Genomic DNA, 72,089 nt, shown 5'->3' on the forward strand with positions numbered 1-72,089 from the left:
CACATCAGTCCCTTTCCCAGTGGAGCTTTACAATCTATATTCCCTACCACATGTACACACATTCACGCTAGGGTTAATTTTGTTGGAAGCCAATTAACCTACCAGTATGTTTTTGGATTGTGGGAGGAAACCAGAGTACCTGGAAAAAATCCACGCAAGAACGAGGAAAATATACAAAATTCACTAAATTAGGGGCATGGTGGGGATCAAACCTATGACCTCAGTGTTGTCAGGCAGTAATGCTAACCATTACACCAACTGTGCTTAGTAATCTGAATAAATATTTATTCTGGCAGATTCTGAGCAATAGTAAGAATATTTCATAATTACACAACTTTTGTATGCAAAGGTTACTGCCTAGTACTAAATTGCACATACTGTAACACATGTAGCAATCCTGAGGTTTTTGTGTCCTGCTGTCAACCTCCCTATTACATGTTTTTCAGCAGGAGCTCAAAGGGATAAAACCATACTTATCTACACTCCCGGAATGGCTCCCGAAAATTGGGTTCCACTCCCAGCACCCCAGAAGAGTGGGCAAGTCTGACCATTGAGTGAAGATGTGATTCACGCTGAATCGCATCATAGTAGCCACGCCAGTCCTGGTAATCTTGGCATTGCATAGCAGGGGGCGTGACCACGATGACGTGATCCCACAGCCACGCCCCCTGCACAACCCCTTTTTGCCATGTCATACCCCCACACCGCCCCTTATATTAAGCGACCATCCCACACTGACCTCAGCTGTGCTGACCTGGTTGTCCTCTCCCCGAGGGACAGCCTGAAAGTCAGTATCTATGGATAAAACCTATTCTGCAATATTGCTATATATATTTGCAAAATATTTTAAATAACTTTTTTTTAGATGAAGTGTACATATAAAATCTGGACTTAGTTAATGATGACAATATGTGCTTAAAAAACAAAACAAATATCTCATCTTTATGCAAAATAAATATTCTGAGATGTCTCCTGTCAGGCTGCTGACAAAATGTGCTAATGGTTTGTGTTGACAAAACACTTTTCAACCAAATGTGTGTTTCTTAATTATAGCAATGACAAAATAGTGCTATAGATGTGTCCTTAGAATTGTATTTTATAAGGTTGAGATTTTACAGTTAAGTGCTCATTAGTGAGAATAAAGGCATTAAACGCTCACTCATTTCCAGTATGCAATGGGAGCAGCCATCTTGTGTGTTTGTGAGGAAGTGTGGAGAATGTGGTGGGGGTGTAGTCATTCACTTACCTTAAGGGCCCCATACACTAGAAAAATAATGCCCGATTTCATCCAATTTCGGGCATTCGGGCCGATATATCAGGTGAAATCGGGCATTTTGGAGGTGTTTCCGATCTGATCTGATGCACGTTCTCGTGAGGGTCGGATCGGCTCCCCTAGATCACAGGTTCTCAAACTCGGTCCTCAGGACCCCACACAGTGCATGTTTTGCAGGTCTCCTCACAGAATCACAAGTGAAATAATTAGCTCCACCTGTGGACCTTTTAAAATGTGTCAGTGTGTAATTAATACACCTGTGCATGTGCTGGGTGACCTGCAAAACATGCACTGTGTGGGGTCCTGAGGACCGAGTTTGAGAACCTATGCCCTAGATCGTTAGTGCTGCACTCGTGATATGTCGGTTCCCGCAGGCATGGCTGGGATCGCATACAATATATTGCATGCAAAATGTACCAAATCGTATGGAATCGTATGGAACCACTCCCGGGATGCTCCAAGGAGAGTTCAAGGGAAATCGCCTCCGACTTCAGCCTCAGACATATCGTTGTAGTGTATGGGGCCCTACTCCCACATTTAGTCCACTGAGGTGTTACCTTACTTCCCCCACTCCCACATTCAGGATGCTTTGAGACAGCTGAGGCATTACCTTTGTCTACCCACTCTTCCATTCAGGCCATTGAGGTGTTACCTTACTCCATCCTCTCTCACATTCAGGCCGCTGAAGTGTTACCTTATTCCACTCTCTCTCACATTCAGGCTGCTGAGGTGTTATCTTGCACCACCCACTTTCACATTCAGGCCAGTGAGGTGTTACCTTACACCACCCGCTCTCACATGAAGGTGTGGAAGATGGATCTGGAATGCAGGTCTGATGATTCTCTAGAAGGAGAAATATATGACAATGACAATGTAAAAGTGAGACATTAAAATGTGTGACGCGAAAAACACTGCCAGTTCATTTGCCAGATATGGTGAGTGTCATTATAGGCATAATCAGCAGCTCATGTACCAACTGTCACCTATGGACATGTACACACCCAGGTGGCAGTTGTTAGTCGCGCCCACCTACTATAACGACCCTACCGGCCTATTGATAATGCCCTTACCATGGCCGTAACTAGGGGGGGCTAGGCGGGCATGTGACCTGGGTGCCGGATATGAGGAGGCGCCAAGACATCTGCCCTGCTCCCTCCACCTGCCACTCCCTTGATTGTTAGCGGTGCTTCAATACCAGACGTTTGTGAAGGGCTCTCCCTGGAGTCCAGCCTACCATTGTCTGGGCTTCATGCTGTTCAGCTGTAGAGCCCCTTGCAAAGGCTGGCCACTCATTTATAGCTGCACCCACTGCTCCGGTCCCCTGCCCTGCCTGCACTATTGCTCATCTGTAGCCATCGCTCCCTGCCAGTGCCCTGCTCGTCACATCCAGCGAATTGCAGTGAATGCTGCTCTCATACTGAAAACTCAGTTTCGGTCCCTATGCTGCCCTCCTACCAAATGCTGCCATCCGTTCCCACTCCTGCTTGTCTTCTGAAGCCAGGACTTTAGGGGAGCCGGGACACTCGGCCTGCTGCCATCTTGTCTGGGTGGCTCCTCTCCCCCAGGTTTCTGTACTGCCTGCTAGGATCTCCCACTAGACCTGACTAGCATGGCTCCAAGGTATGTGATCAACCACACTCCTCACCCACCACCTGCATCCCAGGCAGGGACACCACTTCATTTGTCTTCTCTCTCCCTCCCCTCTCTCTATCGCTCCCTGTCCGTCTCTCCCCTTCCCCTCTCTCCCCTTTCCCTCTACCCTCCTCTCTCTCTCTCTATCTTTCCATAATCTCTCTCCTCTCTCTCTCCTGTACTCTCCCTCTCACCTTCTAGCTTTCCATCCTCTCTCTCCCCTCTCTCTCTCTGGCCCCTTTCTCTCTCTCTCTCTCTCTCTCTCTCTCTCTCCCCTCTATCTTTCCATCCTTTCCCTCTTATCTGCCCCTGTATTTCTCTTCCCCTCTCTCTCGAACCCCCCCCCCCCTCACTCTCTCTTTATTGGGGGGAGTGGTGCGACAAATTATTGACTTGCGCCAGGTGACAGGAGTCCTAGTTTCGACCCTACCCTTACTCTGTCTAACACCCCATGCTTCAGACAGACGTGGCCTAAAGTGGCACTCAAGCAGGGGACACAGAGCCCCGGGGAAACCAGAATCTGATTCTATGCACCTCGATGGCCCCTTTAAGGCACAGGAGATAACTAATATCCTGGCCTCGTTGCTTGACCAGAAGCTTACTCCATTATAAGATTCAATTAACTCTGCTCTAACTCAGTTAACACAACATGATCAACATATTTCTGCAGCAGAGCAGAGGATTTCGGACTAAAACCTCTCTATTGGCTCAGATAAAAGCTGTAATTTCCATACAAGATAAACTAGAAAACATGGAAAACATAAATAGGAGAAATAATGTGAGGATAATAGGTCTCCCTGAAAGTGTTAAACCTGCTGCGCTTATGACCCTTTCTCGGAATGGCTCACTCGTGAGTTGGGATACGTTCCCGCCGAAGGATCGCTGTTGGTTGAACGCATACTTTGGGTTGGACCAGATAGACACCTGGCGAGAGACAGATTATGACCTGTTATTCTAAGAATTTTGAATTATGTGGATACAGTCCACCTTCTTTATGATATCAGGAAACATTCGGCACTTCACTATCGGCTGTAAACTGTTGTCATTTCAGGACTTCTCCTATATAGCGATGAAGAGAAAGGAATTTGCTCCAGTTTGTAAAATACTTTTTGATATGGGTCACCGCTTCGCTTTACTGTACCAGGCTACATTACGAGTGTTCCATGGCAGCAGGCCATAGTTCTTTGACAACACTCAAGCAGCCAAGAACTTTGTGGATTCTCTCTCTCTCTCTTCTTCTCCCTACATGGCTGAAGAGAACTGAGAAAGTTTCACTTCTTGGGCGACTTATATCTTTTTGACTGCTCTACATTCAGGTTCACTAAGTTGAATGTTCTTTTCATACGTTTGCTAATGTATACATATTGTTGTTATTTTCATATTCTCTGCATATTATCGTGGTTGCACCGGATTGTGGAAGTGCAGCAATTGTTGCTATTTGATACTCCCACCTTGCTCTATTTTATCATTACTTTGACCTGCTCTTGTTCTTTGTGGTATAGAACGACCCCAATTTCAGGGTTACTGCTCTCTCCTCATTTGACTTGAAATCTCTGGCCTTGTGTTGACATCTTCCTTTTCCCTAAACTTCCTCTTTTCACCTTCTGTTTTTGGCAATGGTTATTTTCATTATATACAATGCAGTCTAGGGATTGCACTATTGGGTTTAGATAGTACCCCAAATGTTATTTCAGTTTTTTGTTTGGTTCTGAGATTTGCGAATCTCTTTAATGTTATCAATGCTTTTAACATGGCCCCTTAGGCAATTCTTGTTACTCTATTGCCCGTTCGCTGGGATGGGTAGGAGACTCCAAATGTTATTTCTTATGGTATTATTGTCACAACTGAGGGCTATTGTTGGTGTGAGGCCGCCTCAGTTGTAGGGGCTGGTGTAAAAGTGAATCTAGGTGGCTGAATAGGACTCCTAGACATAGAGGACTTCTACCACCAATGCCCAAAGATGTGACCACCACAACAAAGATAAAATGAATGTTTGTTTATTAAACACAGTTCTGGTGGTACACCGGCAGTTTGCACAAGATGAAATGAGAAATGATTAGAAACAGTACATAGTTCCGCAAACAGTAGCAGCTGCAATGTTCCCTTAGGTGTGGTATCCGCACAAGACTAGCTTGGGAGTTAAGGAGATGGTCAGTCCTTACCAACACCTAGGTGCTGTAGAACAGATAATAGCTGGAACTGATCAGCAGATGTAGTACAGAGGCTGAGTGTACTGCAGAAAGAATTACATTTGTAAACTGCCGGTTTTGCCGGATGAAACGGATGTTGAAGAACTGTGAATGAAGTGCAGATCCGGATGAAACGGATAATGAGGTTGAATAACACTACTGATGCTAGAGATCGATGAATTGAGAAACAGATGACTTGATACTGTAGATATCAGGAACACCGATGGCGGAGCACCGATAAAGATAGGTAGCTGAACACCACTGGAAGCCCAATGCTGGAAGCTGGTGTTTTTTAGTGTACTGCCACTAGCAGAATACACTGAGGATGCTATGAAGTCAGGCAGGCACCGCAGGGTGGTGATTGGTGCAGGTCTCTGTAGAACTGGAGACTTCAGGAGCTGGAATAGCTGGAACAGAGAGCAGAGACGGGATACACTTGGTGATGACAACCAAAGCACTGACGAATTCCTGGTCTAAGATCAGTCCCTTTATACCCTCAGCAGTGCAGGGATTGGATCAGCAATCAGGCTGAGCTCAGCAGGACTGTGGATTGGTAGAAACAGTATCACATGATCAGAACCAACATGGCTGCGCCCATACTGATTCTTGGAGGGAAACCTGGCTTGTTATTCTATATGAAACTTTCACAGAAATGGCGGCAGCGGCATCCTCCCAGCGCCAGCAACAGACGCTATGGTGGGTGAGAGGCGCCGCACAGACCCGTAATGCTTTAACACAGTAATCGCGGCAGAGGCCACGGCTGACAGGAGACGTCACACAGATCCATCCACACGCTGGAAGCGCAGCATAGGCGGCAGAGGCCGCAATTGTCAGGAGATGTTATGCAGAGCCGTCCAAAAGCTGAGAGTCCGGTAATGGCGGCAGAGGCCGCAATGAGCTAGAAATGCCATTCCATTTAAGAGTTCCTTGTGACAGCACCTGCAGACTAATAGGAAGGAAATATGAAGTAAGGATATTAAAAACATGACTGAGACCCGGCACTGGAACACTGAGCCAGCCTCAGAAGACACCTAAAAGGTAAAAAATAATGTCCAGTAGTCCGGATCGTGACAATTATGGCCTAAGGTGAGCATCGGTTGACATGCCTTCTGCTACAACTGTACCACAAATCCTCCCAAATGTACCAATTTTTGCAGGACAGTCCCGTTTTCTTGGGACTCACAATGCACTTGCAGAGCGCTGGCCATACCCCACAGTTACGAAAATGGGAGGTGTGGCGATCGCTGCATGCCAGCAAAGCCAATTTTCTATAGACCCCGCCCCTTTTTGGACAGCAGCTGCATCTTTTTGAGGTCCCAATGTTGGGAGGTATGGCCAAAGGGTTCATGTGGGCATTATGTAAAGATGCAGCAGTATATACTGTTGGAAATTTGGCGAGTTTTGATCAGAGATGTGCTGGAAAGATAAGCGCCATCGATTTTTTACTCCACAGTTTTGATTAGAAAAATGATTAGAATAATACAAAGAAGATATTTCTATCATATTTCTTGTATTTTTCATATACTTCATACAGTACAAACTCTGGTCCAAACGTTAGTATGACAGGAAAGGCTCTGCCTCACCTGCCTCACCCCACCGCACCAAACTGCGCATGTCACTGGTGCTTAGCAAGTGCACAAATAAAGAAGAAAGGCAAATACAAGTTGGTTCCAATTCACAAGAAGTCCTAAAGGGCAGTCCAAATAAGCATGAAGTCCCCTAGGAGCCTTGCGCAGTGTTTCTCCATGGAATAATACTGGTACCTAGCATCAATTATTACTGCAAAGAGAAGCAATTTTTGTACAGTAATACCCGAAAGTGTACACACCAGCAGGACCGCCGAGACATCGTATGGGCCAGAGTGCCCAGGGAGAGTGGAATACACTTCCTCATAATGAACCTATGGTACCTCATTGTACCTATGGTACAATGGTATGGTCTAGCTTTGTGGATGGACATGGATATATGCATCCCCTGTGACACTGCACACCAGCACATCATATAAGGCTACAATGGGACTTTGAGACAATTGACTTTGTCAGTAATGTCTAACGTAATTTTTCCTTTGGAGCCTCGTGTATAATCTACTTAAGTTATTATTTATTATAATGAAAAAAATAATAAATCAAACTTTGTGGTAAATCAACTTTCATTCAGGCAATGTAGATCTAGCAAAATCAAATGAACTTTTCTTTCAATGCATTCTGCGCAGTAGCTCTAGTTGCACAACGGGATGCAGAAAGTGCCTATTCAATAGTTATCACAAATATGTTTCATTTCCTGGTGCCCCTCTATTCGCAACCAGCTCCATTTTTGGTATGTATTTCTAAATACAGAAATAAAGAAAAGCAAGTGTGCCACCTTGTGGTTATAGCTCAAACTACAGAGGAAAGTAGATGTGAACAAAATAGGGAAAACTGCATCCCTCTGCATCTTCTCTCTCTGACCTCAGGGGAACTAAAATATAACTAAAGTGTGAAAAGCTAACTTTCTAGGTATAAAGCAAACTTAGAAGTAAACAACAATATTTGTGTTATAAACACTGAGGACATTTTTGTGTATGGATGAATATATCCATAAATAAGCATAACAACAGTAATGCTTTCAACTTGGGGGATTTTTGTTTCTGGACAAAAATATGCAACATGATAAAAAACAAATTGGAATTAGAGCATGCCAGACATTTGTTTTTTCATTTTCCTTTTTTTCGTTTTACACATTTTTATGTTGCAGATGCATGTTGTCAACTCAACTGGACACGTGTGTAACTTATTTAGTTTTAGTGTTTAAGAAAACAGAAATGTGTTTATGTTTTTTTAATCCCTAAAGACAAATAAAGAACATTAATACAAAATCTTGCATTATGTTGTGCAGATGGACAAGTGGCCTGTTTCTTACTATACCGCATATACCTTAGGGAAGTGATTGACAAGGACATGAAGTGGAAATGCTTTTAGGATGCAATGATGGAGTAATGTATAACAGGCCTGGCCAACCTGTGGCTCACCAGCTGTTTTGAAATTATACATCCTGGCATTCCCTGCCAGAGTTTTAGCATTCTCTAATAACAAAGCTGTGGCAGGGCATGCTGGGACATGTAGTTTCACAACAGCTGAAGAGCCACAGGTTAGTATAATATAGTAATTGTAAATAAAAATATTGGGGAAGAGGAATCAAATTAGACTTCACAGAAGCATTAACACATATCCTCCAACATTACTCCTTCCACCAGGTATATTGATGCATCAAAGCAGGGAATAATGTGGAGAAGTGGACCAGTTATCAACCAATCAGCTCCGAGGAAGCATTTATCAAGTACATTCTATAAAATGATAGGTAGTAACTGATTGGTATCTATGGGCAACTTGTCCACTGGTTCACTTCTTCACTCTTTTCATTACTTGATGCATCATCCCCAAAATGCTCTGCTCCTGGACTTCCCTCTCAATTGTTGATTGCAGTCACCTGTATGGAAACACCCTTCTCAATGAATTAGTCCAACACAGCTGACTGAAATTGTATATTAAGTGAGAAGTCCATAATAGGGATATCCATTGATGTTTAGAAACCATTGATGGTCGCTCATCAATGTCAGATATTTTTGCCATTGATGATGGAGGAATAAATAGTTTACTGCCATTGATGGTAGCCGTGGGCCAAATTTTTCAGGCTTGGACTGCAGTGTAGAGCTACTTGATTGTCATCCAGTAGTCCTGCACCGCAGCTGCGAGTGGGGAAGCTCTGAGTCCTGCAGCTTCAAATACAAGTGAGCGACTGGCCTGATGTGTTCCAGGATGGGGTGGGGTTGGTGCTGGCCCGTCTTGCTGACTTTACACAGAGCAGAGGCTGAGGTCAGTTGTCAGTCAGCAGTCCAGCTCTCGGCTCCTTCACACACAGGAGCAGAGTGAGTGTGCCCGAATGAATGCCTGGGGCCACCTCGCTGCTCTCATTCTACCAGCTGTCAGTGCTCTGGTGACATGACACGCTCAGTAGCTAGTCAGCTGCCCCACTGCGGCTCGCTCGCTCTTTATCTTCTTCATAGATGGGCAGGCTGTCAGCTGAGCAGCCGTTAGTTGTGCAGTATATCAGGAACCATCAGTGGAGTACCACTGAATAATTACATTCCATCGATGACCATCTTTTGGTTTCTCCATCGATGACAACCATCGATGGAGAGCACACTGATGGCCATCCCTAGTCCAGAAGAAGAGTATTTTGTACCTGATGAATGGGGCCCTGTGGGATGGTCGGGTAACATATTGTAGAACCCACATAATATGCTGTTATCTAATCAAGAGTACAATATCTTCACTGTTTATCATTACAGATCAAAGACTGTCCATTGAAAAGGAGATTCATTTCATAAGATGTGTTTAACAGTCTGTAAACCTATACCCTTACCAAGGTCCAGGTTTTCTTGGAAGCAGACTGGCAGAACCCCATGGATACTTTGCTACGAGACCCACCTTTGACCAGGAAGGCAATCTGTGTACACTACAGCCAGCTCCGAGAGAAGTTAGATTATTCTTTATCTACTCAGGGATTATCGCGTTCTCTTACTAACCATTGCGCAAAGCCCTGACCGCCGGTCTCCTGACCGCCGGTCAGCTTACGGACGCCGGGATCCCAGCAGCATACCGACGCCGGGATCCCGGTGGGGAGGGGCAAGTGCAGCAAGCCCCTTGCGGGCTCGCTGCGCTCGCCATGCTTCGGGCTCGGTGGTGACCTGCGGTCGCCACGGGTTCTATTCCCACTCTATGGGTGTCGTGGACACCCATGAGTGGAAATAGTCCCTGTTGGTCGGCATGCCGACCATCGGGATAGTGAGCTGTCGGGCTTGTGGAGGAGGTCATGTGACTGTCAGCTGACCGGCGGTCACATGAATACCACCCGTTCGTAAGGCCATCCTTCAAAGTGGAACCACTCAGTTGCTCCTGCTCTATCCATTTTTAAAGCAAAATTCTTTTATCTTTTAGAATGCACTGAGTAGAGGTGGTCTTAGATAAAGAATCCAAGATCAAAACGTTTTTCGATATGTGGGAAAGCTGTATAGATACTCTGCCACCCGAAATGAAGAGTCAAATTATAGAAGCTTACATACAAACGTTATACCTCTTGGTATTTGATTTGAGAGGTGGCTGGTGGCCCTCCTATTTTGATGTGAAGTGGAGAAGAAAAAGAAAAACTTTATTTTTTGGTACTAGCATTGTGGATATTCCCCTTGTGTAGGGAGGGGACGGCAGAATTTTTTTCTCTTTTATGTTTTAATTTGATAATTTAATTCTAACATATTGTTATTTTTCTTTGCGGGAACATGCAGTTTTACTTGTAATTTTACTTATCATAGGGGGTTATTCCGACCAGTTCACATGACCGTCGCTGGGCAACGACAACAAGAACGAAGAAAGCGATCGCTACTGCGATCGCAAGAAGATTGACAGCAGGAAGGCGTTCCGGGGCGGCAACTCACCGTTTTCTGGGAGTGGTGGGTCCAAAGCAGGCGTGTCCAGACATTTGCAGGGCAGGTGTCTGACGTCAATTCCAGGACTGGACAGGCTGAAGACATCGCAGTGGGCGAGTAAATTGAAAGCTACACAAACTGCACAAAATGTTTTTGCATAGTACGGCTGCACAATCGTTCACAGCCTTGCTATTCAAAAAGCCCTCCCCCATAGGCGGCGTCTAGTTGATCGCACTGACAGCAAAAAGTTGCTACATGCGATCAACTCGGAATGACCCCCATAGTTTATACATGTTCTATACAACTATCCATTGATATAACTATATTTGATTTGTCCGTTGTACCTATGGCCTTGTTCATTGTGTTTGTATACTGGAATGGATTCTCTGGTTGCACATGTGATGCTTCAATAAAATAAAATAAAAAAAATCTTTAAACCTACAGTATACCTTCATACAGCTGTAATGGTTTGCATAATAAAAACAGTAGCATATAGAATACACAGTTTAATAGTCACATAGAGCAGAATAAAAGTACATATTTTAGTAAAAGATTTTGTATATTTAAGCAAAATGAATAATGTGTAAGAGAGAAGAGGATAATTTGTGGAGCAATAGTCCAAGCCATGTTACTGAGAGCATTGCATGATGGGATACTTTAACAGCTCCTATAATGAAAGCAAAATGTTTCCTTTCTTTGGTCCCGATGGAAAGTTAATTACATTGTTCTTAGCTTTAAAACATTCTTGGAGGTCATAGGTGAAAGACTGCGCTCACTCCCTACTGGTTTACTGTTGAAATTAGAGGAAAATAAAAGGCAGTGATTATACGTGGAGAATCATAACTTGTCAGGCAGCCACTATTGCAGTTGTACATCTGCAAACATTTTTCAGCCAGCGCTGCAGGGTCTGCTAATTATGAACGGCGTTTGTCAGCTTTTGGGATTTCGGCGCCAGTATCCTGAACGCCGGGATCCTGACAAGCCAGCATTTTAACTGCATCCCATTTAGCCATCAGCTTATTATTAGATTATATCTGTTTTCATAAAATGAGAGGTCACAGATAAAATCCATAAATTACATTTCACCTTTCACATTTCACCTACTTTTTGTAGAAATTAATTAACGGGGCTATTCATTACAAAAGTAATGCAGAAGATATTCGTGACATCTCCTGCTATTCTTCCAGTCACGATTTGGCATGCTGTCCCCAAACAACAGTATGGGTACTTCAATTCATCAAGCTCCAAAAATACAACATTGTCAGAAGATGAATGTGGAAAGTGATCGAAACAGTTCCCAGACCCACAATGCTTCCTACGGGAAGCTGGCCCAGATTGTGAAAATGATAACTGGATGGTAGACAGGCAGTAAATAGATAGACTGTTAATATGTAGATATGAGATGGTTGACGGGGTCAAAAGGTCGACATGTTCAAAAGGATGACGTGTAAATGGTCAATTCAAAATATAGTTGACAAATGGTTTTCCGTGATTTTTCATGATTTGTAGGGGTCCGGGTTAGGGGTTAGTGGTTAAGGTTAGGCATTTGGGGGATGGTTAGGGTTAGGCTGCCAGAGGGGATGGGTAGGGTTAGGCACTAGGGTAGAGTTAGGGTTAGGTTGTAGAAGGGGCAGGGTTAGGGTTAAAGTAACAAAAAAAGGGTCCATCAACCATTTAACTGTCAACCTGATGACCCTGACGACCATCTGTTGTCGATTTATTGACTAGTATCTACTGTATGTACTGTCGATCTTTTAATTGACGCTCGAGAATAGGGATTCTTTTGGATCCCTTCACCCCTGTTTGCATCCCTCCGCAGCCAGTTAGGTATCTCAGTGTGCAGTACCTGACTGCGCACTGACACTGCTGGGTCAGACGCAGCAGTGTAAAGGTTCACTGAAGTGCTAAGGAGGTAGTGTTAGGGCTCGCAGGAACAGCTGATTTTGAGATTAGCTGTACCCACACTAGAGCAATGCTAAACTGCTCCTGTATTTCAAGCCATTGGAAATAATGATAAATAGACCCCTTAATGTCCCCTATTTTATAAAAAATTGCAGCCACCTTGATATTTACCTCACTCATTTAATCTTGAATTCTATACTCATTTGTGAGCATGTACAGTATAATGCAAATATGATACCACAACCTATTTGTTGTTTTCTGGTGAAATACAATTATGACGGCTCAGTAACATTTACAGTACCCGAAAAGAGTAATGATATATAAATGTCAGTGCTATAACTTTCTCCTTAGCAGTACTGATATCACTATCTGATGTGCATATAGTAGAAAACATTGTGTAAATATTAAGATATGTTATTTTTATGTCTATCCCCCCATAATCCGGATTCCAATCAGTGTCTTGTTAGACAGTCAACAGGTCAACCCCATATGGTCATGCAATATGTCGACATGGTCAAAAGGTCAACTGTGTTTAAGGTCAATAGGTACAAAAGGTCAACAGGTTCAAAAGGTCAACACACGAATTGTCAACAAACTTTTTGTTTTCAACTTTTGCTTCATTACCATCTATGTGGACTATGATTGGGAAAAGTAATCTGTGACGAGTACAGCAGTAGCAGAGCCAGCCAGCCTTACTCAAAGTGTGGCGAGTGGAGAAGTGGGTTCATGTTTCCACTTATCGTGGTCACATACTGTGAAATGGACAAATACTGGACAAAAATTGTTAATCTTTTTTTGTGTCATTTCCATGTCAACATTTTAAACATGTTTACCTTTTTGTACCTGTCAACTTTAGACACAGTCGACATTTTAACTGTCAACTTTTTGACCTGACAACCTTTTGCATGGGGACCACATGTGGTCAACCTATTGACTGTCTATTTGTGTAGATCTATTATACCACATCTCATAATCCATGTTTGCTTTGTATGGTCTTCAGCATATACCTGTAGGCCGTACCATGATCATTGACTTGGAGCAATCTCCAGTACAGACGTTTTTCCAGTAGATTAAATTTTTGGCATTCAGCTGGACCAGGTAGCAATTATCATACCACCAGCCACTATATGAAACAGCACAGTGAGAGGTGCTCCGGTCCTGATCTTTGTCCTTAGTGGAGAACTTCATGTTGTCATGCACAGTGTTTGAATCAAAGATGGTAAGGCTGTCCCCTGCAGTTCCTGAGTACCTTCCAAGCCGCAATGCATAGCCATTAACTTCTTTGTCAAGGCTGAAGATATCATAATCAGCATACCACTCCTTGTCTGCTTTGTCTGTTATTAGGAAACGTACCATGTAGACTCTCTGGGCAGTGAGCAGGTGAATGTACTCATTACCCAGCCAATAATCCTTCATCACATTGCCAAAGCCATATTTGAAGGTTGTCCAGGATTCATGCCAAGTGATTTCAGTCTTAATTGAGTTCCTTTGGACTACAGTCCAGATTTTGCCATCCTCATCCACATGACAGTAGACTACCAGCGGAGGTGATTCCTGGGGCTTGATTACATACACACCACTGGGACTGTCCTTTGGTAGTTGATCACAGTCTATTGGGAAACCTGAAATACCAAATAATTAAGGTTGCATGAAAAAATGCACCATATTATCTATACAGTGACTGTGAGACATAAAAACTAAGATTCTGAAGCTGGCACTGATCAACCATAAAACAAAACAGAAGTATAGAAATTAACATGAGAGACTTCTGGTGTGCAGGGCACCAAGTGTGGCTGCATTTTACATGGGCTCTGGACCCTAAAAACTGCAGCTTTACCTTGGGACTGCTTTTACCCAACTACGTACAGACTTTCTGTCATCCTACTGCTACTTTTATACGGGTCCTGCGCCTGGAGCCTCTCTTTTCATGCCAGAATCCAGCCTGCAAGGTATCAGGCACGTATGACCGCCCACCATTTTATGGGCGCAAGTATCGGGAAGAACCTGCAAGTGTTTCCTGCTCAGCTATTCCTCTTCTAAGGCTTACAGTCACTGGAGCCTGTTTTTAATGAAATAGCTCTCTGTTTGCAGCTGTGCCTCCGTGTTACATTGGAGGTATTGGAGCTCTCTGCTGGGTTGTCATTTCAGTTTTCTGCTGGTTGGAACTGAGGTGCCTCCTTACATCTCTATCCAGTCACCAAGAGCAGCCCCTATTCATTAAACATGGCTACTCAGTTTATGCATCACTTAACTAAGGAACTGAGTGATCTGCTACTACAATACTTGGACGACCGAGTCAATCGTCTGTTATCTCGAATGGACACTATGGTGGATTCTAAGGTTCCTGCATTTTGGTCTGCAGATGCCTCCACCTGCAGTGATGCCTGATCCCACTGCCCACTGTCCCTAGCAGAAGGGATTAATCCCCTCACGTCTAGCCTTTTCTATACCCAGATTGACTCATACCCTGACACATGGATGAACTGTGTTGTCTTGGTACAAGGGGACATAATGGTGCCTGCTGTTTCCTCAGTACAGGCTATACAACATGCTCTGGAACTGCTATCAGTGCAGGCTCTGCCTGACTCGTTTCAGAGGTCACTAATTGGCACCTTTACTCCTGACTCATTTACAGCTTTGTATTAGCTCCATTGGCACTTGAATTATTATTGTACCTATTTCGGTGGTATTGTTTTTCACCCCACACTATGTTTACTTTACCTTTGTACTTAAGCCCATTATGGGCAATTACATGAAGATATGGTTAATGACCTATGTTCTCTCGCTGTCTTCCTGCTAACTGCAACTTTGTGATAACAACATTGCTTTTGCTATATGAACACTAACCTTTCTAAAGGTAAGTACACACGTGACGACTGAACATCGCCCACGCTGGGACCCGGCGGGGCGGCATCGGCAAGTGCATACACAATTGGCAGTGTGGCGGGGGGAGGGAGGTTTGCGGGTGCCGTGCTGCATTCGGCAGCATGGCATCGCTAGTGACAACCTCAGATCTTCTTGCATGTACAAAAGATCTGAGGCTGTCGTTCTCTTGCATACACATGGAACGATGTAAACAATTGGTCGTTCCGGTTGATCGGGAACACCCACATCGTTTGTTCTATCGTTCCATGTGTATGCACCTTAACTCTGTCGGGGGCTTTATGTGTTACCTTAATCTTCAAGTCTCATGCTTGATTAAGAATTTATTTTTATTTTTATCAGGATAGTCAATAGTGGCTTACATTTATATATCTGCCATACCCCGATATTCTGACCCATCAGGCCATATCAGACAATTATATTATAATGTTATCCTGTGTATGTAGGGATGTATCATTCGATTTTTGTGTCTGTAATTAGCACTTTAGTTTGTGTTTTAAGGTCTCTCTAAAGGGGTAATTCCAAGTTGATCGCAGCAGGAAATTTTTTAGCAGTTGGGCAAAACCATGTGCACTGCAGGTGGGGCAGATATAACATGTGCAGAGAGAGTTAGAGTTGGGTGTGGTGAGTTCAATCTGCATTCTAAACTGCAGTGTAAAAATAAAGCAGCCAGTATTTACCCTGCACAGAAACAAAATAACCCACCCAAATCTAACTCTCTCTGCACATGTTACATCTGCCCCCCCCTGCAGTGCACATGGTTTTGCCCAACTGCTAAAAAATTTCCTGCTGCGATCAACTTGGAATTACCCCCTAAATACAGTCTCTTTACAGATGCGATATCTTTTTCTTTTAATTGTACCTATTTATTTATTTATTTATTTTATGTGTAGGGTTATACCCTATAGCAGTCTATGGCCCAGTTGGCTAACATAGTAATTCATAATACTTTCTGGTGGTATATGCATGGATACTTTCATTTACTTTCTGAGGCTTTAATATTTAAACAAATTCTTTCCTTTATGTCTCATTGTATACATACTATTGGAATATTGTTGGTCATTCCGAGTTGTTCGCTCGGTAAATTTAATCGCATCGCAGCGATTTTCCGCTTAGTGCGCATGCGCAATGTTCGCACTGCGACTGCACCAAGTAAATTTGCTAAGAAGTTAGGAATTTTACTCACGGCATTTTCTTCGTTCAGGCGATCGTAATGTGATTGACAGGAAATGGGTGTTACTGGGCGGAAACTGGCCGTTTTATGGGCGTGTGGGGAAAAACGCTACCGTTTCCGGAAAAAACGCAGGAGTGGCTGAAGAAACGGGGGAGTGTCTGGGCGAACGCTAGGAGTGTTTGTGACGTCAAACCAGGAACGACAAGCACTGAACTGATCGCACTGGCAGAGTAAGTCTCGAGCTACTCAGAAACTGCACAGAGATGTCTTATCGCAATATTGCGAATCTTTCGTTCGCAATTTTAAGATGCTAAGATACACTCCCAGTAGGCGGCGGCTTAGCGTGTGCAATGCTGCTAAAAGCAGCTTGCGAGCGAACAACTCGGAATGACCACCATTATTCAGTATATTAGGACCTTCTTTAATACTGTTGTGTCACAGATGGGATACGTTTCCTGTTTAATTTCACCTTCAGTTTACCAAATATTTTTATTTAGGGGGTCATTCCGAGTTGATCGCTAGCTGCTTTCATTCGCTGTGCAGCGATGAAGCAAAAAAACGGCACTTCTGCGCATGTGTATGCGGCGCAATGCGCATGCGCAACGTACTTTCACAACAGCTGATGCAGTTTTACACAAGGTCTAGTGAAGCTTTTCAGTCGCACTGCTGGCCGCAGAGTGATTGACATGAAGTGGGCATTTCTGGATGTCAACTGACCGTTTTCAGGGAGTGTTCGAAAAAACGCAGGCGTGCCAGGAAAAACGTAGGCGTGGATGGCCGAACGCAGGGCGTGTTGTGACGTCAAAACTGGAAATGAACAGTCTGAAGTGATCGCAAACTAGGAGTAGATCTGGAGCTACTCTAAAACTGCACAATTTTTTTTGTAGTCACTCTGCGCTCCTTTCGTTCGCACTTCTGCTAAGCTTAGATACACTCCCAGAGGGCGGCGGCTTAGCGTTTGCACGACTGCTAAAAACTGCTAGCGAGCGATCAACTCGGAATGAACCCCTTAGCCCTTAATGGAATACAGTTTAAATGGCATAGATAGTTTAAATAATAATTTGTATTTATTCTATGACCATGGGCTACGGTCGTAGCTCATGTTCTCCCCATTTTGGTTGAGAAATTTCTGAAAAAAAGGAGTTTTGGAGTAATGCATTATTCACTCAGCCTGTGATCAACATGTACTTTGTAAACTCTTCATATATAAATTCTATCTTATACAAAATGTCAAAAATGCCTTATCAGCTTATCTGAACTATATGTTAGAAATACATTGGGGATAAACCCCTGGTGTCCCCCAGCACACCGAGCTGTACCTGTACCAAGACATGAAAGACTATATATATATATACATATAATAGAAATCCAGAGGTCTTAGTTACATACAGTTTGCAAACGTATGATAAGCCACCAGGCCCCGACAAGGCTCCTCTGATGCTGGTGGTCCCTATCTCTAGGTCTGGGCCCGGGGTGCAGGACCCCACAAACCGGCAAAGGCCATCTACCCCAGGGCAGCACAATGCGAGAAGGTAAAGTGTTAGTATGTGTTAATAAAAGGAAAACAAAATCTATATACAAAAATTAATATACTAGTGAGAGTGTAATTAAAAGACCAGAAGGATTAATAAATGTGTTAAGGGGGTGCTAAATAAGATCTTGCAGTGTGCTACCCCAGAGCAGCCCAGCCCCACCAATCCAGGGGGAACCGCACCCCAGACCCACCCCAGATACTAATAATAATAATAATAACAACCCTTCCGGGTAATATAACATAATGCCACATGATAATGGCATCTGAGCAAATGTATCCAAATTGAGAGCTAACTTACCTGAAGATACCCCCGGGATCTCCAAATGGCAATACAGAGAAGTTAGCTCTCAATTTGGATACATTTGCTCAGATGCCATTATCATGTGGCATTATGTTATATTACCCGGAAGGGTTGTTATTATTATTATTATTAGTACCTGGGGTGGGTCTGGGGTGCGGTTCCCCCTGGATTGGTGGGGCTGGGCTGCTCTGGGGTAGCACACTGCAAGATCTTATTTAGCACCCCCTTAACACATTTATTAATCCTTCTGGTCTTTTAATTACACTCTCACTAGTATATTAATTTTTGTATATAGATTTTGTTTTCCTTTTATTAACACATACTAACACTTTACCTTCTCGCATTGTGCTGCCCTGGGGTAGCTGGCCTTTGCCGGTTTGTGGGGTCCTGCACCCCGGGCCCAGACCTAGAGATAGGGACCACCAGCATCAGAGGAGCCTTGTCGGGGCCTGGTGGCTTATCATACGTTTGCAAACTGTATGTAACTAAGACCTCTGGATTTCTATTATATGTATATATATATATAGTCTTTCATGTCTTGGTACAGGTACAGCTCGGTGTGCTGGGGGACACCAGGGGTTTAACCCCAATGTATTTCTAGCCAGACTACCCCCTCCCTTTCATGCACCTGAATTGTACTTCCTAATTGATTTGAGCAACTTACATTTTGTTCTGTTAGTATGAGGGGCATGGATGGGACCAGTGTTTGGAGGGTATGCTGGTCTCTGTATTGCCATTTGGAGATCCCGGGGGTATCTTCAGGTAAGTTAGCTCTCAATTTGGATACATTTGCTCAGATGCCATTATCATGTGGCATTATGTTATATTACCCGGAAGGGTTGTTATTATTATTATTATTAGTACCTGGGGTGGGTCTGGGGTGCGGTTCCCCCTGGATTGGTGGGGCTGGGCTGCTCTGGGGTAGCACACTGCAAGATCTTATTTAGCACCCCCTTAACACATTTATTAATCCTTCTGGTCTTTTAATTACACTCTCACTAGTATATTAATTTTTGTATATAGATTTTGTTTTCCTTTTATTAACACATACTAACACTTTGCCTTCTCGCATTGTGCTGCCCTGGGGTAGCTGGCCTTTGCCGGTTTGTGGGGTCCTGCACCCCGGGCCCAGACCTAGAGATAGGGACCACCAGCATCAGAGGAGCCTTGTCGGGGCCTGGTGGCTTATCATACGTTTGCAAACTGTATGTAACTAAGACCTCTGGATTTCTATTATATGTATATATATATATATATATAGTCTTTCATGTCTTGGTACAGGTACAGCTCGGTGTGCTGGGGGACACCAGGGGTTTATCCCCAATGTATTTCTAGCCAGACTACCCCCTCCCTTTCATGCACCTGAATTGTACTTCCTAATTGATTTGAGCAACTTACATTTTGTTCTGTTAGTATGAGGGGCATGGATGGGACCAGTGTTTGGAGGGTATGCTGGTCTGTGTATTGCCATTTGGAGATCCCGGGGGTATCTTCAGGTAAGTTAGCTCTCAATTTGGATACATTTGCTCAGATGCCATTATCATGTGGCATTATGTTATATTACCCGGAAGGGTTGTTATTATTATTATTATTAGTACCTGGGGTGGGTCTGGGGTGCGGTTCCCCCTGGATTGGTGGGGCTGGGCTGCTCTGGGGTAGCACACTGCAAGATCTTATTTAGCACCCCCTTAACACATTTATTAATCCTTCTGGTCTTTTAATTACACTCTCACTAGTATATTAATTTTTGTATATAGATTTTGTTTTCCTTTTATTAACACATACTAACACTTTACCTTCTCGCATTGTGCTGCCCTGGGGTAGCTGGCCTTTGCCGGTTTGTGGGGTCCTGCACCCCGGGCCCAGACCTAGAGATAGGGACCACCAGCATCAGAGGAGCCTTGTCGGGGCCTGGTGGCTTATCATACGTTTGCAAACTGTATGTAACTAAGACCTCTGGATTTCTATTATATGTATATATATATATATAGTCTTTCATGTCTTGGTACAGGTACAGCTCGGTGTGCTGGGAGACACCAGGGGTTTATCCCCAATGTATTTCTAGCCAGACTACCCCCTCCCTTTCATGCACCTGAATTGTACTTCCTAATTGATTTGAGCAACTTACATTTTGTTCTGTTAGTATGAGGGGCATGGATGGGACCAGTGTTTGGAGGGTATGCTGGTCTCTGTATTGCCATTTGGAGATCCCGGGGGTATCTTCAGGTAAGTTAGCTCTCAATTTGGATACATTTGCTCAGATGCCATTATCATGTGGCATTATGTTATATTACCCGGAAGGGTTGTTATTATTATTATTATTAGTACCTGGGGTGGGTCTGGGGTGCGGTTCCCCCTGGATTGGTGGGGCTGGGCTGCTCTGGGGTAGCACACTGCAAGATCTTATTGAGCACCCCCTTAACACATTTATTAATCCTTCTGGTCTTTTAATTACACTCTCACTAGTATATTAATTTTTGTATATAGATTTTGTTTTCCTTTTATTAACACATACTAACACTTTACCTTCTCGCATTGTGCTGCCCTGGGGTAGCTGGCCTTTGCCGGTTTGTGGGGTCCTGCACCCCGGGCCCAGACCTAGAGATAGGGACCACCAGCATCAGAGGAGCCTTGTCGGGGCCTGGTGGCTTATCATACGTTTGCAAACTGTATGTAACTAAGACCTCTGGATTTCTATTATATGTATATATATATATATATAGTCTTTCATGTCTTGGTACAGGTACAGCTCGGTGTGCTGGGGGACACCAGGGGTTTATCCCCAATGTATTTCTAGCCAGACTACCCCCTCCCTTTCATACACCTGAATTGTACTTCCTAATTGATTTGAGCAACTTACATTTTGTTCTGTTAGTATGAGGGGCATGGATGGGACCAGTGTTTGGAGGGTATGCTGGTCTCTGTATTGCCATTTGGAGATCCCGGGGGTATCTTCAGGTAAGTTAGCTCTCAATTTGGATACATTTGCTCAGATGCCATTATCATGTGGCATTATGTTATATTACCCGGAAGGGTTGTTATTATTATTATTATTATTAGTACCTGGGGTGGGTCTGGGGTGCGGTTCCCCCTGGATTGGTGGGGCTGGGCTGCTCTGGGGTAGCACACTGCAAGATCTTATTTAGCACCCCCTTAACACATTTATTAATCCTTCTGGTCTTTTAATTACACTCTCACTAGTATATTAATTTTTGTATATAGATTTTGTTTTCCTTTTATTAACACATACTAACACTTTACCTTCTCGCATTGTGCTGCCCTGGGGTAGCTGGCCTTTGCCGGTTTGTGGGGTCCTGCACCCCGGGCCCAGACCTAGAGATAGGGACCACCAGCATCAGAGGAGCCTTGTCGTGGCCTGGTGGCTTATCATACGTTTGCAAACTGTATGTAACTAAGACCTCTGGATTTCTATTATATGTATATATATATATAGTCTTTCATGTCTTGGTACAGGTACAGCTCGGTGTGCTGGGGGACACCAGGGGTTTATCCCCAATGTATTTCTAGCCAGACTACCCCCTCCCTTTCATGCACCTGAATTGTACTTCCTAATTGATTTGAGCAACTTACATTTTGTTCTGTTAGTATGAGGGGCATGGATGGGACCAGTGTTTGGAGGGTATGCTGGTCTCTGTATTGCCATTTGGAGATCCCGGGGGTATCTTCAGGTAAGTTAGCTCTCAATTTGGATACATTTGCTCAGATGCCATTATCATGTGGCATTATGTTATATTACCCGGAAGGGTTGTTATTATTATTATTATTAGTACCTGGGGTGGGTCTGGGGTGCGGTTCCCCCTGGATTGGTGGGGCTGGGCTGCTCTGGGGTAGCACACTGCAAGATCTTATTTAGCACCCCCTTAACACATTTATTAATCCTTCTGGTCTTTTAATTACACTCTCACTAGTATATTAATTTTTGTATATAGATTTTGTTTTCCTTTTATTAACACATACTAACACTTTACCTTCTCGCATTGTGCTGCCCTGGGGTAGCTGGCCTTTGCCGGTTTGTGGGGTCCTGCACCCCGGGCCCAGACCTAGAGATAGGGACCACCAGCATCAGAGGAGCCTTGTCGTGGCCTGGTGGCTTATCATACGTTTGCAAACTGTATGTAACTAAGACCTCTGGATTTCTATTATATGTATATATATATATATATATATAGTCTTTCATGTCTTGGTACAGGTACAGCTCGGTGTGCTGGGGGACACCAGGGGTTTATCCCCAATGTATTTCTAGCCAGACTACCCCCTCCCTTTCATGCACCTGAATTGTACTTCCTAATTGATCTGAGCAACTTACATTTTGTTCTGTTAGTATGAGGGGCATGGATGGGACCAGTGTTTGGAGGGTATGCTGGTCTCTGTATTGCCATTTTGAGATCCCGGGGGTATCTTCAGGTAAGTTAGCTCTCAATTTGGATACATTTGCTCAGATGCCATTATCATGTGGCATTATGTTATATTACCCGGAAGGGTTGTTATTATTATTATTATTAGTACCTGGGGTGGGTCTGGGGTGCGGTTCCCCCTGGATTGGTGGGGCTGGGCTGCTCTGGGGTAGCACACTGCAAGATCTTATTTAGCACCCCCTTAACACATTTATTAATCCTTCTGGTCTTTTAATTACACTCTCACTAGTATATTAATTTTTGTATATAGATTTTGTTTTCCTTTTATTAACACATACTAACACTTTACCTTCTCGCATTGTGCTGCCCTGGGGTAGCTGGCCTTTGCCGGTTTGTGGGGTCCTGCACCCCGGGCCCAGACCTAGAGATAGGGACCACCAGCATCAGAGGAGCCTTGTCGGGGCCTGGTGGCTTATCATACGTTTGCAAACTGTATGTAACTAAGACCTCTGGATTTCTATTATATGTATATATATATATAGTCTTTCATGTCTTGGTACAGGTACAGCTCGGTGTGCTGGGGGACACCAGGGGTTTATCCCCAATGTATTTCTAGCCAGACTACCCCCTCCCTTTCATGCACCTGAATTGTACTTCCTAATTGATTTGAGCAACTTACATTTTGTTCTGTTAGTATGAGGGGCATGGATGGGACCAGTGTTTGGAGGGTATGCTGGTCTCTGTATTGCCATTTGGAGATCCTGGGGGTATCTTCAGGTAAGTTAGCTCTCAATTTGGATACATTTGCTCAGATGCCATTATCATGTGGCATTATGTTATATTACCCGGAAGGGTTGTTATTATTATTATTATTATTAGTACCTGGGGTGGGTCTGGGGTGCGGTTCCCCCTGGATTGGTGGGGCTGAGCTGCTCTGCGGTAGCACACTGCAAGATCTTATTTAGCACCCCCTTAACACATTTATTAATCCTTCTGGTCTTTTAATTACACTCTCACTAGTATATTAATTTTTGTATATAGATTTTGTTTTCCTTTTATTAACACATACTAACACTTTACCTTCTCGCATTGTGCTGCCCTGGGGTAGCTGGCCTTTGCCGGTTTGTGGGGTCCTGCACCCCGGGCCCAGACTTAGAGATAGGGACCACCAGCATCAGAGGAGCCTTGTCGGGGCCTGGTGGCTTATCATACGTTTGCAAACTGTATGTAACTAAGACCTCTGGATTTCTATTATATGTATATATATATATATAGTCTTTCATGTCTTGGTACAGGTACAGCTCGGTGTGCTGGGGGACACCAGGGGTTTATCCCCAATGTATTTCTAGCCAGACTACCCCCTCCCTTTCATGCACTTGAATTGTACTTCCTAATTGATTTGAGCAACTTACATTTTGTTCTGTTAGTATGAGGGGCATGGATGGAACCAGTGTTTGGAGGGTATGCTGGTCTCTGTATTGCCATTTGGAGATCCCGGGGGTATCTTCAGGTAAGTTAGCTCTCAATTTGGATACATTTGCTCAGATGCCATTATCATGTGGCATTATGTTATATTACCCGGAAGGGTTGTTATTATTATTATTATAAGTACCTGGGGTGGGTCTGGGGTGCGGTTCCCCCTGGATTGGTGGGGCTGGGCTGCTCTGGGGTAGCACACTGCAAGATCTTATTTAGCACCCCCTTAACACATTTATTAATCCTTCTGGTCTTTTAATTACACTCTCACTAGTATATTAATTTTTGTATATAGATTTTGTTTTCCTTTTATTAACACATACTAACACTTTACCTTCTCGCATTGTGCTGCCCTGGGGTAGCTGGCCTTTGCCGGTTTGTGGGGTCCTGCACCCCGGGCCCAGACCTAGAGATAGGGACCACCAGCATCAGAGGAGCCTTGTCGTGGCCTGGTGGCTTATCATACGTTTGCAAACTGTATGTAACTAAGACCTCTGGATTTCTATTATATGTATATATATATATATATAGTCTTTCATGTCTTGGTACAGGTACAGCTCGGTGCGCTGGGGGACACCAGGGGTTTATCCCCAATGTATTTCTAGCCAGACTACCCCCTCCCTTTCATGCACCTGAATTGTACTTCCTAATTGATTTGAGCAACTTACATTTTGTTCTGTTAGTATGAGGGGCATGGATGGGACCAGTGTTTGGAGGGTATGCTGGTCTCTGTATTGCCATTTTGAGATCCCGGGGGTATCTTCAGGTAAGTTAGCTCTCAATTTGGATACATTTGCTCAGATGCCATTATCATGTGGCATTATGTTATATTACCCGGAAGGGTTGTTATTATTATTATTATTAGTACCTGGGGTGGGTCTGGGGTGCGGTTCCCCCTGGATTGGTGGGGCTGGGCTGCTCTGGGGTAGCACACTGCAAGATCTTATTTAGCACCCCCTTAACACATTTATTAATCCTTCTGGTCTTTTAATTACACTCTCACTAGTATATTAATTTTTGTATATAGATTTTGTTTTCCTTTTATTAACACATACTAACACTTTACCTTCTCGCATTGTGCTGCCCTGGGGTAGCTGGCCTTTGCCGGTTTGTGGGGTCCTGCACCCCGGGCCCAGACCTAGAGATAGGGACCACCAGCATCAGAGGAGCCTTGTCGGGGCCTGGTGGCTTATCATACGTTTGCAAACTGTATGTAACTAAGACCTCTGGATTTCTATTATATGTATATATATATATATATAGTCTTTCATGTCTTGGTACAGGTACAGCTCGGTGTGCTGGGGGACACCAGGGGTTTGTCCCCAATGTATTTCTAGCCAGACTACCCCCTCCCTTTCATGCACCTGAATTGTACTTCCTAATTGATTTGAGCAACTTACATTTTGTTCTGTTAGTATGAGGGGCATGGATGGGACCAGTGTTTGGAGGGTATGCTGGTCTCTGTATTGCCATTTGGAGATCCCGGGGGTATCTTCAGGTAAGTTAGCTCTCAATTTGGATACATTTGCTCAGATGCCATTATCATGTGGCATTATGTTATATTACCCGGAAGGGTTGTTATTATTATTATTATTAGTACCTGGGGTGGGTCTGGGGTGCGGTTCCCCCTGGATTGGTGGGGCTGGGCTGCTCTGCGGTAGCACACTGCAAGATCTTATTTAGCACCCCCTTAACACATTTATTAATCCTTCTGGTCTTTTAATTACACTCTCACTAGTATATTAATTTTTGTATATAGATTTTGTTTTCCTTTTATTAACACATACTAACACTTTACCTTCTCGCATTGTGCTGCCCTGGGGTAGCTGGCCTTTGCCGGTTTGTGGGGTCCTGCACCCCGGGCCCAGACTTAGAGATAGGGACCACCAGCATCAGAGGAGCCTTGTCGGGGCCTGGTGGCTTATCATACGTTTGCAAACTGTATGTAACTAAGACCTCTGGATTTCTATTATATGTATATATATCTATATAGTCTTTCATGTCTTGGTACAGGTACAGCTCGGTGTGCTGGGGGACACCAGGGGTTTATCCCCAATGTATTTCTAGCCAGACTACCCCCTCCCTTTCATGCTCCTGAATTGAACTTCCTAATTGATTTGAGCAACTTACATTTTGTTCTGTTAGTATGAGGGGCATGGATGGAACCAGTGTTTGGAGGGTATGCTGGTCTCTGTATTGCCATTTGGAGATCCCGGGGGTATCTTCAGGTAAGTTAGCTCTCAATTTGGATACATTTGCTCAGATGCCATTATCATGTGGCATTATGTTATATTACCCGGAAGGGTTGTTATTATTATTATTATTATTAGTACCTGGGGTGGGTCTGGGGTGCGGTTCCCCCTGGATTGGTGGGGCTGAGCTGCTCTGCGGTAGCACACTGCAAGATCTTATTTAGCACCCCCTTAACACATTTATTAATCCTTCTGGTCTTTTAATTACACTCTCACTAGTATATTAATTTTTGTATATAGATTTTGTTTTCCTTTTATTAACACATACTAACACTTTACCTTCTCGCATTGTGCTGCCCTGGGGTAGCTGGCCTTTGCCGGTTTGTGGGGTCCTGCACCCCGGGCCCAGACTTAGAGATAGGGACCACCAGCATCAGAGGAGCCTTGTCGGGGCCTGGTGGCTTATCATACGTTTGCAAACTGTATGTAACTAAGACCTCTGGATTTCTATTATATGTATATATATATATATAGTCTTTCATGTCTTGGTACAGGTACAGCTCGGTGTGCTGGGGGACACCAGGGGTTTATCCCCAATGTATTTCTAGCCAGACTACCCCCTCCCTTTCATGCACCTGAATTGTACTTCCTAATTGATTTGAGCAACTTACATTTTGTTCTGTTAGTATGAGGGGCATGGATGGAACCAGTGTTTGGAGGGTATGCTGGTCTCTGTATTGCCATTTGGAGATCCCGGGGGTATCTTCAGGTAAGTTAGCTCTCAATTTGGATACATTTGCTCAGATGCCATTATCATGTGGCATTATGTTATATTACCCGGAAGGGTTGTTATTATTATTATTATAAGTACCTGGGGTGGGTCTGGGGTGCGGTTCCCCCTGGATTGGTGGGGCTGGGCTGCTCTGGGGTAGCACACTGCAAGATCTTATTTAGCACCCCCTTAACACATTTATTAATCCTTCTGGTCTTTTAATTACACTCTCACTAGTATATTAATTTTTGTATATAGATTTTGTTTTCCTTTTATTAACACATACTAACACTTTACCTTCTCGCATTGTGCTGCCCTGGGGTAGCTGGCCTTTGCCGGTTTGTGGGGTCCTGCACCCCGGGCCCAGACCTAGAGATAGGGACCACCAGCATCAGAGGAGCCTTGTCGTGGCCTGGTGGCTTATCATACGTTTGCAAACTGTATGTAACTAAGACCTCTGGATTTCTATTATATGTATATATATATATATATAGTCTTTCATGTCTTGGTACAGGTACAGCTCGGTGCGCTGGGGGACACCAGGGGTTTATCCCCAATGTATTTCTAGCCAGACTACCCCCTCCCTTTCATGCACCTGAATTGTACTTCCTAATTGATTTGAGCAACTTACATTTTGTTCTGTTAGTATGAGGGGCATGGATGGGACCAGTGTTTGGAGGGTATGCTGGTCTCTGTATTGCCATTTTGAGATCCCGGGGGTATCTTCAGGTAAGTTAGCTCTCAATTTGGATACATTTGCTCAGATGCCATTATCATGTGGCATTATGTTATATTACCCGGAAGGGTTGTTATTATTATTATTATTAGTACCTGGGGTGGGTCTGGGGTGCGGTTCCCCCTGGATTGGTGGGGCTGGGCTGCTCTGGGGTAGCACACTGCAAGATCTTATTTAGCACCCCCTTAACACATTTATTAATCCTTCTGGTCTTTTAATTACACTCTCACTAGTATATTAATTTTTGTATATAGATTTTGTTTTCCTTTTATTAACACATACTAACACTTTACCTTCTCGCATTGTGCTGCCCTGGGGTAGCTGGCCTTTGCCGGTTTGTGGGGTCCTGCACCCCGGGCCCAGACCTAGAGATAGGGACCACCAGCATCAGAGGAGCCTTGTCGGGGCCTGGTGGCTTATCATACGTTTGCAAACTGTATGTAACTAAGACCTCTGGATTTCTATTATATGTATATATATATATATAGTCTTTCATGTCTTGGTACAGGTACAGCTCGGTGTGCTGGGGGACACCAGGGGTTTGTCCCCAATGTATTTCTAGCCAGACTACCCCCTCCCTTTCATGCACCTGAATTGTACTTCCTAATTGATTTGAGCAACTTACATTTTGTTCTGTTAGTATGAGGGGCATGGATGGGACCAGTGTTTGGAGGGTATGCTGGTCTCTGTATTGCCATTTGGAGATCCCGGGGGTATCTTCAGGTAAGTTAGCTCTCAATTTGGATACATTTGCTCAGATGCCATTATCATGTGGCATTATGTTATATTACCCGGAAGGGTTGTTATTATTATTATTATTAGTACCTGGGGTGGGTCTGGGGTGCGGTTCCCCCTGGATTGGTGGGGCTGGGCTGCTCTGCGGTAGCACACTGCAAGATCTTATTTAGCACCCCCTTAACACATTTATTAATCCTTCTGGTCTTTTAATTACACTCTCACTAGTATATTAATTTTTGTATATAGATTTTGTTTTCCTTTTATTAACACATACTAACACTTTACCTTCTCGCATTGTGCTGCCCTGGGGTAGCTGGCCTTTGCCGGTTTGTGGGGTCCTGCACCCCGGGCCCAGACTTAGAGATAGGGACCACCAGCATCAGAGGAGCCTTGTCGGGGCCTGGTGGCTTATCATACGTTTGCAAACTGTATGTAACTAAGACCTCTGGATTTCTATTATATGTATATATATCTATATAGTCTTTCATGTCTTGGTACAGGTACAGCTCGGTGTGCTGGGGGACACCAGGGGTTTATCCCCAATGTATTTCTAGCCAGACTACCCCCTCCCTTTCATGCACCTGAATTGTACTTCCTAATTGATTTGAGCAACTTACATTTTGTTCTGTTAGTATGAGGGGCATGGATGGAACCAGTGTTTGGAGGGTATGCTGGTCTCTGTATTGCCATTTTGAGATCCCGGGGGTATCTTCAGGTAAGTTAGCTCTCAATTTGGATACATTTGCTCAGATGCCATTATCATGTGGCATTATGTTATATTACCCGGAAGGGTTGTTATTATTATTATTATTAGTACCTGGGGTGGGTCTGGGGTGCGGTTCCCCCTGGATTGGTGGGGCTGGGCTGCTCTGGGGTAGCACACTGCAAGATCTTATTTAGCACCCCCTTAACACATTTATTAATCCTTCTGGTCTTTTAATTACACTCTCACTAGTATATTAATTTTTGTATATAGATTTTGTTTTCCTTTTATTAACACATACTAACACTTTACCTTCTCGCATTGTGCTGCCCTGGGGTAGCTGGCCTTTGCCGGTTTGTGGGGTCCTGCACCCCGGGCCCAGACCTAGAGATAGGGACCACCAGCATCAGAGGAGCCTTGTCGGGGCCTGGTGGCTTATCATACGTTTGCAAACTGTATGTAACTAAGACCTCTGGATTTCTATTATATGTATATATATATATAGTCTTTCATGTCTTGGTACAGGTACAGCTCGGTGTGCTGGGGGACACCAGGGGTTTGTCCCCAATGTATTTCTAGCCAGACTACCCCCTCCCTTTCATGCACCTGAATTGTACTTCCTAATTGATTTGAGCAACTTACATTTTGTTCTGTTAGTATGAGGGGCATGGATGGGACCAGTGTTTGGAGGGTATGCTGGTCTCTGTATTGCCATTTGGAGATCCCGGGGGTATCTTCAGGTAAGTTAGCTCTCAATTTGGATACATTTGCTCAGATGCCATTATCATGTGGCATTATGTTATATTACCCGGAAGGGTTGTTATTATTATTATTATTAGTACCTGGGGTGGGTCTGGGGTGCGGTTCCCCCTGGATTGGTGGGGCTGGGCTGCTCTGCGGTAGCACACTGCAAGATCTTATTTAGCACCCCCTTAACACATTTATTAATCCTTCTGGTCTTTTAATTACACTCTCACTAGTATATTAATTTTTGTATATAGATTTTGTTTTCCTTTTATTAACACATACTAACACTTTACCTTCTCGCATTGTGCTGCCCTGGGGTAGCTGGCCTTTGCCGGTTTGTGGGGTCCTGCACCCCGGGCCCAGACTTAGAGATAGGGACCACCAGCATCAGAGGAGCCTTGTCGGGGCCTGGTGGCTTATCATACGTTTGCAAACTGTATGTAACTAAGACCTCTGGATTTCTATTATATGTATATATATCTATATAGTCTTTCATGTCTTGGTACAGGTACAGCTCGGTGTGCTGGGGGACACCAGGGGTTTATCCCCAATGTATTTCTAGCCAGACTACCCCCTCCCTTTCATGCACCTGAATTGTACTTCCTAATTGATTTGAGCAACTTACATTTTGTTCTGTTAGTATGAGGGGCATGGATGGAACCAGTGTTTGGAGGGTATGCTGGTCTCTGTATTGCCATTTGGAGATCCCGGGGGTATCTTCTGGTAAGTTAGCTCTCAATTTGGATACATTTGCTCAGATGCCATTATCATGTGGCATTATGTTATATTACCCGGAAGGGTTGTTATTATTATTATTATAAGTACCTGGGGTGGGTCTGGGGTGCGGTTCCCCCTGGATTGGTGGGGCTGGGCTGCTCTGGGGTAGCACACTGCAAGATCTTATTTAGCACCCCCTTAACACATTTATTAATCCTTCTGGTCTTTTAATTACACTCTCACTAGTATATTAATTTTTGTATATAGATTTTGTTTTCCTTTTATTAACACATACTAACACTTTACCTTCTCACATTGTGCTGCCCTGGGGTAGCTGGCCTTTACAGGTTTGTGGGGTCCTGCACCCCGGGCCCAGACCTAGAGATAGGGACCACCAGCATCAGAGGAGCCTTGTTGGGGCCTGGTGGCTTATCATACGTTTGCAAACTGTATGTAACTAAGACCTCTGGATTTCTATTATATGTATATATATATATAGTCTTTCATGTCTTGGTACAGGTACAGCTCGGTGTGCTGGGGGACACCAGGGGTTTATCCCCAATGTATTTCTAGCCAGACTACCCCCTCCCTTTCATGCACCTGAATTGTACTTCCTAATTGATTTGAGCAACTTACATTTTGTTCTGTTAGTATGAGGGGCATGGATGGGACCAGTGTTTGGAGGGTATGCTGGTCTCTGTATTGCCATTTGGAGATCCCGGGGGTATCTTCAGGTAAGTTAGCTCTCAATTTGGATACATTTGCTCAGATGCCATTATCATGTGGCATTATGTTATATTACCCGGAAGGGTTGTTATTATTATTATTATTAGTACCTGGGGTGGGTCTGGGGTGCGGTTCCCCCTGGATTGGTGGGGCTGGGCTGCTCTGGGGTAGCACACTGCAAGATCTTATTTAGCACCCCCTTAACACATTTATTAATCCTTCTGGTCTTTTAATTACACTCTCACTAGTATATTAATTTTTGTATATAGATTTTGTTTACCTTTTATTAACACATACTAACACTTTACCTTCTCGCATTGTGCTGCCCTGGGGTAGCTGGCCTTTGCCGGTTTGTGGGGTCCTGCACCCCGGGCCCAGACCTAGAGATAGGGACCACCAGCATCAGAGGAGCCTTGTCGGGGCCTGGTGGCTTATCATACGTTTGCAAACTGTATGTAACTAAGACCTCTGGATTTCTATTATATGTATATATATATATATAGTCTTTCATGTCTTGGTACAGGTACAGCTCGGTGTGCTGGGGGACACCAGGGGTTTATCCCCAATATATTTCTAGCCAGACTACCCCCTCCCTTTCATGCACCTGAATTGTACTTCCTAATTGATTTGAGCAACTTACATTTTGTTCTGTTAGTATGAGGGGCATGGATGGGACCAGTGTTTGGAGGGTATGCTGGTCTCTGTATTGCCATTTGGAGATCCCGGGGGTATCTTCTGGTAAGTTAGCTCTCAATTTGGATACATTTGCTCAGATGCCATTATCATGTGGCATTATGTTATATTACCCGGAAGGGTTGTTATTATTATTATTATTAGTACCTGGGGTGGGTCTGGGGTGCGGTTCCCCCTGGATTGGTGGGGCTGGGCTGCTCTGGGGTAGCACACTGCAAGATCTTATTTAGCACCCCCTTAACACATTTATTAATCCTTCTGGTCTTTTAATTACACTCTCACTAGTATATTAATTTTTGTATATAGATTTTGTTTTCCTTTTATTAACACATACTAACACTTTACCTTCTCGCATTGTGCTGCCCTGGGGTAGCTGGCCTTTGCCGGTTTGTGGGGTCCTGCACCCCGGGCCCAGACCTAGAGATAGGGACCACCAGCATCAGAGGAGCCTTGTCGGGGCCTGGTGGCTTATCATACGTTTGCAAACTGTATGTAACTAAGACCTCTGGATTTCTATTATATGTATATATATATATAGTCTTTCATGTCTTGGTACAGGTACAGCTCGGTGTGCTGGGGGACACCAGGGGTTTATCCCCAATGTATTTCTAGCCAGACTACCCCCTCCCTTTCATGCACCTGAATTGTACTTCCTAATTGATTTGAGCAACTTACATTTCTCTGACGTCCTAAGAGGATGCTGGGGACTCCGTAAGGACCATGGAGAATAGCGGCTCCGCAGGAAACAGGGCACAAAAGTAAAAGCTTTAGGATCAGGTGGTGTGCACTGGCTCCTCCCCCTATGACCCTCCTCCAAGCCTCAGTTAGGTTTTTGTGCCCGGCCGAGAAGGGTGCAATCTAGGTGGCTCTCCTAAAGAGCTGCTTAGAGTAAAAGTTTTGTTAGGTTTTTTATTTTCAGTGAGTCCTGCTGGCAACAGGCTCACTGCAACGCGGGACTTAGGGGAGAAGAAGTGAACTCACCTGCGTGCAGGATGGATTGGCTTCTTAGGCTACTGGACACTAGCTCCAGAGGGACGATCACAGGTACAGCCTGGATGGGTCACCGGAGCCGCGCCGCCGGCCCCCTTGCAGATGCTGAAGAAAGAAGAGGTCCAGAAATCGGCGGCTGAAGACATTCCTGTCTTCTTAAGGTAGCGCACAGCACTGCAGCTGTGCGCCATTGCTCTCAGCACACTTCACACCAGCGGTCACTGAGGGTGCAGGGCGCTGGGGGGGGCGCCCTGGGCAGCAATGTTAATACCTACACTGGCTAAAAATACATCACATATAGCCCCTGGGCTATATGGATGTATTTAACCCCTGCCAGGAATCCAGAAAAACCGGGAGAAGAGCCCGCCGAAAAGGGGGCGGGGCCTATCTCCTCAGCACACAGCGCCATTTTTCCCACACAGCTCTGCTGGTGGGAAGGCTCCCAGGCTCTCCCCTGCACTGCACTACAGAAACAGGGTTAAAACAGAGAGGGGGGGCATTTTGTGTGGCGATATTATAATATATTAAGATGCTATAAGGGAAAACACTTATTATAAGGTTGTCCCTGTATAATTATAGCGTTTTGGTGTGTGCTGGACACTCTCCCTCTGTCTCCCCAAAGGGCTAGTGGGGTCCTGTCCTCTATCAGAGCATTCCCTGTGTGTGTGCTGTGTGTCGGTACGTGTGTGTCGACATGTATGAGGACGATGTTGGTGTGGAGGCGGAGCAATTGCCTGTAATGGTGATGTCACCCCCTAGGGAGTCGACACCGTAATGGTTGGCTTATTTATGGAATTACGTGATAATGTCAACACGCTGCAAGGCCGGTTGACGACATGAGACGGCCGGCAAACCAATTAGTACCTGTCCAGGCGTCTCAAACACCGTCAGGGGCTTTAAAACGCCCATTACCTCAGTCGGTCGACACAGACACAGACACGGACACTGACTCCAGTGTCGACGGTGAAGAAACAGACGTATTTTCCAGTAGGGCCACACGTTACATGATAAGGGCAATGAAGGAGGTGTTACATATTTCTGATACTACAAGTACCACAAAAAAGGGTATTATGTGGGGTGAGAAAAAACTACCTGTAGTTTTTCCTGAATCAGATGAATTAAAATTTGCTAATATCTAAGAAATTATTGGCGTTATACCCTTTCCCGCCAGAAGTTAGGGCGCGTTGGGAAACACCCCCTAGGGTGGATAAGGCATTCACATGCTTATCAAAACAAGTGGCGTTACCGTCTCCAGATACGGCCACCCTCAAGGAGCCAGCTGATAGGAGGCTGGAAAATATCCTAAAAAGTATATACACACATACTGGTGTTATACTGCGACCAGCGATCGCCTCAGCCTGGAGGTGCAGCGCTGGGGTGGCTTGGTCGGATTCCCTGACTGAAAATATTGATACCCTTGACAGGGACAGTATTTTATTGACTATAGAGCATTTAAAGGATGCATTTCTATATATGCGAGATGCACAGAGGGATATTTGCACTCTGGCATCAAGAGTAAGTGCGATGTCCATTTCTGCCAGAAGATGTTTATGGACACGACAGTGGTCAGGTGATGCGGATTCCAAACGGCACATGGAAGTATTGCCGTATAAAGGGGAGGAGTTATTTGGGGTCGGTCTATCGGACCTGGTGGCCACGGCAACAGCTGGAAAATCCACCTTTTTACCCCAAGTCACCTCTCAGCAGAAAAAGACACCGTCTTTTCAGCCTCAGTCCTTTCGTCCCCATAAGGGCAAGCGGGCAAAAGGCCAGTCATATCTGCCCAGGGGTAGAGGAAAGGGAAAAAGACTGCAGCAGGCAGCCCCTTCCCAGGAACAGAAGCCCTCCACCGCTTCTGCCAAGTCCTCAGCATGACGCTGGGGCCTTACAAGCGGACTCAGGTGCGGTGGGGGGTCGTCTCAAGAGCATCAGTGCGCAGTGGGCTCACTCGCAAGTGGACCCCTGGATCCTACAGGTAGTATCTCAGGGGTACAGATTGGAATTCGAGACGTCTCCTCCTCGCAGGTTCCTGAAGTCTGCTTTACCAACGTCTCCCTCCGACAGGGAGGCAGTATTGGAAGCAATTCACAAGCTATATTCCCAGCAGGTGATAATGAAAGTACCCCTCCTACAACAAGGAAAGGGGTATTATTCCACTCTATTTGTGGTACCGAAGCCAGACGGCTCGGTGAGACCTATTCTAAATCTGAAATCTTTGAACACTTACATACAAAGGTTCAAATCAAGATGGAGTCACTTACAGCAGTGATAGCGAACCTGGAAGAGGGGACTATATGGTGTCCCTGGACATCAAGGATACTTACCTCCATGTCCCAATTTGCCCTTCTCACCAAGGGTACCTCAGGTTCGTGGTACTGAACTGTCACTATCAGTTTCAGACGCTGCCGTTTGGATTGTTCACGGCACCCCGGGTCTTTACCAAGGTAATGGCCGAAATGATGATTCTTCTTCGAAGAAAAGACGTCTTAATTATCCCTTACTTGGACGATCTCCTGATAAGGGCAATGTCCAGGGAACAGTTGGAGGTCGGAGTAGCACTATCTCGGGTACTGCTACAACAGCACGGGTGGATTCTAAATATTCCAAAATCGCAGCTGATCCCGACGACACGTCTGCTGTTCCTAGAGATGATTCTGGACACAGTCCAGAAAAAGGTGTTTCTCCCGGAGGAGAAAGCCAGGGAGTTATCCGAGCTAGTCAGGAACCTCCTAAAACTAGGAAAAGTGTCAGTGCATCATTGCACAAGGATCCTGGGAAAATGGTGGCTTCTTACGAAGCAATTCCATTCGGCAGATTTCACGCAAAAACTTTTCAGTGGGATCTGCTGGAAAAATGGTCCGGATCGCATCTTCAGATGCATCAGCGGATAACCCTGTCTCCAAGGACAAGGGTGTCTCTTATGTGGTGGCTGCAGAGTGCTCATCTACTAGAGGGCCGCAGATTCGGCATTCAGGACTGGGTCCTGGTGACCACGGATGCCAGCCTGAGAGGCTGGGGAGCAGTCACACAGGGAAAAAAATTTCCAGGGAGTGTGGTCAAGTCTGGAGACTTCTCTCCACATAAATATACTGGAGCTAAGGGCAATTTACAATGCTCTGAGCCTAGGAAGACCTCTGCTTCAAAGTCAACCGGTGCTGATCCAGTCGGACAACATCACGGCAGTCGCCCACGTAAACAGACAGGGCGGCACAAGAAGCAGGAGGGCAATGGCAGAAACTGCAAGGATTCTTCGCTGGGCGGAAAATCATGTGATAGCACTGTCAGCGGTGTTCATTCCGGGAGTGGACAACTGGGAAGCAGACTTCCTCAGCAGGCACGACCTCCACCCGGGAGAGTGGGGACTTCATCTGGAAGTCTTCCACATGATTGTGAACCGTTGGGAAAGACCAAAGGTGGACATGATGGCGTCCCGCCTCAACAAAAAACTGGACAGGTATTGCGCCAGGTCAAGAGACCCTCAGGCAATAGCTGTGGACGTTCTGGTAACACCGTGGGTGTACCAGTCGGTGTATGTGTTCCCTCCTCTGCTTCTCATACCCAAGGTACTGAGAATTATAAGACGTAGAGGAGTAAGAACTATACTTGTGACTCCGGATTGGCCAAGAAGGACTTGGTACCCGGAACTTCAAGAGATGCTCACAGAGGACCCATGGCCTCTGCCGCTAAGAAGGGACTTGCTTCAGCAAGTACCATGTCTGTTCCAAAACTTACCGCGGCTGCGTTTGACGGCATGGCGGTTGAACGCCGGATCCAAAGGGAAAAAGGCATTCCGGAAGAGGTCATCCCTATCCTGGTCAAAGCCAGGAAGGAGGTGACCGCACAACATTATCACCACATTTGGCGAAAATATGTTGCGTGGTGTGAGGCCAGGAAGGCCCCACGAAGAAATTTCAACTCGGTCGATTCCTGCATTTCCTGCAAACAGGAGTGTCTATGGGCCTCAAATTGGGGTCCATTAAGGTTCAAATTTCGGCCCTGTCGATTTTCTTCCAGAAAGAATTGGCTTCAGTTCCTGAAGTCCAGACGTTTGTCAAGGGAGTACTGCATATACAACCCCCTTTTGTGCCTCCAGTGGCACCGTGGGATCTCAACGTAGTTCTGGGATTCCTCAAATCACATTGGTTTGAACCGCTCAAATCTGTGGATTTGAAATATCTCACATGGAAAGTGACCATGCTGTTGGCCCTGGCCTCGGCCAGGCGAGTGTCAGAATTGGCGGCTTTGTCTCACAAAAGCCCATATCTGTTTTTCCATTCGGACAGGACAGAACTGCGGACTCGTCCCCAGTTTCTCCCTAAGGTGGTGTCAGCGTTTCACCTGAACCAGCCTATTGTGGTACCTGCGGCTAATAGGGACTTGGAGGACTCCAAGTTGCTAGATGTTGTCAGGGCCCTGAAAATATATGTTTCCAGGACGGCTGGAGTCAGGAAAACTGACTCGCTGTTTATCCTGTATGCACCCAACAAACTGGGTGCTCCTGCTTCTAAGCAGACGATTGCTCGTTGGATTTGTAGTACAATTCAGCTTGCACATTCTGTGGCAGGCCTGCCACAGCCAAAATCTGTAAATGCCCATTCCACAAGGAAGGTGGGCTCATCTTGGGCGGCTGCCCAAGGGGTCTCGGCTTTACAACTTTGCCGAGCTGCTACTTGGTCAGGGGCAAACACGTTTGCAAAATTCTACAAATTTGATACCCTGGCTGAGGAGGACCTGGAGTTCTCTCATTCGGTGTTGCAGAGTCATCCACACTCTCCCGCCCGTTTGGGAGCTTTGGTATAATCCCCATGGTCCTTACGGAGTCCCCAGCATCCACTTAGGACGTCAGAGAAAATAAGAATTTACTTACCGATAATTCTATTTCTCGTAGTCCGTAGTGGATGCTGGGCGCCCATCCCAAGTGCGGATTGTCTGCAATACTTGTACATAGTTATTGTTACAAAAATCGGGTTATTATTGTTGTGAGCCATCTTTTCAGAGGCTCCGCTGTTATCATGCTGTTAACTGGGTTCAGATCACAGGTTGTACAGTGTGATTGGTGTGGCTGGTATGAGTCTTACCCGGGATTCAAGATCCTTCCTTATTGTGTACGCTCGTCCGGGCACAGTATCCTAACTGAGGCTTGGAGGAGGGTCATAGGGGGAGGAGCCAGTGCACACCACCTGATCCTAAAGCTTTTACTTTTGTGCCCTGTCTCCTGCGGAGCCGCTATTCTCCATGGTCCTTACGGAGTCCCCAGCATCCACTACGGACTACGAGAAATAGAATTATCGGTAAGTAAATTCTTATTTTTGTTCTGTTAGTATGAGGGGCATGGATGGGACCAGTGTTTGGAGGGTATGCTGTTCTCTGTATTGCCATTTGGAGATCCCGGGGGTATCTTCAGGTAAGTTAGCTCTCAATTTGGATACATTTGCTCAGATGCCATTATCATGTGGCATTATGTTATATTACCCGGAAGGGTTGTTATTATTATTATTATTAGTACCTGGGGTGGGTCTGGGGTGCGGTTCCCCCTGGATTGGTGGGGCTGGGCTGCTCTGGGGTAGCACACTGCAAGATCTTATTTAGCACCCCCTTAACACATTTATTAATCCTTCTGGTCTTTTAATTACACTCTCACTAGTATATTAATTTTTGTATATAGATTTTGTTTTCCTTTTATTAACACATACTAACACTTTACCTTCTCGCATTGTGCTGCCCTGGGGTAGCTGGCCTTTGCCGGTTTGTGGGGTCCTGCACCCCGGGCCCAGACCTAGAGATAGGGACCACCAGCATCAGAGGAGCCTTGTCGGGGCCTGGTGGCTTATCATACGTTTGCAAACTGTATGTAACTAAGACCTCTGGATTTCTATTATATGTATATATATATATAGTCTTTCATGTCTTGGTACAGGTACAGCTCGGTGTGCTGGGGGACACCAGGGGTTTATCCCCAATGTATTTCTAGCCAGACTACCCCCTCCCTTTCATGCACCTGAATTGTACTTCCTAATTGATTTGAGCAACTTACATTTTGTTCTGTTAGTATGAGGGGCATGGATGGGACCAGTGTTTGGAGGGTATGCTGGTCTCTGTATTGCCATTTGGAGATCCCGGGGGTATCTTCAGGTAAGTTAGCTCTCAATTTGGATACATTTGCTCAGATGCCATTATCATGTGGCATTATGTTATATTACCCGGAAGGGTTGTTATTATTATTATTATTAGTACCTGGGGTGGGTCTGGGGTGCGGTTCCCCCTGGATTGGTGGGGCTGGGCTGCTCTGGGGTAGCACACTGCAAGATCTTATTTAGCACCCCCTTAACACATTTATTAATCCTTCTGGTCTTTTAATTACACTCTCACTAGTATATTAATTTTTGTATATAGATTTTGTTTTCCTTTTATTAACACATACTAACACTTTACCTTCTCGCATTGTGCTGCCCTGGGGTAGCTGGCCTTTGCCGGTTTGTGGGGTCCTGCACCCCGGGCCCAGACCTAGAGATAGGGACCACCAGCATCAGAGGAGCCTTGTCGGGGCCTGGTGGCTTATCATACGTTTGCAAACTGTATGTAACTAAGACCTCTGGATTTCTATTATATGTATATATATGTATAGTCTTTCATGTCTTGGTACAGGTACAGCTCGGTGTGCTGGGGGACACCAGGGGTTATCCCCAATGTATTTCTAGCCAGACTACCCCCTCCCTTTCATGCACCTGAATTGTACTTCCTAATTGATTTGAGCAACTTACATTTTGTTCTGTTAGTATGAGGGGCATGGATGGAACCAGTGTTTGGAGGGTATGCTGGTCTCTGTATTGCCATTTGGAGATCCCGGGGGTATCTTCAGGTAAGTTAGCTCTCAATTTGGATACATTTGCTCAGATACCATTATCATGTGGCATTATGTTATATTACCCGGAAGGGTTGTTATTATTATTATTATTATTATTAGTACCTGGGGTGGGTCTGGGGTGCGGTTCTCCCTGGATTGGTGGGGCTGGGCTGCTCTGGGGTAGCACACTGCAAGATCTTATTTAGCACCCCCTTAACACATTTATTAATCCTTCTGGTCTTTTAATTACACTCTCACTAGTATATTAATTTTTGTATATAGATTTTGTTTTCCTTTTATTAACACATACTAACACTTTACCTTCTCGCATTGTGCTGCCCTGGGGTAGCTGGCCTTTGCCGGTTTGTGGGGTCCTGCACCCCGGGCCCAGACCTAGAGATAGGGACCACCAGCATCAGAGGAGCCTTGTCGGGGCCTGGTGGCTTATCATACGTTTGCAAACTGTATGTAACTAAGACCTCTGGATTTCTATTATATGTATATATATATATATATATAGTCTTTCATGTCTTGGTACAGGTACAGCTCGGTGTGCTGGGGGACACCAGGGGTTTATCCCCAATGTATTTCTAGCCAGACTACCCCCTCCCTTTCATGCACCTGAATTGTACTTCCTAATTGATTTGAGCAACTTACATTTTGTTCTGTTAGTATGAGGGGCATGGATGGGACCAGTGTTTGGAGGGTATGCTGGTCTCTGTATTGCCATTTGGAGATCCCGGGGGTATCTTCAGGTAAGTTAGCTCTCAATTTGGATACATTTGCTCAGATGCCATTATCATGTGGCATTATGTTATATTACCCGGAAGGGTTGTTATTATTATTATTATTATTAGTACCTGGGGTGGGTCTGGGGTGCTGTTCCCCCTGGATTGGTGGGGCTGGGCTGCTCTGGGGTAGCACACTGCAAGATCTTATTTAGCACCCCCTTAACACATTTATTAATCCTTCTGGTCTTTTAATTACACTCTCACTAGTATATTAATTTTTGTATATAGATTTTGTTTTCCTTTTATTAACACATACTAACACTTTACCTTCTCGCATTGTGCTGCCCTGGGGTAGCTGGCCTTTGCCGGTTTGTGGGGTCTTGCACCCCGGGCCCAGACCTAGAGATAGGGACCACCAGCATCAGAGGAGCCTTGTCGGGGCCTGGTGGCTTATCATACGTTTGCAAACTGTATGTAACTAAGACCTCTGGATTTCTATTATATGTATATATATATATATAGTCTTTCATGTCTTGGTACAGGTACAGCTCGGTGTGCTGGGGGACACCAGGGGTTTATCCCCAATGTATTTCTAGCCAGACTACCCCCTCCCTTTCATACACCTGAATTGTACTTCCTAATTGATTTGAGCAACTTACATTTTGTTCTGTTAGTATGAGGGGCATGGATGGGACCAGTGTTTGGAGGGTATGCTGGTCTCTGTATTGCCATTTGGAGATCCCGGGGGTATCTTCAGGTAAGTTAGCTCTCAATTTGGATACATTTGCTCAGATGCCATTATCATGTGGCATTATGTTATATTACCCGGAAGGGTTGTTATTATTATTATTATTAGTACCTGGGGTGGGTCTGGGGTGCGGTTCCCCCTGGATTGGTGGGGCTGGGCTGCTCTGGGGTAGCACACTGCAAGATCATATTTAGCACCCCCTTAACACATTTATTAATCCTTCTGGTCTTTTAATTACACTCTCACTAGTATATTAATTTTTGTATATAGATTTTGTTTTCCTTTTATTAACACATACTAACACTTTACCTTCTCGCATTGTGCTGCCCTGGGGTAGCTGGCCTTTGCCGGTTTGTGGGGTCCTGCACCCCGGGCCCAGACCTAGAGATAGGGACCACCAGCATCAGAGGAGCCTTGTCGGGGCCTGGTGGCTTATCATACGTTTGCAAACTGTATGTAACTAAGACCTCTGGATTTCTATTATATGTATATATATATATATAGTCTTTCATGTCTTGGTACAGGTACAGCTCGTTGTGCTGGGGGACACCAGGGGTTTATCCCCAATGTATTTCTAGCCAGACTACCCCCTCCCTTTCATGCACCTGAATTGTACTTCCTAATTGATTTGAGCAACTTACATTTTGTTCTGAACTATATGTTGCATTGTCCTGTTTAGTGACTATGGGGCACATTTACTAAGCAGTGATAAAAGCAGAGAAGTGAGCCAGACCCGCATGTGTACTAAATCAGGCAAACCATCGATGGGTAAAACCATCGATGGATCCATTCCAGATGGTTTTACACCAACAAGGTTATCCATCGATGGTGGTGACTATCGATGGATAACCCACCAATGGCCATTCCCCTGCAGCATGTGCTGGCGGGCACTAGCCCGCCAAAACTGTTATTCTCTCCCCCATCCTCCTTACACTCCGTTCTGCCTGTGGGCATTTGCAGAATGACGCGATCGCATCATTCTGCAAACGCCCACCGACAGTACGGACTTTAAGGAGGAGCGGAGGGGAGCAGTGGCATGCCCTGGAAAATTTCCGGGGTTGCCAGTCTGCACAGCGCAGCTAGGCCGGAAATTTTCCGGGCATGCCACTCAAGGGGTTAATCAGTAGCTAACTGCCAAAATACATGTCTCTGTGTCATTATTTTATAGTATAAGCAGAGCCGGCCCTAACCAATATGATGCCCTAGGCAAGATTTTGGCTGGTGCCCCCTAGCACCACCGCTAGTTCTGCAGGAGATGCCTGGCATGAGTCAGCTGGCAGCTCTGCTAACGTCGGGCGCATTTTGTTTATGAAAATGCATCATAATATTTGCATTACTATGTGGCTAGGATGCACAAGCAGCTTCTGCTGATTAAAATGATATGCAGCATGCCTATATACTGTGTGCGACTGCGGCTGTATCTGCATACTAAATGCTACATTACAGTGATTTACAGGAATACACTGCAATGTAGCATTTCGTATGCAGATACAGTCGCAGTCACACACAGACTATAGGCATGCTGCATATCATTTTAATCAGCAGAAGCTGCTGGTGCCCCTAAGCATACCAAATGCCCTAGGCATTTGCCTAGTTTGTCTATGCCTAAGGCCGGCTCTGAGTATAAGTTGTGTTAATGTCTTTCATGTTATAAGGAGGTATGGCCCTCAGCCATTAGGAGGTTTAGGGTGCTGTGATGATTAGTGGCTTTTACCTAGGAGATGCTGGGCTGCCGCCCTCCAGTACAAATCCACCACCCACAGTGAACATCCAGTGACTGCATTGTCAGTGACAGTGACTTCCTACTGGAAACACTATCTGCTAATCACACACAGACAGTAAGTCCCAGGGGAGGTGATTTCTCCCCCCCCCCCCCGGGACTGCCAGTTCAGACTCTGATTTGCAGAAAGCACTTCCAATAGGAATACACTCTCCTGCTGTTCCATCAGCCTTAGTTTTGCTTCTAGGGGCAAATTGTGTGCATATTTCTTTTCTTTGGTCCTTACACTGCTTAACCTGCTCGGGCAGCCTTCTCAAATCAAGAGGTCAGAGCAGCCACTTGCTGTGATATCGATGGCAGAAGTGGGACAACTAGTTATGGCTAAGGGAGGCTTTGGATGTGTGCTTCTAGGTAGGTAAGACACCATTGGTTTGTGCAGGGCTGTAACTAGGGGTGTGCAAGCAGTGCTGTTGCACAGGGCCATGGAGTGGCTGCGGCACCATTGCTGCCCATGGCACATGCAGTCAGTAGTACTATTGCCCAGCTACCTGGAGCATCCAAGGGATACTTTGGGCAGGGACTGTGAAGCCTGTGGATCCGCCCAGGCAGTGCCCTACTTCCCAGAGTCAGCAGCGCTGCCCCCTAGGCAAGTTATCAGGGTGTCACAAATTTAGGGGGCAGGGCCAGCACAAGGCGCACTACCACCCTGTAACTACGCATGCTATTCTGATATTACTGAATCCACTCCAGTGACTGGAAGCCACACAGCTACCAGCAGCTGTGATCAGAGGTATAATTCCCGCTTGGCAAATGGCACTGAGCTCTACACAATGCTGATGTTCCTACATCAATGTTCAAATAAACGCTGGAGCAGCGGTTCCCAACCGGTGGTACGCGTACTCCTGGGGGTACGCGCCGCACTACAGAGGGGTACTTGAAATTGCAGCTGGTAATGGTGGCTGTGTGACCCGGTGCATGCGCAGTCGCGCATGGAGGACGCCGGACGCCGGGTCACACCGCCACGGCTGGATGTAGGTGTGGCGGTGTGACCCGGCGCATGAGCAGTTGCACATGGAGGACGCCGCCAGACCAGTGGTGATTTGTTTAAATTTAAACTGCAGCAACATACCCGACCGCCACCAGGATAAACCTGATGGTTGTCAGTCAGCCCTCCCCCGGGCAGCAATGAATACTGCAGGGCGGGCCCGACCCTAACGTTCGCTGAGTACTGCAACCAGGGGTGTAGCGAGCGTGGCTCCGGTGGAGCACAAGCTCCGGGTGCCCAAAAAGTTAGAGGGCGCGCCACCACCCTCCCTCCTCACACTGCACTGTGGGCTGCTGTATAGGCAGCCGCAGAGCATTAGCCTAGAGGGTGCACACTGACTCGGACTCAGAGAATACGCAGGTAGAGAATTGGGCAGACCAGAGGCAACAGAGCAGGAGGCACTGACAGCCAGCAGATGTCAGAGCTCTTCCCGTCCTCCTTTATATATCTCAATGTCTGCTTGTAGCTGTGCAGCAGGGTTACTTCTGTCATGCAGCACCCGAACCACTCTGCCCCTGTTGCTGCAGCACCTCTCTCTATCTAGCCCAGCTGCTGCAGCACCTCTCTCTGCCCCAGTTGCTGCATAATCTCTCTCTGTACCATCTTCTGCAGGATCTCTCTTTCCTGGAAGCTGCAGTACATTTCTCTACTTCAGATGCTGCAGCACATCTTTCTGCCTGGGCTTCTGCAACACCAATCTCTGCCCAGGCTTCTGCAGCACCTCTTTCTGCCAGGTGTATAAGCAGCTATACTGTGGTGTAAGGTATATAAGTGGCTCTACTGTGGCATAACATGTATAAGCGTCTCTACTGTGTGCTGTTACGTGTATAAGCAGGGCCATCTTTTCGTATGGGCTCAATGGCAATTGCCCAATGGCACTAGGATAGTAAGGGTCCCAGCATAATAGCTGAGGGTCCCCTTTTTCCAGGGGTACCAGATTTTTGAAAACCGGCCCTGGGGAACTGGAGATATCAGATTTCAAAGCAGTGTTCTTACTCCGAGCCTGTTAATTGCTCTTCCCAGCCAGATATCTCGGGTTCTGCCTGACTTAAGCCCCGTACACATGGGGGAGATGTGTGCTGAGCACACATATCTCTCAGCACTCAGTGCAATGTGTGCTGAGCGAGGGGGGCGGGATGGATGGGCCGCTCACTTCACCCAGTGGTGAAATGAGCGATATCACAAGATTTGTCATGCATGCGTTGCATCGCTATCACTATGGGCATACACACGGAGAGATCCGTACATGGGCCCTCATTCCGAGTTGTTCGGTCGCAAGGCGAATGTAGCAGAGTTACACACGCTAAGCCGCCGCCTACTGGGAGTGAATCTTAGCTTCTTAAAATTGCGACCGATGTATTCGCAATATTGCGATTACTAACTACTTAGCAGTTTCTGAGTAGCTCCAGACTTACTCTGCCTGTGCGATCATTTCAGTGCTTGTCGTTCCTGGTTGACGTCACAAACACACCCAGCGTTCGCCCAGGCACTCCCACCGTTTCCCCGGCCACTCCTGCGTTTTTTCCGGAAACGGTAGCGTTTTCAGCCACACGCCCCTGAAACGCCGTGTATCCGCCCAGTAACACCCATTTCCTGTCAATCACATTACGATCGCCGGAGCGAAGAAAAAGCCGTGAGTAAAAATACTTTCTTCATAGTAAAGTTACTTGGCGCAGTCGCAGTGCGAACATTGCGCATGCGTACTAAGCGGATTTTCACTGCGATGCGATGAAAAATACCGAGCAAACAACTCGGAATGAGGGCCATAATTTCTAAGCAATCTAGTCACAGTGCTTAGAATTTAAGTACGGATCTCTCTGTGTGTATCCCCCTTTAGAGTTTTTCCAAAGGTATACTCCAAAAGCTGGGACTCTCCCCTTTCGTTGGACATGGAAAACTTATATCTACTATGCCCAGAACCAGAGATATCAGCCTTCAAGCAGCTGGTCCCTGCTCCAACTCCACATGCCTGATAATGCAGTTTCATATTTTCGTTGGTGGATTGCTCTGTTCCCCAAGTTCCCAGCACCTCCTGAATGTTTGACTCTCTCTAGTTTTTTTTATCCCATTGAAAGCCAAGAAATCTATTTCCAGGAGCTGGAGATATCTGCAGTCAATCAAGATGCCCTATCACCGGAAAATGATGAATATTGAGCCCACTCCACTATCCACCCCTCCCCTGCGTATTAAACACCCCCTAGCACCCTGGAAGTCATGTACCGGGGCCCTTCATTCAGTCCTATGCCCCGTTCTACAGTTTAGTGTTCTCCCTCCCTCCCCATCTCCCACCATCTGTACAGTAAGGGCACACTAGCCGGTTTTCCCCGGATGGCAAAAAGTCGTACAAACTTTGTCTGGCTTTTTGCCATCCCGGAGAAACCGGCAGAGTCTGTCACACAGGACGGCTTTGAGCCGTATGTGATGCTGTGCGCATGCGCAGCATCAGACACGGCTTGAGAAAAAAACGTTGTGTGTGAAAGCTCCCCTTCACACACATGGTTTACTGGCTGCAAAGACGGCCCGGTGCCGGCCCGGCAGCCGGACCTTCCAGTGGATAGTTCCGGCTGCAACCCGGCAGCCGGGCCGGGACCGTGCCGTGTGTAAGGACACATTGCGCTCAATGGGGGAAATTTACTAAGCTCCCGATTTTGACCGAGATGCCGTTTTTTCATCAAAGTGTCATCTCGGTAATTTACTAAGCAATAATCACGGCAGTGATGAGGGCATTCGTAATTTTTTGCAAGTCCAAGAAAAAAATTACGAATGAATACACCATCGGTCAAAACGCGGCTGTTTAAGTATGAATCTCGGTAATTTACTAAGAAGTGCAAAGCAAAAAAAAAACAAACACTGCCGTGAAAAATTACAACTCGTTAAAAAGTGCTTAAAAAAAACAGACCTGCTTTTTTTTTCCGTGATTGGATAGGCATGCAGGGATCCATGAGATCCGTGCATGTATATCAGTGGGAAGGGGTGGGAAAGTTGTTATTTTATTAAAAAAAATTGCGTGGGGTCCCCCCTCCTAAGCATAACCAGCCTCGGGCTCTTTGAGCCGATCCTGGTTGCAGAAATATGGGGAAAAAATTGACAGGGGTTCCCCCATATTTAAGCAACCAGCATCGGGCTCTGCGCCTGGTCCTGGTTCCAAAAATACGGGGGACAAAAAGAGTAGGGGTCCCCCGTATTTTTAAAACCAGCACCGGGCTCCACTAGCTGGACAGATAATGCCACAGCCGGGGGTCACTTTGATATAGTGCCCTGCGGCCGTGGCATCAAAAATCCAACTAGTCACCCCTGGCCGGGGTACCCTGGGAGAGTGGGGACCCCTTCAATCAAGGGGTCCCCCCCCCCCCCCAGCCACCCAAGGGCCAGGGGTGAAGCCCGAGGCTGTCCCCCCCCCATCCAATGGGCTGCGGATGGGGGGGCTGATAGCCTTTGTTGTAAAAGAAAAGATATTGGCCCTCATTCCGAGTTGATCGCTCGCAAGGCGATTTTAGCAGAGTTACACACGCTAAGCCGCCGCCTACTGGGAGTGAATCTTAGCTTCTTAAAATTGCGACCGATGTATTCGCAATATTGCGATTACAAACTACTTAGCAGTTTCAGAGTAGCTTCAGACTTACTCGGCATCTGCGATCAGTTCAGTGCTTGTCGTTCCTGGTTTGACGTCATAAACACACCCAGCGTTCGCCCAGACACTCCTCCGTTTCTCCGGCCACTCCTGCGTTTTTTCCGGAAACGGTAGCGTTTTTAACCACACGCCCCTGAAACGCCGTGTTTCCGCCCAGTAACACCCATTTCCTGTCAATCACATTACGATCGCCGGAGCGAAGAAAAAGCCGTGAGTAAAAATACTATCTTCATTGTTAAATTACTTGGCGCAGTCGCAGTGCGAATATTGCGCATGCGTACTAAGCGGAATTTCACTGCGATGCGATGAAATATACCGAGCGAACGACTCGGAATGAGGGCCCTTGTTTTTAGTAGCAGTACTACAAGTCCCAGCAAGCCTCCCCCGCATGCTGGTACTTGGAGAACCACAAGTACCAGCATGCGGCGGAAAAACGGGCCCGCTGGTACCTGTAGTACTACTACTAAAAAAATACCCAAAAAAACACAAGACACACACACCGTGAAAGTATAATTTTATTACATACATACACACATACATACATACTTACCTTATGTTCCCACGCAGGTCGGTCCTCTTCTCCAGTAGAATCCAAGGGGTACCTGTTGAAGAAATTATACTCACGAGATCCAGGGGTCCAGGGTCCTCGGGGAATCCAGGTGTAATCCACGTACTTGAAAAAAATAACAAAACGGACACCCGAGCCACGCACTAAAAGGGGACCCATGTTTGCACATGGATCCCCTTTTCCCGACTGCCAGAAACCCACTCTGACTGATGTCTAAGTGGGTTTCTTCAGCCAATCAGGGAGTGCCACGTTGTAGCACTCTCCTGATCGGCTGTGTGCTCCTGTACTGAGTGACAGGCGGCACACGGCAGTGTTACAATGTAGCGCCTATGCGCTCCATTGTAACCAATGCTGGGAACTTTCTTGCTCAGCGGTGACGTCACTTTAGGTCAACCGCAGGGCAGAAAGTTCCCAGCATTGGTTACAATGTAGCGCATAGGCGCTACATTGTAACACTGCCGTGTGCTGCCTGTCAGTTAGGACAGGAGCACACAGCCGATCAGGAGAGTGCTACAACGTGGCACTCCCTGATTGGCTGAAGAAACCCACTTAGACATCAGTCAGAGTGGGTTTCTGGCAGTCGGGAAAAGGGGATCCATGTGCAAACATGGGTCCCCTTTTAGTGCGTGGCTCGAGTGTCCGTTTTGTTATTTTTTTCAAGTACGTGGATTACACCTGGATTCCCCGAGGACCCTGGACCCCTGGATCTCGTGAGTATAATTTCTTCAACAGGTACCCCTTGGATTTTACTGGAGAAGAGGACCGACCTGCGTGGGAACATAAGGTAAGTATGTATGTATGTGTGTATGTATGTAATAAAATTATACTTTCACGGTGTGTGTGTCTTGTGTTTTTTTGGGTATTTTTTTAGTAGTAGTACTACAGGTACCAGCGGGCCCGTTTTTCCGCCGCATGCTGGTACTTGTGGTTCTCCAAGTACCAGCATGCGGGGGAGGCTTGCTGGGACTTGTAGTACTGCTACTAAAAACAATATCTTTTCTTTTACAACAAAGGCTATCAGCCCCCCCATCCGCAGCCCATTGGATGGGGGGGGACAGCCTCGGGCTTCACCCCTGGCCCTTGGGTGGCTGGGGGGGGGGACCCCTTGATTGAAGGGGTCCCCACTCCCCCAGGGTACCCCGGCCAGGGGTGACTAGTTGGATTTTTGATGCCACGGCCGCAGGGCACTATATCAAAGTGACCCCCGGCTGTGGCATTATCTGTCCAGCTAGTGGAGCCCGGTGCTGGTTTTAAAAATACGGGGGACCCCTACTCTTTTTGTCCCCCGTATTTTTGGAACCAGGACCAGGCGCAGAGCCCGATGCTGGTTGCTTAAATATGGGGGAACCCCTGTCAATTTTTTCCCCATATTTCTGCAACCAGGATCGGCTCAAAGAGCCCGAGGCTGGTTATGCTTAGGAGGGGGGACCCCACGCAATTTTTTTTAAATATTTGACAGTGTTTAATTTAAAAAAAACAAAAAAAATGAACCCCAGCACGGATCACACAGATCCGGCCGTGATTAATTGTAAAAAAAGTCGGCAGTGTTTTGCTAATCACTGCCGTAAAAAAAAAAAAAAAAACCACGAATGACATCGACATCGGAAGAAAAGAAAAACCCGAATACGACAGCTTAGTAAATCCATCGTAACAAATTCAAAAAGTTGCAGTTTTACACTTTCGATGTCATTCGTGATTGAACTTTGACCTGAAACGGGAAAACACGAATCTTAGTAAATTTACCCCAATGTGTCTTTGCATCACGGCAGCGGTTAAAAGCCGTCTGGGTTTTTGCCGGGTGGTGCCAGCCGGGTAGTGTGTTTTAGCCCTAAAGCAGTAATTAGCAGAAATTACTGCTTCAGGTCCTACATGCTGAGCGGTAGATAGAACACCCCGGCCGCCTGCGGGACATCAAAGCTGCTGCTGATAGCACCCCCTGTCCCTACCACAGGAGGATGGGTAGGGGCACCAGTACATTGCTTTGCCCAGAGGCCTACACTGCTGTTAAGACGGCCCTGTGTATAAGGGGCTCTTCTGTGTAGTATAACATGTATAAGGGGTTCTACTGTGTAGTGGAATGTGAATAACAGACACTACTGTGTTGTGTAATATGAATTGGTACTATTCTGTACCACACCCCTTCCTCATGAAGCCAGACCCCTATATTGTTTATGCAATCTGAGCTCCACAAGGTCTAGAACTGGTCCTGACACCAATTTAGGATTTCTTTTATATTTTTCCTTTATAAATGTAACATGCCACCACATGTTGGCTAGGGGAGGAGGGCGCTAAAACATACCCTTGCTCCAGGCACCATGGCACCTAGCTATTCCTCTGACTGCAACGCCGTTCAGCAGTCAGACATACTTTGCCACCTGGCAGCAGCAGCACTGTGCTCACTGCTGATCACACCTTGAGAGGAGGAGGACCAGAGACCCGGGCTGCATCGTTGCTGTTCTGCCTCTTGCTAATCCTGTCTCTCCCTACAGCAGGTAAGAGCACCAGGATCCTTTCATGGCTGCTTATGTGGGACGGTATGGAGGGAGTACTTAATCTAATGCTGATTGCCGCATTTTAGATTAATGTCAGCATAATCACACGTCCATTCAGTCAGCCTACACTGAGCTGCTGATCACATGGGAAACTTCTTTCTAATAATTCAGGAATCCCAGAACACCGTGCACATGTGTCACAAGTGATCCGATTGTGTCTAGTTAGGCAAAAGTTGCTGCACTTGTACCAGTCACTTCTTTGTCTACAAAGCCTATGAAGCTGCATTTGTCTTTGGTTTAGGCTGCAGGAGGGGAAGTTAGGGTTAGTGGGGAGATTAGGGTTAAGCTGCGGTTCGGGAAATTAGGGTTAGTGGGAAGATTAAGGTTAGGCTGCGGAAGGGGAAATTAGGGTTAGTGGGGAGATTAGGGTTAGACTGTGGGTGGGGAAGTTAGGGTTAGTGGGAAGATTAGGGTTAGGCTGCCGTTGGGGAAATTAGGGTTAGTGGGAAGATTAGGGTTAGGCTGCGGTTGGGGAAATTAGGGTTAGTGGGAAGATTAGGGCTAGGCTGTGGGTGGGGAAGTTAGGGTTAGTAGGGAGATTAGGGTTAGGCTGTGGGTAGGGAAGTGAGGGTTAGTGGGGAGATTAGGGTTAGGCTACCGTTGGGGAAATTAGGGTTAGTGGGAAGATTAGGGTTAGGCAGCGGTTGCGGAAATTAGGGTTAGTGGGGAGATTAGTGTTAGGCTGCGGAAGAGGAAGTTAGGGTTAGTGGGGAGATTAGGGATAGGCTGCGGAAGGGGAAGTTAGGGTTAGTGGGGAGATTAGGGTTAGGCTGTGGGTAGGGAAGTTAGGGTTAATGGGGAGATTAGGGTTAGGCTACCGTTGGGGAAATTAGGGTTAGTGGGAAGATTAGGGTTAGGCAGCGGTTGGGGAAATTAGGGTTAGTGGGGAGATTAGTGTTAGGCTGCGGAAGGGGAAGTTAGGGTTAGTGGGGAGATTAGGGTTAGGCTGCGGGTGGGGAAGTTAGGGTTAGTGGGGAGATTAGGGTTAGGCTGTGGGTGGGGAAGTTAGGGTTAGTGGGGAGATTAGGGTTAGGCTGCAGGAGGGGAAATTAGAGTTAGTGGAGAGATTAGGGTTAGGCTGCGGGTGGGGAAGTTAGGGTTAGTGGGGAGATTAGGGTTAGGCTGCAGGAGGGGAAATTAGAGTTAGTGGAGAGATTAGGGTTAGGCTGCGGGTGGGGAAGTTAGGGTTAGTGGGGAGATTAGGGTCAGGCTGCGGGAGGGGAAATTAGGGTTAGTGGGGAGATTAGGGTTAGGCTGCAGGAGGGCAAATTAAAGTTAGTGGGGAGATTAGGGTTAGGCTGAGGGACGGGGGTTAGGGTTTGTGGGAAGATTAGGGTTGGGCTGCGGGTATGGGGGGGAGGTTAGGGTTAGTGGGGAGATTGGGGTTAGGCTGCAGGAGGGCAGGTTAGGGTTAGAGACTAGGCATGGTAATTAACAATTGATAACTAAAATGATTACTACCTAACAAAAACAAACTTTTCTAGCAAGGACGGGTGGGTGGGGAAATTTATGAGACGAGGGGGTACTCAAAAATGAAAAGCCTAATCAAGGGGTACGGGAGAGAAAAAAGGTTGGAAACCACTGCACTAGAGGTATATTTACCAGATGTACAAGTAGTTAACTCTCTATACATTTAGAGTTTGAAGCCTATTTAAATGTTTGTTTCCATAATACAGTTTTAAATAGCAGAGAGGGGAGGAGATGGCTCTTTATACAGTATACGTGACGTGCTCACCTTTCTGACCTGCTTCTTTATCATCTTCAGCAGCTAACACCACAGACAGACACAAGATGCAGGCTGCCAGGGACCAATATATTGCTCCAGGTCGATGATCTATAACAGACAACAGTAAGTCAGTATGAAAGAGGAAACCTGCACCTGCACCAAATCGTAAGGAGAAATGGAAGATAGGTAAAGGGACTGAAGAGACCCCTTTCTTACAAAGTACTGTACAATGGGGGTAATTCATACTTGATCGCTGCTGTGCGTTTTTGCGGGCGATCAGTCCTGAACTGCAATGCGCAGGTGCGATGGACTGCAGTAACGGGAATCGCCAGTCAGCAATGGGTCTGTGCGAAGGATCCAATTGCACGAGCGTTCGCAAGGAGATTGACAGGAAGAGAGCATTTGTGGGTGGCAACTGACCGTTTTCAAGGAGTGTCTGGAAAAAACGTAGGCTTGTCCAAGCGTTGGAAGGGAGGGTGTCTGACATCAAATCCTGTCCCAGACAGGCTGAAGTGATTGCCGCTGCTGAGTAAGTCCTGGGATGCGCAGAGACTGCACAAAATCAGTTTGTACAGCTCTGCTACACATGGGATCGCACACTTGCACAGCTAAAATACACTCCCCCTGTAGGCGGCGACTATCTGATCGCAGGGCTGCAAAAATCGCTGCCCAGGGATCAGGTCTGAATTACCCCAAATTCTATGTGCTGTAGTAGTGCTGCAAAGGAAAAAGCACGGTTCTCCCAATGTGGAGTTAAGCTTATTGCTGGTCTGTAGTAATCTCACCCATTGCTTCTCTTGAGACTTTAAATCTACCAAGGAAATTACTTTCAGTGTATATAGAAATAATTAGTCTCCTCCCAGACCCCAAGCATCACAGCAGGTAGATAAAGCAAATTACTATTGGCAAAAACAGTGTCACAAAGTCCATTGAGTGTCATACGGTTATGCGGTGTTTCACTCAAAGTTAGCATTCAATACACTTGCATGTTTAAAGGGGCAGTAATATTAATAGACTGAAAGGTTTGAATAAACATGTTATGTGTTATGGCATATGTTGTTGTTTCTGTATTAAGACCCTATTATATTGTGGTACAGCAACACATGACCTGTGGCTCCACCAAGGATTGTCTTAACAGCATTGTAGGCCCCGGGCAAAGCAATGCGCTGGGTCCATACACACCCATTCATGGGAAGTGGTAACCAATTAAAAACATTCCACCATACGTCTCCTGTGGGCCTGCACTGTCTTTCCACATGCTTCCATACAGTGAAGGGCTGTCAGCACTCTGATTGGTGAATAGCTCCAGTCGTCCTCCAATCAGCATGCTGACAGCCATTTACTGTCTGGCTGCAGGCTGGGAGGCAGGTAGAGAATGCTGCCTTGCAATTCTGATTATTTGGCCACCAACCACCCCTGCTCGAAGGCCCCTAGACTTGTGGGGCCCTGGACAGCTGCCCAGTGTCCCAATACAATAAAATTGCCCTGGCGTCCACCCCATCCCAGCTGACTGCAGTTCCAATCATTATTCTCTCCATTTTGACCACTAGGAAGAGGGCAGGATACAGGAGGACCACCCAGCCTTCTGGGGTCTCCCAGAAAATTTGTGAGTCTGACGAAGGTTCCGGTAGAGTAGTTAAGCATGACAGACACTATTGATGAGAAACTCTTGTCAACATGGCAACATTGCAGTATCATATGAGGAGTGCGTAATAAGTTTCTGGATCCACAAAAACATATTTTTTTTTACAAAGTGAACATTACATTTTTTCAAAGTATTCGTCAGAGGAGTCTATCCACTCGAACCACTTTGTGAAGCAGCTGGACCAGTCCGAAGCAGGTATGTCTTCTACATGCTGGATAAAGATCTCCACTGCAGCTTCCAGTGACTCAAAACAAATCCCATGCATCTTGCACTTTATTTGTGGGAACACAAAGAAGTTGCAAGGAGCCAGGCCTGGACTGTACTGCGGATGACCAAGCTCCTGGATGCGTTCATGGGCCAAAAAAATCCACCACTTTCCTGGACTTGTGGGCAGGTGGATTGTCATGATGGAGAAGGGCACAATGAGCGTGAGTTCTTGGATGGTGCCTGGAATAGGCTTCCAGCACTTGCAGCAGGCATTGGCTGGTGTACCAGTTCCCAATGATGGTGGACTGCTGCATGAGTTGTACAGTAGCTACATGACCAATGTTGGCCACAAAAAAACAGCCACAATATGCTTGACCTCACTGTGCACACATCGAAACCTCTGTGGTGGCGCACCTCCAACTGGTTTCTACTGGGACGACTGATATTCGGTCTCAGGGTTGAAGCTGTAGGTCCAGGATTCATCTTCACTGATGATCTCCAAAACAGAGTTTGAGTGACTGCTATGAAACCTGGCCAGCATGTTGCGGCAGCAAGTCACACAAGTTTACACTGCTGTTTGTGCAGCAGAGGGGTGAAGGGGGGAACAGCTGCAGAGTGATCTCTGCATCCGAGCAGTACTAAGGTGCCGGCGGCGGAGGGGGGAGGCCACAGCTGCAAAGAGAACGATGTCCTGGTGGGGTGGTGCTGCTCTGCAGCCGGGCAGTCCCTGTTCTAAGGTGCTGCTGGCGGGGGGCGGAGGGGGGAGGCCGCGGCTGCAGAGAGGCCAATGTCCCGGCAATAAGGTGTGGGTGGGTGGATGGGGTGACTGCGGCTGCAGTGCTCCCAGAGGGGAAAAATATGACTTCACAAAAAACTGACTTTGCAAAAAGTCCAGTTTTTCAGCAGTGATAATTTTATGATGGGGCCATGATGAATCATGAAAAACTTGCTAGAGAGTGCAATGAGAATTTAAAACTAAAAATTCTCATTGCACAATTTTTTCATGATGAATATGCCCCCATAGCTCTCCAGTGACTTCTGTTGAGCTCCATAATGAGTTTGTGAAGGAAGTGAACATGCTGACTTCTTCAGTGTACAGTGCTGCTTATATACGGTTCTGTGCCTTGACATATCACAAGAATTTTAGTCAAAAATGACAGTTCATAAGCAGACATTCAGATTGTGTCTACTCTACCTATGCACTGCACATCCAGAAACTTATTGCACAACCCTTGTACTAGCTTCAAAGTAGAGATGAGCGGGTTCGGTTCTCAGAGAACCGTACCCCCCCGAATTTCACCACCTGAGCACGGATCCGAGTCAGGCTCTGGTTTTCCCGCCTGACTCAGAAACCAGAACGCTGTCGGATTCTTGCGGGGATTGAATTCCATATAAGGTGCCGCGCGTCGCCGCCATTTTCACTCCGGCATTGGACAGTGTAGAGAGAGGACGTGTCTCCATCCTCGGTGTCGGTGTCTTGTGCTGCATCTGTACAGTCACAGTGGTTGTGTCCTCTGCTGCCATATGGCCAGTGCTGCTGTATAAGGCCAGTCCAGTGGTGCTGTGTTGTGCTGCATCAGTCCAGTTGTGGTGTGTTGTGCTGCATCAGTCCAGTCACAGTGGTGGTATGCTCTGCTGCCATATGTCCAGTGCTGCTGTATAAGTCCAGTCCATTGCAGTGGTGCTGTGTTGTCCAGCATCAGTCCAGTGGGGGTGTCCCTGTGCTGCCGTATATATTTCCTGTGGTACTGACGTATATGTCCAGTCATCCTGCCGTATATGTCCATTGACACTGCCGTATATGTCCAGCGGTACTGCCGTATAAATCCAGTGATCCTGCCGTATAATTCCAGTGATCATGCCTTATAATTCCAGCGATCCTGCTGTATAAATCCAGTGATCTTGCCGTATATGTCCATTGATCCTGCCGTATATGTCCAGCGGTACTGTCGTATATGTCCAGTGGTACTGCCGTATAAATCCAGTGATCCTGCCGTATAATTCCAGTGGTACTGCCGTATAAGTCCAGTGATCCTGCCATATAAATCCAGTGGTACTGGCGTATAAATCCCGTGATCCTGCCGTATAATGACAGTGATCCTGCCGTATAATTCCAGTGATCCTGCCGTATAATTGCAGTGATCCTGCCGTATACAGTAAGTCCATTGATCCTGCTGTATAATTACAGTGATACTGGCGTATAAATCCAGTGATCCTGCCATATAATTCCAGTGATCCTGCCGTTTAGTTACAGTGGTACTGGCGTATAAGTCCAGTCCAGTAATACTGCTGTATATGTCCAGTGATACTGACGTATACTGTATGTCCATTGATACTGCCATATATGTCCAGCGGTACTGCCGTATAAATCCAGTGATCCTGCTGTATAATACCAGTGGTACTGGTGTATAAGTCCAGTGATCCTGCCGTATAATTACAGTGGTACTGGCGTATAAGTCTAGTCCAGTGATACTGCCGTGTATGTCCAGTGATACTGCCGTATATGTCCATTGATACTGCTGTATATGTCCAGCGGTTGTCCCTGTTGCAAAGCGGATTACTGAGGCCATAACAACTATGCTGGTGTTAGACGTGCGTCCGGTATCCGCCATTAGTGCAGTGGGACTGCAGTGCCAACCCTAGATGGGCCAGGTGTTTGTGCCGCATACTTGTGTCGCTTAGCTTAGTTATATAGCTACCTCATTGCCCTCTTTTACTTCTTGGCATGATGTGCTGTTTGGGTACTATTTTCTTTTAAGTGCCATCCTGTCTGACACTGCAGTGCCACTCCTAGATGGGCCAAATGTTTGTGTCGCTTTGCTTAGTCATACAGCTACCTCATTGCACCTCTTTTACATCTTTGCATGATGTGCTGTTTGGGGCCTTTTTTTTTTATATCTGCCCTCCTGTCTGCCACTGCAGTGCCACTCCTATATGGGCCAATTGTTTGTGTTGCACACTTGTGTCACTTAGCTTAGTCATACAGCAACCTCATTGCACCTCTTTTTCTTCTTTGCATCATGTGCTGTTTGGGGACTAGTTTTTTTAAGTGCCATCCTGTCTGACACTGCAGTGCCACTCCTAGATGGGCCAGGTTTTTGTGCTGCACACTTGTGTCGCTTAGCTTAGTCATATAGCCACCTCGGTGCAACCTTTTGACAACTCAAGATGACCACCTTTATGTACACCACTGCCAGTGTGCTCTGCTAATGTGTGTAAACCACAGGGAAATAAAACATACACATTGTCCACCATAGGGAAATAAAACACACACATTAACCCCGACAGGGAAAAAACAATAAAACAAAGATTAATTAAATGCCCCACAGGACAAAATAACTGATTAATCGCCCCCACTGCAAAAAAAATAAAACATACATTGACTCATTTCCCCTCGGTTGGCCTAAAAAAACTGAGTGACCTCATCTGTCTGTCACTGACGCAAAAGATTTGCAGGATGGGCTCCATACTGACACAGTCAGACCAATGACCAGTCATTTGACTCTAAGCCCACCGTGGCACTGGCATGTAGCAGCAGACTCAGGGATGCAGCACTGTTACATATGTCAACTATGATGTCATGACGCCTTTAGGCAACACCTGGCCCGGGCCATAATGGAGCCACCTGGTAGAGACCAGGGATGCCTGAGTCCGAAAATTGCATCACGGCACTCTTAGCCATAATGGTGGTTCTGGGGTTGCAGGCTATGGAGGATGTAGTGGGCGCAGCGGCCCGCTAGATAGGTCCCAAGTCCCAGCGGCCACACTGGGTGGCGCCTCCATTCGGTCACTCCACTGTAAAGGCACTTGAGAATAGGCTCTGAAGTACACATACATACATACATACATACATACATACACTCACATGTCTGAAGCCCAGCCCTTATCCCGCCCTCACACCACCCACTTCTGTCACGCCTTGCCCACTGCCATGCATCCTTGCTGACCCCAGTAGTTGTGAAGTATGCATTGACTTGTGAGCAGCTTCTTTGGTTATAAATGTACATTTATCCCACTTCCTTTCAGCTCAGCTACTGTAGTTACACAGGCAGCACTCTAGTACCACTTTTTCTAAAAATTTCAGTACCCAGCTACCCTTACAGTTATAAGGGGTGAATGGGCGGGACTTAAGGTAACTCGGAGTGTGGCTTCAAGTAACCAAGATGAATGAGTGGGGCTTTGGGTGGTGGGGCGGTGCTTAGAACTCCCAGTGGTATCGGCAGAGCTTTATGTAGTGGAAGGTTGAATGAACAGGGCTTCAGGAAGTAAGAGGAATTGGATGGGATTTGCTTGATTGGGGGAGGGCTCTGTGCAGCCACGGTGAGTGGGCGGGGCCTTGATTTGACTGAAGTGGGACTCCACACAGCTGTGGGTGAGTGGATGGGGTTCGGGTACCTGACAGGGTGGCAAACTTAAGAGGAATTTGCAGGGTTTGCTTGATTGGGGTGGGCTCTGTGTGCTGTGATGTGGGCAGAGCATTGATTTGACTGAGACAGGACTTCAGTCAACCGTGGGTAAGTGGGCAGGGTTCGGGTACCCGGCGGGGTGTCAAACTTAAGTTTTCAACTGGCAAGTGTTGTGGTGAATGCGCTGATCTTCGGATAGTACAGTAGCTAGCGGTGACAGGGAAAATATTGTCAACAATGTCTGCAGTGGAACCTGTGAGCCTATTTTCATTGGGGGTTTGGAGCTGCAGCTCCATCCGCCCCATAGTTAATCTGGTCATGCATCTATGTATTACGAGTACGACAAGCCTCCAAAAACTGCAGTTTTCAAAGATTTGACTGCATTATCTTGCTCGATACATCCTGCCCTGAATGAGTTAAAATGTTATTCTGCACAATACCTTCAAAACATATACGGACTTTACACTTTTAATTTCTTAAGGCGCAGCGCTCATATCTAGCTGATAAAGCAGGGTGGAGAATACAGACTGCATTAGGTTATTTTAGTGCTAAAGAGCTTGTGATAGAAGAGAGACAACAAGACAGAGCGAGATGGGTGAGTGCATACGATAAACTAACCGAAGAGCGTGGTCATATTACAATGAGATACTATAAGTATAGTGCAAAAAGAGTATTTTGTAACCAGAAATATGTGTCCTCTAAATATGTGTTAGGGCATTAGTCACATCAATAGGTCTTATTGATTATGAGAGTATCAGTGTTTTTGAGCTCAGGCAACAATCAAAACTGTGTTGCTCCTTACCTTTTAATGACAAGTACAACAGGTAATATTCTTATTACAGGTTGAGTATCCCTTATCCAAAATGCTTGGGACCAGAAATATTTTGGATATCGGATTTTTCCGTATTTTGAAATAATTGCATACCATAATGAGATACCATGGCGATGGGACCCAAGTCTAAGCACAGAATATCATCTATGTTTCATATACTGCTTATACACAGAACCTGGAGGTTATTTAATACAATACTTTTAATAACTTTGGGTATTAAACAAAGTTTGTGTACATTGAACCATCAGAAAACAAAGATTTCACTATCTCACTCTCACTCAAAAAAATCCGTATTTTGGGAATATTTGGATATGGGATACTCAACCTGTATTATTGTTATTATATGGGACATATTTTCATGGGGATGTAGTTATGATCCCGTCAGCATACCGACGCCGGGATCCACGATACCCATAGAGTGGGAATAGAACCTGTGGCGAGCCCCCTGTTGGTATTCTAGCAGCCAATAAAATATGTCCCATATACTGTAATAACAATAAGAAGAAGCATATTACCTGTTCCCAGTGGTCAGCATACTGCTGATCACCCATACCCAACCCTATTAATGCGGCTGGATAGTGATAATTAGTTACCCTCCCCCTTCCATCACTCTATCACTATGCTTCTGGTTCGGACCTGGCACACATACTAGACATGTGCTGCCGCCAGCCTGTGCATGCGTCAGTGGGCACCAATGGAGAGTAGCCTGTACACTGCCATGCACTAACGTCATCATCAGATGACCTTAGCTGCCAGGGACAAGCTCCGGAATTGTTCTCTTACTATATAATAATTGAAGCCTAGTAAGATAAGGGAGTGAGAGGACATTTGCATTATCTCAGTTTCATATATGTTATTTATAGTTCTTAAGTTTTATATTTAGTTGGTAGAATTGGTGCTTGAAATGCAAGTGATTACATAAAATGCTTCGGTATGGTACAAAAGGCATCACATATCAAGTAATAATTAATATGTGATTAATAGCACATCCAAGGAAGTTCACAAAACATGTTGCTTTGGAGGTAAGAGAAGCTGTAACCACATGATAACATAGGAAACTTTTAAAATGTGTATTTTCCTATGACTCACGCTTGTTTAGATATCTTCTATCTGGGAGAGTAAACATTTGTATCCCTTGATGTTCCCTCTTTCCTGTGACCTTTGGCCTGTGGTACTCACTTGAAATTTTCAAGCGCCACTAAAATGTACTAACGAGCAGAAGAGGGGTGCAAGTTTTATGTAATGAAATAAATCACAATTTTCTCATAGATTAAACTGCACTCATGATGATATTTTTAAAATACAATAACAATTAGAGGAACTGAGATAGCTTCTAAATATGTACATGTATTCTAAGAGCTACTGCCCGGTGATCAGTGTGATGTATGGTGATCAGTGTGATCACCAGCCATTAATCGCTACAGTAAAGAAAAATAATAGGGCCGGTGGGGGAAGACCTCCACCAAAATGGCATCTATACAATCAGGGGAACCAACATTTGAAAGATTGTAGGGAAAGGGAAAGGAGCTCTTTCAAATTATTTGGCCTCCCACTTGATATTGTCTAGTGATGACCTGTGCTATGGGAAAATTACATTTTGCATAGGTGGTGGAGGACACAATGTGCCCTGTTTCCCTCATACTGACCCAAAGAGACAGGCAACACTCTTGTGTGAAAGAATAGCACTCCCTCTTTTAAGTGACATCCTTGTAGTTATTGGCAGGTGAACAGCATTCATAAGAAAATTTTCTGATTTTCACAGATCTTGGGGCATATGTAATAAGGTCCAGTTTGCCGGATGAGCGGGATGCCGGCTGATCTCAAACGTTTTTTTAAAACGGCATTCATTTACAAGGCATAGTTTTGCCTTGTAAATGGCTGCCACTTTAAAAAAACGCTGAGGCCGTCCGGCACCCCGCACATCCGGCAAACTCGGACCCTATTACATATACATCCTGATGTCCTGATCTCCCCCATCTTGAGTCAAATAAAAAGAAAGGGTCCTGTAATTTCTCTAACGTCCTAGTGGATGCTGGGGACTCCGTAAGGACCATGGGGAATAGACGGGCTCCGCAGGAGACTGGGCACTCTAAGAAAGATTTAGTACTACTGGTGTGCACTGGCTCCTCCCTCTATGCCCCTCCTCCAGACCTCAGTTAGAATCTGTGCCCGGCCAGAGCTGGGTGCTTTTAGTGGGCTCTCCTGAGCTTGCTAATAAGAAAGTATTTTAGTTAGGTTTTTTATTTTCAGAGAGCTTCTGCTGGCAACAGACTCTCTGCTACGAGGGACTGAGTGGAGAGAAGCAAACCTACTAACTGCGGCTAGGTTGCGCCTCTTAGGCTACTGGACACCATTAGCTCCAGAGGGATCGAACACAGGACCTGACCTTGTCGTCCGTTCCCGGAGCCGCGCCGCCGTCCCCCTCGCAGAGCCAGAAGACAGAAGCCGGCAGAAGCAAGAAGACATCGAAATCGGCGGCAGAAGACTCCTGTCTTCACATGAGGTAGCGCACAGCACTGCAGCTGTGCGCCATTGCTCCCGCATTACACCCACACACTCCAGTCACTGTAGGGTGCAGGGCGCAGGGGGGGGCGCCCTGGGCAGCAATTAAGTACCTCCTGGCAAAAGCAGCATATATACAGTTGGACACTGTTGTATGCATGAGCCTCCGCCATTAATTTTACACAAAATCGCGGGAGAAGCCCGCCGCTGAGGGGGCGGGGCCTTCTTCCTCAGCACTCACCAGCGCCATTTTCTCTCCACAGATCCGCTGAGAGGAAGCTCCCCAGGCTCTCCCCTGCATGATAGAGAGGGTGTAAAAGAGAGGGGGGGCACATAAATTTGGCGTAAAAACAATATATACAGCAGCTACTGGGTTAACACTAAGTTACTGTGTGATTCCTGGGTCATATAGCGCTGGGGTGTGTGCTGGCATACTCACTCTCTGTCTCTCCAAAGGGCCTTGTGGGGGAACTGTCTTCAAATAGAGCATCCCCTGTGTGTGTGGTGTGTCGGTACGTGTGTGTCGAAATGTCTGAGGTAAAAGGCTCCCCTAAGAAGGAGATAGAGCAAATATGTGTGTGAGAGGGTGTCTCCGTCGACAACGCCGACACCTGTTTGGATATGTGTAAGAGCTGAGGTGAATTTATTGCACAAAAGATTAGAGAACAGACAGGAAATCTACCCTTGTCTGTCCCTATGTCACAGAGACCTTCAGAGTCTCACAATGCTCACTATCCAAAATTATAAACACTGATATCGACACGAAGTTTGACTCCAGTGTCGACTACGATAATGCAAAGTTACAGCCAAGATGGCTGAAAGGTATTCAATATATGATTATTGTAATAAAAGATGATTTGCATATCACTGATGACTCATTTGTCCCTGACACAAGGGTACACATGTGAAGGGGTAGAAAGCTGAGGTAAATTTCCCTCCTCTCATGAGGAAAAAGAGCGGGAAACTCCAGACAAGAGACTGCAGCTTCCCACAAAAAATTCTCAAGCAGTATCCTTTCCCCACTAGGGCCAGGATGTGATGGGAATCTTCCCCTAGGGTGTCCCGTTTGCCCAGAAGGTAGCACTAGCTATTCTCAGGGATCCTGCAGATAGCGTGCACATTCTAGTATACTACTCAGACCGGCGTTTTTGTCGGCATGGGTTTATAGCGCTGTGGCAGCGTGGACAGGTACCTTATCAGCAGAGATTGAGACCCTAGTATGCATATAGATAGATATATATATGTATATATAGAAATATATATATATTAAAGATGCTGTCTTAAGTGATAGGTATATATATATATATATATTAAACATGCCCAAAGAGACATGAGTATACTGGGTCCTAGAGTCAAAGCTATGTCGATTTTTGCTTGACGTGTCCTGTAGAATATGCAATGGACAGATGATACCGACTTAAGAGGCATGTGGAAGGCTGATGATTGTGTGGAGAAGGGTTCTCGGACCTGGTCTCCACAGCTATAGCTGGTAATTCTGATATTTTGCCTTATATTCCTGCACAGCCTAGGAAAGCACGACATTATCAAATGCAGCCTTTCGAATAAAGAAACAAGAAATTCCGAGGTGCGTCCTTTCTTGCCAGAGGCGGGGGCAGAGGAAAGAAGCTGCACAACACAGCTAGTTCCCAGGAACAGAAGTCCTCCCCGGCCTCTACAAAAATCCACCGCATGTCGCTGGGGCTCTACAGGCGGAGCTAGGCCCGGTGGGGGCACGCCTTCGTAAGTTCAGCCACAAGTGGGTTCACTCCCTGTTAGATCCCTGGGCAATAGATATTGTGTCTCAGGGATACAAGCTGGACTTTGAGAAGATGCCACCTCACCGACGACCCTGCCGGCTTCCCCCCACGAGAGGGAAACAGTGTTAACTGCAATTCATAAATTGTATCTTCAACAGGTGGTGGTCAAGGTTCCCCTCCTTCAACAAGGAGGGGGTTATTATTCAACCATGTTGTAGTCCCGAGACCAGACGGTTCGGTTGGACCCATATTGAATTTAAAATCCCTGAACATATACCTGAAAGGGTTCAAGTTCAAGTTGGAATCGCTAAGAGCGGTGATTGCAAGCCTGAAAGGGGGAGATTTTATGGTGACTCGGGACATAAAGGATGCATTCCTTCATGTCCCCATTTATCCACCTCATCAGGCGTATCTCAGAAATGCGGTACGGGATGGTCATTACCAATTTCAAACGTTGCCGCTTGGTCTCTCCACGGCCTTGAGAATATTCACCAAGGTAATGGCGGAAATGATGGTGCTCCTGCGGAAACAAGGTGTCACTATTATCACGTACTTGGACGATCGCCTCATAAAAGCGAGATCAAGAGAGCAGTTGCTGAACAGCGTATCGCTTTCTTCCGGAAGTGAAACGGCAACACGGCTGGATTCTATATATTCCAAAGTGGCAGTTGGTTCTTACAGCTCATCTGCCTCTCCTAGGCATGATCCTAGACACAGACCAGAAAAAGGTTTATCTCCCGATAGAGAGAGCTCAGGAGCTCGTGACACTGGTCAGGAATCTATTAAAACTAAAACAGGTGTCAGTGCATCACTGCACTTGAGTCCTGGGAAGGAGGGTGGCATCATACGAGGCCATTCCCTTCGGCAGGTTCCATACCTTCCAATGGGACTTACTGGACAAGTGGTCCGGACCACATCTTCGGATGCATCGGTTAATCACCCTATCCCCCAGAGCAAGGGTGTCTCTCCTGTGGTGACTGCAGAGTGCTCACCTTCTCGAAGGTCGCAGATTCGGCATTTAGGACTGGGTCCTGGTGACCACGGATGCAAGCCTCCGAGGGTGCAGGGCAGTCACACAGGGAAGAAATTTCCAAGGGCTGTGGTCAAGGCAGGAGACTTGCCTTCACATCAATATCCTGGAACTAAAGGCCATATACAACGCCCTAAGTCAAGCGGAGACCCTGCTTCGCGACCAACCGGTTCTGATCCTGTCAGACAATATCACCGCAGTGGCTCATGTAAACCGCCAAGGCGGCACAAGGAGCAGGGTGGCGATTGTAGAAGCCACCAGAATTCTTCGCTGGGCGGAGAATCACGTAAGCACACTGTCAGCAGTGTTCATTCCGGGAGTGGACAACTGGGAAGCAGACTTCCTCAGCAGGCACTACCTCCACCCGGGAGAGTGGGGACTTCACCAAGAAGTCTTCACGCAGATTGCAAATCGACGGGAACTGCCACAGGTGGACATGATGGCGTCCCGCCTCGACAAAAAGCTAAAATGGTATTGCGCCAGGTCAAGGGACCCTCAGGCGATAGCTGTGGACGCACTAGCAACACCGTGGGTGTTCCAGTCGGTCTATGTGTTTCCTCCTCTTCCTCTCATACCAAAGGTGCTGAGAATTGTAAGAAAAAGAGGAGTGAGAACAATACTCATTGTTCCGGATTGGCCATGAAGGACTTGGTACCCGGAACTGCAAGAAATGCTCACAGAGGACCCATGGCCTCTGCCTCTCAGACAGGACCTGTTGCAACAAGGGCCCTGTCTGTTCCAAGACTTACCGCGGCTGCGTTTGACGGCATGGCGGTTGAACGCCGGATCCTAGCGGAAAAAGGCATTCCGGATGAAGTTATTCCTACGCTGATAAAGGCTAGGAAGGACGTGACAGCAAAGCATTATCACCGTATATGGCGAAAATATGTTGCTTGTTGTGAGGCCAGGAAGGCCCTACAGAAGAATTCCAGCTGGGTCGATTCCTGCACTTCCTACAGTCAGGAGTGACTATGGGCCTAAAATTAGGGTCCATAAAGGCCCAGATTTCGGCCCTATCCATTTTCTTTCAAAAAGAACTGGCTTCACTGCCTGAGGTTCAGACGTTTGTTAAGGGAGTGCTGCATATTCAGCCCCCTTTTGTGCCACCAGTGGCACCTTGGGATCTTAACATGGTGTTGGGTTTCCTGAAATCCCACTGGTTTGAGCCACTTAAGACTGTGGAGCTAAAGTATCTCACGTGGAAAGTGGTCATGCTGTTGGCCATAGCTTCGGCTAGGCGTGTGTCAAAATTGGCGGCTTTGTCATGTAAAAGCCCCTGTCTGGTTTTCCAGATGGACAGGGCAGAATTGCGGACTCGTCCGCAATTTCTGCCAAAGGTGGTGTCATCTTTTCATTTGAACCAACCTATTGTGGTGCCTGCGGCTACTTGTGACTTGGAGGATTCCAAGTTGCTTGACGTAGTCCGGGCTTTGAAGATTTATGTAACCAGAACGGCTGGAGTCAGGAAGACTGACTCGCTGTTTATCCTGTATGCATCCAACAAACTGGGTGCTCCTCCTTCAAAGCAAACTATTGCTCGCTGGATCTGTAACACGATTCCGCAGGCTCATTCTGTGGCTGGATTGCCGCATCCAAAATCAGTGAAAGCCCATTCCACAAAGAAGGTGGGCTCTTCTTGGGCGGCTGCCCGAGGGGTCTCGGCATTACAGCTTTGCCGAGCTGCTACTTGGTCGGGTTCAAACACATTTGCAAAATTCTACAAGTTTGATACCCTGGCTGAGGAGGACCTTGTGTTTGCCCATTCGGTGCTGCAGAGTCATCCGCACTCTCCCGCCCGTTTGGGAGCTTTGGTATAATCCCCATGGTCCTTACGGAGTCCCCAGCATCCACTAGGACGTTAGAGAAAATAAGATTTTACTCACCGGTAAATCTATTTCTCGTAGTCCGTAGTGGATGCTGGGCGCCCGTCCCAAGTGCGGACTTTCAGCAATACGTGTATATAGTTATTGCTTAGTAAAGGGTTATGTTATGTTGGCATCCATTGGTTGATGCTCTGTTGTTTGTTCATACTGTTAACTGGGTAAGTTTATCACAAGTTATACGGTGTGATTGGTGTGGCTGGTATGAGTCTTACCCTGGATTCCAAAATCCTTTCCTTGTAATGTCAGCTCTTCCGGGCACAGTTACCTTAACTGAGGTCTGGAGGAGGGGCATAGAGGGAGGAGCCAGTGCACACCAGTAGTACTAAATCTTTCTTAGAGTGCCCAGTCTCCTGCAGAGCCCGTCTATTCCCCATGGTCCTTACGGAGTCCCCAGCATCCACTACGGACTACGAGAAATAGATTTACCGGTGAGTAAAATCTTATTTTTTTTATTGGGGTCAGATTTCTACTTTCAAAAAATGGTAGCCCTACTTGGGCCACCACATAATTAGCACCCATTGTAGGCATTTAATTTCAAGTTCATATGTTTTTTTAATGTTTGAAAGATGGTTTAATCTTGAAGCATGAAAAAAAATCATTGCTATTAATATCGGAATGTGCCAAATGGAAACGTTGAAAAGTGCACTCAGCACAGGGGTGAGAAACAGCACATGGGTGAGAAAACCCTCAGTAGTGAAGAAAAAGACACATTGAATAATTAGACCCCACCCCTTCCTCCTGCAACCAGCCAAGTGTTTAAGTCATATGCTTCCCTATAGTCAATCATGCGGGTAAAATAGCGCTAAAACTCATGATATCACAAAATGGCATTTGTTCTGCTAACGGTAATTGCATCTTTGAAAATAACCTTAAAAGTGTAAATAATTAATTAATGACAATTGCTACATCTAATGAGACTGTTTCTGCAGGATGTCATGGAGTCCAAGATCGCCGGAGGATGCCAGACGATCTCTGACATTTTATTAAAGTGGCAATCACTTACAAGGCAAAACCATGCCTTGAAAAGTGATTGCCCCTTTAAAAAAAATAAAAAATAAAATCTGAGATCTGCTGACATTGCGCACCTTCGGCAGTCTCCATTATATCCCGCCATTTATGTAATTACATTGCCATTGTTCTTATAAGTTACTTATATGTTTTTATTGTGTGGCTTTTAGGTATTTTTCACTATCTATGGATTTTTGCCTTGGTGAGCACAATTTCATCAAGTCATCATCGTCACAGGAAACCAAGAGATGAGGACAATGAAGCAAAGAAGCGTATGTATTGTCTATTCATGTACTCTGGAAAAAATTATATTAAAATATATGTTTCTGCTTATGTGTAATCATTGGTCTATATGTTTCTACTTTTTTTTTAAGCCCTTCAGACCATAATAAAACTGAAGTATAATACAATGGCGCTAAGCCATAACCAATTGTTATAAATATTTAGCTATTTGAAGGTTAATTTGAGGATATCTCTGGTTGCTTTATTCATACTTATAGTGCAATTGGTTGAACCACTAAACCTAAACACAAGGTGTATTACATGAGGAAGCTTTTGATGGATATTATATATACACTGTTCCGTACCTTGACCAGAGAAATTTTACATTTATTTACATTCAGGTACAGTGGTTAGAAGGACAACTGCTAGAATAGAAACCAGCACCGACTAGACAGGCTGAGCCATTAATATTATAACAAGGAGAAACAGCGTGGGCTTCACCTTCCAGACCAGACCAACGAGACAATTTAACACCATCAGCATCTGAGGATGTAGCTGGGATGTGATAAGATCAACCCAATCCACTTTGTGATAATCGACTACATTGCACGGATGTATCAATTATCACATGCAGGGACAGAGATTGGAGCAAGCTCTAACCCTGAGTACTGTATATGCTGTGCATGCACTGCCGCTACCACCGGGTCAAACCCCCCATGTCCATCAGACACACATAGCTGATCACGCTGCCGTCTCCCTGCACAGCTTTCTCTGCCTAAGGACAGAGAAAGCTGTGCAGAAGTACACAATTCGCAGTGAGCCCTGTGATTACGCTAGCTGAGACTCGCGTAATTATCACAGAGCTCACTGTGGTGTTTCTTTCCATTCCATAAAAAAAAAGTGAATTATAGGGTTTGGAGAGGTTTTTCATGAGAACTACTCCAAAAGCCCTTTAATACATTCAGGTGATACCAAAATAATGTGAAAAAGGGGTGAAAACACCCTTTTTCACATTATTTTAGTAAAAACAAATGTAATAAATCTGCCCCTTAAGTAATATATTGACATGCAAGCATTTACAACATTTTATTAGTATAAAGGAATCTTTATTAACCTCTTTATCAAACTTATCTCTTTTGTCTTGTTGTAGTCTAATGGGAAAATTGAGATCTAATCCTAAATAAAATCATTAAAAAAAACAACAATAAAAAAACCCTTAATGGATTTTTCAAACTGCTCACTATAATGACAGAAGGATTGTGAACAAACCTGATCCTAATAATCCTTCACTCCTCAGCCAATCACATAGTCTCCATATGCCAACCAATCAAGAGCTAGTGTGGAAAACTGATTGTGATTGGCTAACTGGATGAGTCACTGTTATTCAGCACCGAGACTCCAAATAAATTGCCTTGTACCCCCCCCCCCCCCCGCACCCCCCTCTCCCCCAATTGTATTACTGTATAGCAACTTTACCACTGGCTATGACTAGGTGAAGTAAGACATTTATAGCAATGTGGATATGGACAGTAGCGGACTTCCGGCTCCCGCTTCAGAGGCGCAGCCTGCACTCTCCTACTTCCTCAGTGCGTGGTTGGTCCTCTGTGATGGAGGGTTGCCGCGCTGCCTACACCCTGCACCCTGCGCTTGGTTGCCTGTGGGAAGTGGAGGCCTGTGTTCTCGGCGGCCATCTTTTGGGAGTGTGCTTCTCCCTGCCTGCACGCCCAGTTTGCTACCCTGTAATAGCTTTTCCTGGGTGTCTGGAGATCCTGACTGCTCTTTCCAGGTACTGCACTGTGCTATATTAGTGGATATTATCTCTGCCTCCATCCAGACACATCTGCTACTATATAATATATTGTGTTATTGCTGGGCTGGTGGGCTGTTGCCCTGTATTAACACCTCCTGTTATTGTGCCTTCCTCCCGGAGCGTTTTATTGCCCTAGGATTTTACCTGCGTCTCTCTACTTTTGATTGGTTCGCTTTCTTTGTGCACTATGGTGAAAGTAGGCTCTGCTGCGGCCAAGCAGCTGGAAAAGTTTGCCAGACAATCTGCATCCCAGGCTCCTGTCTCCCTACCCATGCCTGATCAGCCTGTTCATCCTGATCCTCCCTCTGCAGCAGGCCCCAGCTCCCCACCTCCGCCGTCTATCCAACAGGTGCTTGAGGCTATTGCGGGCAGTGAAAAGCGTCTGTCTGACAAAATGGGGAGAGTACAGTGTGATCTCCCCCTATTACGGCAGGATGTGCAGCGTATCCGTGAATGTTTTGGGGAGGTCGAGACCCGTGTCTCCACGTTAGAGGAGGTGAGTGGTCCTCTGAAACAAAATGTTTCCTCCTTATCTCAACAAATTTCCTCTATTCAAACCAAGCTAGTGGACATGGAGGGACGTCTGCGTAGGACTAATGTCCGATTCATTGGCCTGGCGAAGAGGAAGGAGGGTTCACATCCTGAGGAGTTTCTGGAGACCTGGCTTAAAGAATTGTACGGTACAGCCTCCTTCACTCCTCACTTTGCAGTTGAACGTGCTCACAGGTTCCCTTTCAGACCTTTACCGCCTGGATCCCCTCCGCTCACGTTCATTGCGAAGTTTTTGCATTATATACACACAGACACAGTCCTTCGTCTTGGGCGTACTCAGGGCCCACTCGCCAGGAATGGTGTGAAGATATCTGCTTTCCCTGATTTTGCCGCTGATGTCCAAAACCACAAGACTCAATTCATGCCTATCTAGAGATGCCTTTGAGACCTTAACCTCTCTTACTCCATGCTGTTTCCTTCCAGGCTTCGAGTGGTGGCGGAGGGGGAATCTAAGTTCTTTAACACTCCACGGGAGGCAGATGCTTGGCTTGACCGCTATGCACCGGGTGACCGATAAATGGCTCCGGACTGAATTCTTTTGTCTCATAATTGGTGTTTTCTCTTGGCCCTATACATATTAATCTGGGAAGCCATCATGCATTGGTGGCGTTAGTGTTCTTGTTTCACTGTTTTCAGATATACGTTGTCTCTTTACTACTTGCTGTGATAAATTAGCATATATTTTTGTTTTAGGGTTCGGTTTAGGGAGTGAAGTATGCCACTGTTCGGGGGGTATACAGGGTGGGGGGCAGTAGGGTTTTTGGACTGTTTTGGGGGTTTTCTTTTTTATTTTCTTGTTATTTTTTTGCTGACTCCATGTTTGTGTACCACAGCTGTCTGTTTTATCTATGTTATGTGCGTGTGCTCCTCCTCATGCTTATTTATTTTTCTCCGGTATCGCTGTCCTTAACCTGGATTTTGCACTGTGGGTCTCATGTCTTCTCTACGAATTTTAGCATGGAATGTTCGGGGACTCAATGATAGACTGAAGCACTCCCTAGTCCTCAAAATTATTAAGAAGTTTGACCCATACATCGCCTGCCTTCGCGAAACACACTTAGAGAGTAGCAGACTTATCACTTCGCAGACCGTGGGTTGGATGGGCGTACCACGCCTCGCGTTCATCTTTCTCAAGCTGTGTCTCTGTCTTCATAAAGAAGACTCTACAATTTGAATTACTATCCCTACAGACGGATCCTCAAGGTAGATTTGTTTTTATCGACTGTAAACTAGAGATGAGCGCCGGAAATTTTTCGGGTTTTGTGTTTTGGTTTTGGGTTCGGTTCCGCGGCCGTGTTTTGGGTTCGACCGCGTTTTGGCAAAACCTAACCGAATTTTTTTTGTCGGATTCGGGTGTGTTTTGGATTCGGGTGTTTTTTTCCAAAAAACCTAAAAAACAGCTTAAATCATAGAATTTGGGGGTCATTTTGATCCCAAAGTATTATTAACCTCAAA

The 72,089-nt window shown here is 46.0% G+C and overlaps 1 protein-coding gene across 1 annotated transcript; it reads right to left on the reverse strand.

The window, feature by feature from the left end:
* Positions 1-13,453: 13,453 nt before the first annotated feature.
* On the reverse strand, positions 13,454-54,119 carry LOC135024952 (fibrinogen-like protein 1-like protein). The gene is made up of 3 exons (XM_063953495.1): positions 53,984-54,119; positions 52,790-52,888; positions 13,454-14,079 (listed from the first exon to the last, which is right to left on the reverse strand). The coding sequence occupies exons 1-3, from the start codon at positions 54,117-54,119 to the stop codon at positions 13,454-13,456; spliced, it is 861 nt and encodes a 286-aa protein (XP_063809565.1).
* Positions 54,120-72,089: the final 17,970 nt, after the last annotated feature.

The sequence above is a fragment of the Pseudophryne corroboree genome, chromosome 2, assembly GCF_028390025.1.
Source record: "Pseudophryne corroboree isolate aPseCor3 chromosome 2, aPseCor3.hap2, whole genome shotgun sequence".
In the NCBI taxonomy this organism is placed as follows: Eukaryota; Metazoa; Chordata; class Amphibia; order Anura; family Myobatrachidae; genus Pseudophryne; species Pseudophryne corroboree.

What these genes read in the sequence shown, in the direction of transcription:
- LOC135024952 (XM_063953495.1), bottom strand. Translation starts at nt 54,119, where the DNA reads ATGGCTGTCAGCATGCTGATTGGAGGACGACTGGAGCTATTCACCAAT. An exon ending in TGGTGGAATGTTTTTAATTG is followed by an intron (nt 52,889 to 53,983) that starts GTTACCACTTCC and finishes TGTCTGTTATAG; the next exon opens with ATCATCGACCTGGAGCAATA. An exon ending in TAAAGAAGCAGGTCAGAAAG is followed by an intron (nt 14,080 to 52,789) that starts GTGAGCACGTCA and finishes TTGGTATTTCAG; the next exon opens with GTTTCCCAATAGACTGTGAT.